This window comes from Lepidochelys olivacea (genome assembly GCF_965140295.1).
Source record: "Lepidochelys olivacea isolate rLepOli2 genome assembly, chromosome: 4".
NCBI classification, from domain to species: Eukaryota; Metazoa; Chordata; order Testudines; family Cheloniidae; genus Lepidochelys; species Lepidochelys olivacea.
Window position 1 is genome coordinate 147,992,690 of NC_140414.1, and position 60,948 is coordinate 148,053,637.

Consider the following 60,948-nt stretch of genomic DNA (forward strand, 5'->3'; position numbering starts at 1 on the left):
TGGAGTCGTAACCAGCTTATGCTGCAGTGCAGGGTTGCTGCGATTGGCACCCACTCCTATCGGGCCTGGAGGCTCTGCTGCGGCCACAGCATGTCTTTATTTTGGGATCACCGGGGAGCAAGGAGGAAAGGAAGGAGGGGTTGAGTAAATAGGAGCAAGAGAACAGGGGAAAGGGATGGAGGGGCATGACAAGAGGGCAGAGGGGGCTGGAGAGGGAGGGCGGGGCAGTGGTTAAGCCTTTAGCCAGAGACCTGGGTTCAGTGCTCTGCCTGTGTGGAAAAGGGGGGCTGAGGGGCTAAGTGGCACCCCCCTACACACACACACACACCTGTCAGTGCGGTGCTGTGGGAGCCGGGCAGCCCGAGCCAGGCTGCTGCGGGAACTGCTGGGATTCCCGGCCTGCAGCGTGCCCGGCCAGCACTCCGTGACCCATGCATGTGCCAGTCCAGAGAGCTCTAGGGACAAGAGGAAACACTCAGCACAGTGGCTCCTCTCCCCAGCGCCTGGCCAGCTGTCTCCCCGCTGCAGAGAGGGATGTTCTAACGGCAATGGCGGGGGCAACTGGCCCTGAAGGGACAGAGCATGGTAGCGAGTGGCTGGTGGCACACTGAGGGCAGGCTGCACAGCCTAGGGGCCTGAGGCTGCACCAGGGCAGCTGCTCCTCCCCTGCACCAGTGGCTCTGCAGAATCGCCCAGGGGCCACTGCGTCTGGAGAACTGAGCCGGGCATTGTGGGATAGCTACCCAGCGGGCATTGCACTGCTCCAGGCCAGCACTAGTAGTGGGGGAAAACGTAAACGGATTCCGCAGGGCTGGTGTGGACGCACCGAACCCGTTGGGCTTAAACTGGTTCTGTCCAAGTGGGGCCAGTCTCTGGTGTGGACAGGCCGTAGCGTGGCAGGGAGGGCAGACCGGCAGAGCAGGCCGGGGCTGCAGAGCATGAACAAACAGCGCTCATGTGCAGTCCAAAGCCAGAGGCTGTTAACGGGCTGTTTCTTGGCAGGAGGCCGATGCCCTTCCACGTGACTTATTTTTCAGTGACACTGGCCCCATTGGGAGCTGCCGTGCGGCCAGCATAGCCTCTAGACCCCACCCTGCTGCGGAGGGGCCCCTGAGTACTAGTGGGCTGATGCTTTGGGCTGGCTAGGATGCACTCGGACTGAGGAAGCAGCGAGTGCTACTGATGGGAAGTGCAGCCCGGTTTTTTGAGCTTCCTGCCTTGTGTCCCTCCTGCTGGGGCCTCGGCTGGTTAAGAGGCACCATGCACTGCTGTGACGATCACTTCTGTGTTTCTCTGCCTCAGCCCAGGGTCACACACCTGGCAGATAGTCCAGCACACAGCCTTCAGAGCAACAGCATCACCTGGGGGGAGCTCGGAGGCATGCTCCCCCACCGGCCCCCCACCCTCACACAGGATCAGACTCCTTCTCGCTGTGTTAATTGCTTTGGCCTCTCTTTTCACGGGCTGACTCTGTTGATGGATTGTGTGGCTAATGCTCACTCACCACGGATGGGGCTGGCTTGTAATTGGAATGGAGATGGGTTCGCTGCTGTACATCAGCAGCCCTGTGACAGCTTAGGTGACAAGAGGAGAAAATTAAAAAAAGACAGAGAACATCATCCTCTCCTCCTGCAAAGCGAGATGGTACCAATCTCTCTCTTTGGACAAGGCAGGAGGAAACACGCCGAAAGGAAAATCCGGGTGCTCAGTGGAGGCTGCTTCTCCCGTTGAGCCAGAGCTGGCCTTTCCTGCTCTGCTCTACAGACACACTCTCCAAAGGGCTCAAACTCTCAAACACCACAGCAACAACATTCACTCAGACCCGCCCAGAGCTGGCTGTTCCTGGGGATCCTCACTCAGCACTGTTCTGCCCACACCCTAGATCCTCTCTCCAGACAGCCACACCCACTGCCCTTTCATCTGGGTGGCAGAGCCAGCGAGCCAGCAGAGCCCCTGTCACTTCCCCAGCAAGGCGAGCCCCTGCTAACAGGGCAGAGTGTGTCAGGCAAACATACATACACACCCCCCCCCCCACTAGGGTGCTGTCACCAGGTAGGGCTTCACCCCGGTTTCCAAACACCCCTGCCTCACCCAGTCTCCGTTGAGAAGGTGATGCTCTTCAAATAGGCAAGCAAACAAACAGCAACCAGTCTCTGAACTCTCCTTTTCTCTCAGGCTTCAGGATCACTCCTGCCAGGGATCTCTGCTCTAGCTCTGAGCAGCTTCCCAGGTCCAGTCAGCTCTGCTCCTTTCCTGACACCTTCTTTGGGACACTCTGACTTTGACAAAACCGGCATGTTTTGCTGAAGAAACCTTTCAGTGAAAAGTTCTGGCTCCCTCTAGTTTTAATGGGAAGTTCTAACAAGGAGTCACCTGGGCAGCCTCACCCATGCTCTCTCCTGCACCTTCCTCCACATATCGTGGGGAGGGGCGGGAGCAGACACCAGCTGGAGGAGGGGCTGACTAGCCTGGGAACGCATTGGGTCTGTCTACACAGCACATAGACACCTGCAGCTGGCCCGTGCCAGCCCACTTGGGCTCACAGGGCTCGGGCCATGGGCCGGTTTCGTTGCTGTGCAGACTTCCACCTCCAGTTCCAAGCGCAGGGCCAGTTAGACGGGCAGAACTGCAGCGTCTGAATGCGTGGATGAGATGACTGTGTAGGGAGGAGGGGTTTAGATTTATTAGGAACTGGGGAAAACTTTGGGGAAAGAGGGAGCCTATACAGGAAGGATGGGTGCCATCCAAACCAAAATGGAACCAGATTGCTGGCACTTAGTTTAAAAACTGCTCTACAACCTTTTTAACGTTAAGGGCTGGGGGAAAGCTCACAGGGGCGAAGGAGCATGTGGTTCAGACAGCGACATCCCTTAGGGGAGGATCTACTAATGGAGATTCTCTGTGTCTTAGTCAGGAGAAGAGGATGGAGGAGGATGAAATACAAGTAGGATCTGATGAGAAACAGTCAAATGAAAAAATGTCCTGTTCAATTACATCATGTAATGGCAGACAGCTAAAAAGTGACAAGTTTTTTAAGTGCTTATAAACCAGTGCTAGAAGTCTAAATAATAAGATGGGTAAACTAGAGTGTCTCGTATTCAGTGAGGCTATTGATATAATAGGCATCACAGAAACTCGGTGGAATGAGGATAGTCAATGGGACACAGTAATACCAGGGGACAAAATCTATCGGAAGGACAGAACAGGTCGTGCTGGTGGGGGAGGGGCTCTGTATGTGAAAGAAAGCGTAGAATCAAATGACGTAAAAATCTTAAATGAACCAAACTGTACCACAGAATCTCTATGGATAGTAATTCCAGGCTCGAATAAGAATACAGCAGTAGGGATCTATTACCAACCACCTGACTGCCATGGTGATAATAACTGAAATGCTCAGGGAGATTAAAGAGACTATTAAAATAAAAAACTTCATAATAACGGGGGAATTCAACTATCCCCATAGTGACGGGGTCCATGTCACCTCGGGACGGGATGCAGAGAGAAAGTTTGACACCTTAAATGCCGGCTTCTTGGAGTAGCTAGTCCTGGAACCCACCAGAGGAGAGGCAGTTCTTGATTCAGTCCTAAATGGAGCACAGGATCTGGTCCAAGAGGTGACTATAGTAGAATTAAGTTTAACATCCCTGTGGCAGGGAAAACACCCCAGCGGCCCAACACTGTAGCATTTCATTTCAGAAAGGGGAACTACACAAAAATGAGGAAGTTAAAACAGAAATTAAAAGGTACCATGCCAAAAGTGAAATCCCTGCAAGCTGCATGGAAACTTTTTAAAGACCCCATAATAGAGGCTCAACTTAAATATATACCCCAAATTAAAAAACATTGTAAGAGAACCAAAAAAGTGCCACTGTAGTTAAATAACAAAGTAAAAGAAGCAGTGAGAGGCAAAAAGGCATCCGTTAAAAAGGGGAAGTTAAATCCTAGTGAGGAAAATAGAAAGGAGCATGAACTCTGGCAAATGAAAAGTAAAAATATAATTAGGAAGGCCAAAAAAAGAATTTGAAGAACAGCTAGTTAAAGACTCAAAAAGTAATAGCAAAAAAAAGGTAAGTACATCAGATGCAGGAAGCCTGCTAAACAACCAGTGGGGTCACTGGACAAGCAAGATGCTAAAGGAGCACTCAAGGATGCTAAGGCCATTGCAGAGAAACTAAACGAATTCTTTGAATCAGTCTTCATGGCTGAGGATGTGAGGGAGATTCCCACACTTCCCACAATATTTGTAGGTGACAAATCTGAGGAACTGTCCCAGATTGGGGTGTCAGTAGAGGAGGTTTTGGAACAAATTGATGAACTAAACAGTAATAAGTCACCAGGACCAGATGGTATCACCAAAGAGTTCTGAAGGAACTCAAATGAGAAATTGCAGGACTACTAACTGTAGTCATAGAATATCAGAGTTGGAAGGGACCTCTGGAAGTCATCTAGTCCAACCCCCTGCCCAGAGCAGGACCAATCCCAACTAAATCATCCCAGCCAGGGCTTTGTCAAGCCTGACCTTAAAAACTTCTAAGGAAGGGGATTCCACCACCTCCTTAGGGAACCCATTACAGTGTTTCACCACCCTCCTAGTGAAAAAGTTTTTCCTAATATCCAACCTAAATCTCCCCCACTGCAACTTGAGACCATTACTCCTTGTCCTGTCATCTGCTATCACTGAGAATAGTCTAGATCCATCCTCTTTGGATCCACCTTTCAGGTAGTTAAAAGCAGCTATCAAATCCCCCTTCAATCTTCTCTTCCATAGACTAAACAATCCCAGTTCCCTCAGCCTCTCCTCATAAAGTCATGTGTTCCAGACCCCTAATCATTTTTGTTGCCCTTCGCTGGACTCTCTCCAGTGTCTCCACATCCTTCTTGTAGTGTGGGGCCCAAAACTGGACACAGTACTCCAGATGAGGCCTCACCAATGTCGAATAGAGGGGAACGATCACGTCCCTCGATCTGCTGGCAATGCCCCTACTTATACATCCCAAAATGCCATTGGCCTTCTTGGCAACAAGGGCACACTGCTGACTCATATCCAGCTTCTCGTCCACTGTCACCCCTAGGTCCTTCTCTGCAGAACTGCTGCTGAGCCATTCAGTCCCTAGTCTGTAGCGGTGCATGGGATTCTTCCATCCTAAGTGCAGGACTCTGCACTTGTCCTTGTTGAACCTCATCAGATTTCTTTTGGCCCAATCCTCTCATTTGTCTAGGTCCCTCTGTATCCTATCCCTACCCTCGACTGTATCTACCACTCCTCCCAGTCTAGTGTCATCTGCAAACTTGCTGAGGGTGCAGTCCACACCATCCTCAACATCATTAATGAAGTTATTGAACAAAACCGGCCCCAGGACCAACCCTTGGGGCACTCCGCTTGATGCCAGCTGCCAACTAGTTATGGAGCCATTGATCACTACTCACTGAGCCCAGTGATCTAGCCAGCTTTCTATCCACCTTATAGTCCATAGTGCATTGAGCCCGACAATCTAGCCAACTTTCTACCCACCTTGTAGTGCATCCATCCAGCCCATACTTCTTTAACTTGCTGACAAGAATACTGTGGGAGACTGTGTCAAAAGCTTTGCTAAAGTCGAGGAATAACACATCCACTGCTTTCCCTTCATCCACAGAACCAGTTATCTCATCACAGAAGGCAATTATATTAGTCTGTAACCTATCGTTTAAATCAGCTTCTGTACCAAATGACTGGAGGATAGCTAATGTGACACCAATTTTAAAAAGGGCTCTAGAGGTGATCCCGGCAATTACAGGCTGGTAAGCCTGACTTCAGTACCGGGCAAACTGGTTGAAACTATAGTAAAGAACAAAATTGTCAGACACAGATGAATATAATCTGTTGGGGAAGAGTCAACATGGTTTTTGTAGAAGGAAATCATGCCTTGTCAATCTATTAGAATTCTTTGAGGGGGTCAACAAGCATGTGGACAAAGGGGATCCAGTGGATATAGTGTACTTAGATTTTCAGAAAGCCTTTGATAAGGTCCCTCACCAAAGGCTCTTAAGCAAAGTAAGCGGTCATGGAATAAGAGGGAAGGTCCTCTCCTGGATTGGTAACTGGTTAAAAGATAGGAAACAAAGGGTAGGAATAAATGGTCAGTTTTCAGAATGGAGAGAGGTAAATAGTGGTGTCCCTCAGGGGTCTGTACTGGGCCCAGTCCTATTCACTATATTCATAAATGATTTGAAGAAAAAAAAAAAAAGGGTAAACAGTGAGGTAGCAAAATTTGCAGATGATACAAAAGTGTTCAAGATAGTTACGTCCCAAGCAGACTGAAAAGCTACAAAAGGATCTCACAAAACTGGCTGACTGCAGAACAAAATGGCAGATGAAATTCAGTGTTGATAAATGCAAAGTAATGCACATTGGAAAACATAATCCCAACTATACATACAAAGTGATGGGGTCTAAATTAGCTGTTACCACTTAAGAAAGATCTTGGAGTCATTGTGGAGAGTTCTTTGAAAACATCCACTCAATGTGCAGCAGCTGTCAAAAAAGCAAACAGAATGTTGGGAATCATTAAGAAAGGGAGAGATAAGACAGAAAATATCATTTTGCCTCTATATAAATCCATGGTATGCCCACATCTTGAATACTGTGTGCAGATCTGGTCGCCCCATCTCAAAAAAAGATATTCTGGAAATGGAAAGGTTCAGAAAAATGGCAACAAAAATGATTAGAGGTATCGAACAGCTTCCATAGGAGGAGAGATTAATAAGACTTGGACTTTTCAGCTTGGAAAAGAGACGACTAAGGGGGGGAAAGATGATTGAGGTCTAGAAAATCATGACTGGTGTGGAGAAAGTGTTATTTACTCCTTCTCATAACACAAGAACTAGGGTCACCAAATGAAATTAATAGGCAGCAGGTTTAAAAAACAAAGGGAAGTATTTCCCCCCCCACACACAAAGCACAATTAACCTACGGAACTCCTTGCCAGAGGATGTTGTGAAGGCCAAGACTAAGAAGGTTCAAAAAAAGAACTAGATAAATTCATGGAGGATAGGTCCATCAATGGCTATTAGCCAGGATGGGCAGGGCTGGTGTCCCCAGCCTCTGCTTGCCAGAAGCTGGGAATGGGTGCAGGGGATGGATCACTTGATGATTCCCTGTTCTGTTCATTCCCTCTGGGGCACCTGTCAGAAGACAGGATACTGGGCTGGATGGACCTTTGGTCTGACCCAGTCTGGCCGTTCTTAGGAGCCTATATATCCATTTTGGGTGACCTGGGTGGGTCCTTGCCTGTGGATTGGCTGAACCCTGGCTGAATGGCGTGGGGGCGATCACAGGTCCGGCAGGTAATTGTCTCTGGTGAATCGATGCTCTCTGGCTCAAGGGTCTCTCGTCCGGCTTCAGCAGGTTCAGGCTCACAGATAACTCAGGCTTGCAGAGGCTCAGAGGTATCACAGCAGAGCACCGAGGTCTCCCCCAGGTTCTCCTGTCATGGTGCTGATCCAACGGGTCCAAGGTAAGGCTGTGTGGCGTACTGGGGGGGGGAGAGGGGGCGGGGGGAGGCATTACTTAACTCAGCGTTTCCTTCATTGGTGTATTTCCCGGTTCTCAGGGTGTCTATGTCTGGCTGGGGCAGGGCTGCAGCCTGTGCTCCTCATTGGGCTGGGTTTTGAGCGTGAGCCACTATTGCACAACGGGATGCCCTGGCTTCTAGCCAGAACGCCCTGTTAGCCAGCCCGGGTCCGGTGCAACAGTCCCTGGGCTAGATTCTCTGCTGGTGTAATGCTGCTGAAATAAACGGAGTTAGGCCAGCAGAGATTTGGCCCCCAGCGACCCAGGGTGCGGTTTGCTGTCCGGACAGTTGTGTTTGGAGCCTGGCTGCAGCTGTGCTTCAGGCCGTGGCTGAGAGGTCGGGGGGGGACTGACTCTCCCCCAGTGTTGTCGCTGACACTGCTGCAAAGTCGGGGGGAGATGCACAAGGAATGCCCGGGTCTTGGCATTTCTGTCGCCCTCGAGAAAAGTTCTCTGGAGACCTACCGCCACCTGCTGGATGGTCTGAGCCATGCCAATCCCTACTTTCACTGCCTAACTTCTGGGATTTGCAACCGATTCCATTTTTAATGAAATTTAGTCCTCATGAAAATGGTCTTGTTAAGAACATAAGAATGGCCAGACTGGGTCAAACCACTGGCCCATCTATCCCAGTATCCTGTCTTCTGACAGTAGCCAGTGCCACGTGCCCCAGAGGGAATGAACAGAACAGAGCGAGGGATCCATCCCCTGTTGTCCAGTCCCAGCTCCTGGCAGTCAGAGACTTAGGGACACCCAGAGTGTGGGGTTGCATCCCTGCCCATCCTGGCTAAAAGCTGTAAGCAGTGTCAGGATGAGCTCCATCCTGACATCTGGTGGTGAGGTGTGGCAAGTTGTGGAAAAGAACTTCAGGGGCTGATCTCATTTGCATAGGCACACCCACCCCGCCTACAATGAGGCCATAGCTGCCCAAATGGTCACTTTGGCTGCTGTGGGATCCCCAGTGTCTCTGTTATTGGGGCAGGAAGAATAAATTTTTATTACCCTGATTATGGGAACTGTGCTTGGAACTGTACGTGGCCTTTTGTTAGGATGGAGGGACTCGCCGTCAACTAAGTAGGACTCGCTAGGCAAGGGTCATGGGTTCCAAAACTCTGTGAACTGAGAGAGGCTGGGGACAAGTATTAGTACTTGGTGGTATAGGCCCCTTGGTGAGGGCCCTACATGCTAATTGCACGTCCTCCTCTCTCCACTGTGGAATATCAGAGCTAATTTTGATTCTATTAGGAGTCTAGTTACAGGCTGCTGAGCTCACTTTGGGCTGACAGTGCACCAGCACTGAGGCTCCCCTACGACAAGCTGAATTCACTAAAGAGCTGAACTGATTAAGAGCTGAAATCACTGAGTGTTGTGTTAGGTAGTGGGGGAGCCTGAAGATATAGTGTGGAGCAGTTTGTGGGGCGGCTGGAGTGCCTTGTGGACAGGCTGCTGGAGCAGTTCATAGGACCGCAGGAGCTGCTTGTGGGATGTGGAGCGGAGCAGTTCGTGGACCGGCTGGTGAAGCAGTGGAACCAAGCGAAGCAGTTTGTGGGGCGGCTGGCAGAGCGAAGGCCTATAGAGCTGTGGGGCAGTCAGCTTCAGATCATGTAAGGTGCCCCTTACCTCTCTTCCCCCCCCCCCCCCCCACCATCTCCACCCAGGTTGGGAGGTAAAGCTCTGCAGATAAACTTTCAAACTCTGGAGCTGCCCTGACCAAGGACAGAGACTTTGGGGTCATTGGACTTTTGGGACTTTGGGGTTGCTGGACTCAAGAACCAAAGGGAAAGGACATGCCCCAATTTGCTTGGGGTGGTTTTTTTTTGCTCATGGGTTGTGTTAAGAATCCTGTTGGTGGTGTTTCCCTAACATAATGCCACATTGTTTCTCTCTGATATTAAAAGGCTTTTTGCCACACTCAGACTCTGTGCTTGCGAGAGGGGAAGTATTGCCTCTTGGAGGTGCCCAGCGGGGGTGGTATATATTTGTCCCAGGTCACTGGGTGGGGGCTCGAGCCGGTTCGCATTGTGTTATTGGAATGGATCCCCTAGATATTGAACCCAGCCCTTGTTGCTGCCAACTTTGACGGGCAGAAGGGTTACAAAGCCATTGATGAACCTATTCTCCAGGAACTTACCTAGTTCCTTTTTGAACCCTGTGACACTTCTGACCTTCACAACATCCCTTGGCAACAAGTTCCACACGTTGTGTGAAGAAATACTTCCTTTTGTTTCTTTTAAACCTGCTGCTTATTAATGGCATTGGGTGACCCCTGGTTCTTGTGTTATTTACTCCTTCTCATAACACTTCCTTATTCACTTTCTCCACACCAGCCATGATTTATACACCTCTATCATATCCCCCATAGTTGTCTCTTTTTTAAGAGACACACTTCTGGTCTTTTTAATCTCTCCTCATATGGAATCTGTTCCACGCCCCTAATTTTTTCCAATTCTAATATTTTGTTTTTGAGATGGGTTGACCAGAACTGCACATGGGCATACCATGGATTTATATAGCAGCATTACGATATTTACAGTCTTATTATCTTCCCCTTTTCTAACATTGTGTAGCTGCAGTCAAAAAAGCGACCAGTGAGCTGATGTTCTTAGAGAACTATCCAAGGAGACTCCAAGATCTCTTTCTTGCATGGTAACAGCTGATTTAGACCGCATCATTTTGTATGCAAAGTTAGGATTTGATTTAATTGGGGACTGGTCCTGCTTTGAGCAGGGGGTTGGACTAGATGACCTCCTGAGGTCCCTTCCAACCCTGATATTCTATGATTATGTTTTCCAATGTGCATTACTTTGCATTTATCAACACTGAATTTCATCTGCCATTTTGCTGCTTACTCACCCAGTTTTGGGAGATCCCTTTCAACTGTTTGCACTTAATTATCTTGAGTAATTTTGCACTGTGTGCAAACTTTGCCATCTCATTGTTCACTCCTTTTCCAGAATATGTTGAACAGAATTTGTTCCATTTAAATCCTTGAGGGACCCCACTATTTACCTCTCTCCGCTTTGAAAAATGACAACTTATTCCTACCCTTTGTTTCCTGTCTCATGGCTCAGTAACTGGACAATAGAGGACTTTCCCTCTTATCCCATGACAGCTTACTTTGCTTAAGAGCCTTTGGTGAGGGACCTTGTCAAAGGCTTTCTGAAAGTCCAAGTACATAATGTGTTTAATTTACCTGATTGTTCCAAAACCTCCTCTACTGACACCTCAGTCTAGGACAGTTCCTCAAAAGAATGGCTCAGGTGTGGGAATCTCTCACATCCTCTGCAGTAAAGACTGATGCAAAGAAAAGGAGTACTTGTGGCACCTTAGAGACTAACCAATTTATTTGAGTATAAGCTTTGGTGAGCTACAGCTCACTTCATCAGATGCATACTGTGGAAAGTAAAGAAGATCTTTTTATACACACAAAGCATGAAAAAATCTCTCCCTCCACCCCATTCTCCTGCTGGTAATAGCTTATCTAAAGTGATCACTCCCCTTACAATGTGTATGATAATCAAGGTGGGCCATTTCCAGCACAAATCCAAGGTTTAACAAGAACGTCTGAGGAGGGGAGGGAGGGGAGGAAAAAACAAGGGGAAATAGGTTACCTTGCATAATGACTTAGCCACTCCCAGTCTCTATTCAAGCCTAAGTTAATTGTATCCAATTTGCAAATGAATTCCAATTCAGCAGTCTCTCGCTGGAGTCTGGATTTGAAGTTTTTTTGTTGTAATATCACAACTTTCATGTCTGTAATCGTGTGACCAGAGGGAAACTGTGGAACCATCTGATCAACATCCTCTACAGTAAACAGGGTAAGATAAAGAATGAGCTCTCAAAAATGGATACTCTCATAAAAAACCAACCTTCCACACAAACTTCCTCATGGCTGGACTTTACTAAAACTAGACAAGCCATTTACAACACACACTTTGCTTCTCTACAAAAGAAAAAGGACACTAAACTTTCTAAACTACTACATGCCACAAGGGGCCACAGCAATGGTTCCCTCAACCCACCCAGCAATATTGTTAACTTATCCAACTATACTCTTAGCCCAGCAGAAGCAGCTGTCCTATCTCGGGGCCTCTCCTTCTGCCCCTCCACCCCCACGAACATGATACAGTTCTGTGGTGACCTAGAATCCTATTTTTGACGTCTCCTACTCAAGGAATATTTCCAACATACTAATCCACAGACACCTCCCTACCAACACTACAAAAAGAAGGATTCTAGGTGGACTCCTCCTGAAGGTCGAGACAGCAGACTGGACTTCTACATAGAGTGCTTCCACCGACAGGCACGGGCTGAAATTGTGGAAAAGCAGCATCACTTGCCCCATAACCTCAGCCGTGCGGAACACAATGTCATCCACAGCCTCAGAAACAACTGACATCATAATCAAAAAGGCTGACAAAGGAGGTGCTGTTGTCATCATGAATAGGTTGGAATATGAACAAAAGGCTGCTCGGCAGCTCTCCAACACCACTTTCTACAAGCCATTACCCTCTGCGAGTTACCAAAAGAAACTACAGCATTTGCTCAAGAAACTCCCTGAAAAAGCACAAGATCAAATCCGCACAGACACACCCCTGGAACCCTGACCAGGGGTATTCTATCTGCTACCCAAGATCCATAAACCTGGAAATCCTGGGCGCCCCATCATCTCAGGCATTGGCACCCTGACAGCAGGATTGTCTGGCTATGTAGACTCCCTCCTCAGGCCCTACACTACCAGCACTCCCAGCTACCTTCGAGACACCACTGACTTTCTGAGGAAACTACAATCTATTGGTGATCTTCCTGAAAACACCATCCTGGCCACTATGGATGTAGAAGCCCTCTACCCCAACATTCCACACAAAGATGGACTACAAGCCGTCAAGAACACTATCCCCGGTAATGTCACGGCTAACCTGGTGGCTGAACTTTGTCCTCACCCATAACTATTTTACAGCGGCACTGCTATGGGTACCCGCATGGCCCCACAGTATGCCAACATTTTTATGGCTGACTTAGAACAACGCTTCCTCGGCTCTCATTCCCTAACGCCCCTACTCTACTTGCGCTACATTGATGACATCTTCATCATCTGGACCCATGGAAAAGAAGCCCTTGAGGAATTCCACCATGATTTCAACAATTTCCATCCCACCATCAACCTCAGCCTGGTCCAGTCCACACAAGAGATCCACTTCCTGGACTCTACAGTGCTAATAAACAATGGTCACATAAACACCACCCTATACTGGAAACCTACTGACCGCTATTCCTACCTACATGCCTCCAGCTTTCACCCTGACCACACCACACGAGCCATCGTCTACAGCCAAGCTCTGCGATACAACCGCATTTGCTCCAACCCCTCAGACAGAGGCAAACACCTACAAGATCTCTATCAAGCGTTCTTACAACTACAATACCCACCTGCGGAAGTGAAGAAACAGATTGATAGAGCCAGAAGAGTTCCCAGAAGTCACCTACTACAGGACAGGCCTAACAAAGAAAATAACAGAACGCCACTAGCCATCACCTTCAGCCCCCAACTAAAACCCCTCCAATGCATTATTAAGGATCTACACCTATCCTGAAGGATGACCCAACACTCTCACAAATCTTGGGAGACAGGCCATTCCTTGCCTACAGACAGCCCCCCAACCTGAAGCAAATACTCACCAGCAACCACACACCACACAACAGAACCACTAACCCAGGAACCTATCCTTGCAACAAAGCCCGTTGTCAACTGTGCCCACATATCTATTCAGGGGACACCATCACAGGGCCTAATCACATCAGCCACATGATCAGAGGCTCGTTCACCTGCACATCCACCAATGTGATCTATGCCATCATGTGCCAGCAATGCCCCTCTGCCATGTACATTGGTCAAACTGGACAGTCTCTACGTAAAAGAATAAATGGACACAAATCAGATGTCAAGAATTACATTCATAAACCAGTCGGAGAACACTTCAATCTCTCTGGTCACTCGATTACAGACATGAAAGTTGCAATATTACAACAAAAAAACTTCAAATCCAGACTCCAGCGAGAGACTGCTGAATTGGAATTGATTTGCAAATTGGATACAGTTAACTTAGGCTTGAATAGAGACTGGGAGTGGCTAAGTCATTATGCAAGGTAACCTATTTCCCCTTGTTTTTTCCTCCCCTCCCTCCCCTCCTCAGATGTTCTTGTTAAACCCTGGATTTGTGCTGGAAATGGCCCACCTTGATTATCATACACATTGTAAGGAGAGTGATCATTTAGATAAGCTATTACCAGCAGGAGAGTGGGGTGGGTGGAGGTATTTTTTCATGTTTTGTGTGTATAAAAAGATCTTCTTTACTTTCCACAGTATGCATCCGATGAAGTGAGCTGTAGCTCACCAAAGCTTATGCTCAAATAAATTGGTTAGTCTCTAAGGTGCCACAAGTCCTCCTTTTCTTTTTGCGAAGACAGACTAACACGGCTGTTACTCTGAAACCAGTATATATAGTGAAACTTGAGTCCTGCTTAGCTCCACCTTCACCAGTCATTGTAAACTAAAGTCCTACCAAATAGTGTTTCTCACCAATCCTAGCCCACTAAAACATTTTAACCAATCACACCCCACCACCTTAGTTGATTTAAATCTTGCAAAATTAGTTATGCAACAAAAACAGTTAAAGAATCAGACAGATAAACAATAGAGAAGTGGGGACCACAAAGACAAAACAAAGAAGTGGGGATTTTACAACCCCAACTGTTGATAAGGGAGTTCTTACCAGACAGAATGCCATCTGTGATGTTATTGACATAATCTGGGACAGTATAGAATAGATCATGGTTGCAACCAAGGTCCTGTAGTGGCACCAAATCTTGTATAAAGGGGGTCAAATAAGGTGTCTAAGACAAGGCTATGGTTGGCTGCTTAGGATTATGCTGTCTGTGTGCATATATCATTTTTGTATTTAAAGTTATAAGAACTGGCTCTATACTGTCTGTATTTCAATCTTATGCTCTGCTTCTGGGTGACACCCCAGGCAAGTTGGTGTCAGCACTGTCTAGACTGCTTGACGGCCCATTAAGGACCATCAGCTACACAACTGGCCCATTGAGAGAAGGCAGACACCTTGCTGAGTCACAAGGTGTATGCAGGGACCTGCCTATGGACAAAACTCTGAGGTTTGTTTTTTGCCATGTGCCCGAATGCTTGTTTTTGAAACCAAGAAAGCAGGGGACACATGACAAGAGACTAAAAGACTGCTGCAGCTCCTCCATCTTGTCTTCAATCCTGCTTCTGACCTCTGAAGGGATTTTGCTACAAACGGAAGCTCTACACAAAGGACTGAATGACCCACCCCAGCTGGGGATGTACTCCAGAGACTTGATTTGAACCTGCAGTTTATTCTATCGCTGAACCAAGAACTAAGCCTGAACCAAGAACTTTGCCATAACTCTATGTAATCTATTCCATTTAACCAATTCTAGCTCTCATCTATATCTTTTTCCTTTTATGAATAAACCTTTAGATTCTAAAGGATTGGCAACCACGTGGTTTGTGGGTAAGATCTGATTTGTATATTGACCTGGGTCTGGGGCTTGGTCCTTTGGAATCGAGAGAACATTTTTGCTGGGGTATTTGGTTTTCATAACCATGCGTCCCCATAACGAGGGGCACTGGTGGGGATGCTGGGAAACTGGGGTGTCTAAGGGAATTGCTTGTGTGACTTGTGGTTAGCCAGTGGGGTAAAACCAAAGTCCTCTCTGTTTGGCTGGTTTGGTTTGCCTTAATGGTACAGGAACCCCAGCCTTGAGCTGTAACTGCCCTGCTTTAAGCAATAATTGACACTCTCAGTTGTGTCCCGCCAGAACCAGCATTGTTACACCATCAAACAAAGTTTTCTTTAAACATCTTAAGATCTTTCTTTATCTGGTGAGGATGGTTATTAGCACAGGAGCCTCCTTAACAGCTTGAGTTTACATCGTTTTGATGCAATTTAAATGGAATGTGAGGATGTGACTCTGCTTTTTAGCTTATGGCTGCTGCTGACTGCAGAAAGAGGCCTGAGACCTTACAGGAGAGGGCATAGAAGTTTACAGGGAACCCCCAGGTCTGAAATCTACATAATAGTTAAGCCAAAGGGGATGTAAGGTATCTACTTACAGCCCCTAGTCCACTGGTCATCCTAAACATTGCAAAACATTTGCCAGAACCTGGGAATGGGCGACAGATCACTTGAGGATTCCCTGTTCTGTTCGCTCCCTCTGCGGCACCTGGCACTGGCCACTGTCGGAAGACAGGATACTGGGCTAGATGGACCTTTGGTCTGACCCAGTCTGACTGTTTTTAAACTGTACGTAAGGATATTTAAAAAGTTATGTATCTATACTGAAAACTAAGACAGGTCACCAGAAGGTGATAAACAGGTGTTGTGCATCTTCCAGTGTAAACCTATTTGCATGCAGAGCCACCAGCTAATCTAGATTGCTAAATCGACAAGAGATCACAAAACATGCAGGAAGGCAGCAGAGCAGGAGGATGTCCAGTTTATGACAGAGATCAAAGCATTAGTCTGGTATAGTAGGAGACGGCAAAGAAACACACAGGGTCGGTCTCCTAGGGGACAAGTTGAAAGCGTGGCTTGTTTCACGCCAAAGGAGTCGCAGCCTGTCTGGCTGGAAAGAGCTACAAAGACTTTAGCTGAGCTAAACTTCATTAGACAAGACGGTACCTTGTCAGGTAAGTCGAGACTCTAGAAGGCGTATTATGAGTTTGTATTAGATGTAACTAAGTGTTTCCAATACTTTCACCTACCTGCTATTACTTTAATCTCTATTCTTTGAAATAAACTTCTACTTGTTTTCACTCTAAACGAATCTAAGTGCTGTGAGTTGAGCAGAGCTATGATCCTGGTGTAGCTGTACCAGCCGTATCGTAGCACCTAAGCATGGCGCTCACCCTGCGCCCCGTCCTCTGTGCTCTTCCACCTCCCCTTCCCCCAGCTCCTCCTGCAATGCAGCCCCATGTAGCCAATGATTTTAGTTTATTATCCATTTAATGTGTGATGTTATAACATATAACATACACTGACTATATCTGGTAAGAACATAAGAATGGCCAGACTGGGTCAGACCAAAGATCCATCCAGCCCAGTATCCTGTCCACCGACAGTGGCCAATGCCAGGTGCCCCAGAGGGAATGAATCTAACAGGTAATAATCAAGTGATCTCTCTCCTGCCATCCATCTCAACCCTCTGACAAACAGAGGCTAGGGACACCATTCCTTACCCATCCTGGCTAATAACCATTAATGGACTTAACCTCCATGAATTTATCCAGTTCTCTTTTAAACCCTGTTATAGTCCTAGCCCTCACAACCTCCTCAGGCAAGGAGTTCCACAGGTTGACTGTGCGCTGAGTGAAGAAGAACTTCCTTTTATTTGATTTAAACCTGCTGCCCATTAATTTCATTTGGTGACCCCTAGTTCTTATATTATGGGAACAAGTCAATAACTTTTGCTCCTTCACTTTCTCCACACCACTCATGATTTTATAGACCTCTAGAATATCCCCCCTGAGTCTCCTCTTTTCCAAGCTGAAAAGTCCTAGCCTCTTTAATCTCTTCTCATATGGGACCTGTTCCAAACCCCTAATCATTTTAGTTGCCCTTCTCTGAACCTTTTCTAATGCCAGTATATCTTTTTTGAGATGAGGAGACCACATCTGTATGCAGTATTCAAGATGTGGGCGTACCATGGATTTATGTAAGGGCAATCAGATATTCTCTGTCTTATTCTCTATCCCTTTTTTAATGATCCCTAACATCCCATTTGCTTTTTTGACTGCCGCTGCACACTGCATGGACATCTTCAGAGAACTCTCCACCATGACTCCAAGATCTTTCTCCTGATTTGTTGTAGCTAAATTAGCCCCCATCATATTGTATGTATAGTTGGGGTTATTTTTTCCTATGTGCATTACTTTACATTTATCCACATTACATTTGCCATTTTGTTGCCCAATCGCTTAGTTTTGTGAGATCCTTTAGAAGTTCTTCACAGTCTGCTTTGGTTTTAACTATCTTGAGCAGTTTAGTATCGTCTGCAAACTTTGCCACCTCACTGTTTACCCCTTTCTCCAGATAATTTATGAATAAGTTGAATAGGATTGGTCCTAGGACTGACCCTTGGGGACCACCACTAGTTACCCCTCTTCATTCTGCAAATTTACCATTTATTCCTACCCTTTGTTCCTTCTCTTTTAACCAGTTCTCAATCCATGAAAGGATTTTCTCTCTTATCCCATGACAACTTAATTTACATAAGAGCCTTTGGTGAGAGGGACCTTGTCAAAGGCTTTCTGGAAATCTAAGGACACTATGTCCACTGCGTCCCCCTTGTCCACATGTTTGTTGACCCCCTCAAAGAACTCTAATAGATCAGTAAGACATGATCTCCCTTTAGGGAGGATCTCCATGTTGACTTTTGCCCAACAATTTATGTTCTTCTATGTGTCTGAAAATTTTATTTTTTACAATTGTTTCAACTAATTTGCCCGGTACGGACGTTAGACTTACCAGTCTGTAATTGTCGGGATCACTTCTTGAGCCCTTTTTAAATATTGGCGTTACATTAGCTATCCTCAGGTCATTGGGTACAGAAGCTGATGTAAAGGACAGATTACAAACCATAGTTAATAGTTCCGCATAGCAAGAGTTAATCTGTAGGATTATAAAAAGTATAAGATTGATCAGTATTTAGAGGAACCAACTATTAGACATGAGTAAGACAAGCTGAAACGCAAGAACCTGAGACAGGTTGGGTCACAGAAACCGATTCGGGACGGCCACCTGATGTCCTGAGACTACCTCTGAACCCATTTTCCCTGGCAGCTTGGGACTTTAGTGCCTTGCCTGGTTGTGCCAGACACACTAGCCTGCTACAAACACAGACCCAGGCCTGAACCATGTCCCCCAAAAGCTGCAGGCTTAACTGAAAACAGCTTAAGAAGTGTTCCTGACTCCAACACCCAGCTCCCAATGGGATCCAAACCTCAAATCTGTTTTAGTCTGTATAAAACTTATACAGGGTAAACTCATAAGTTGTTCACCCTCTAGAACACTGATAGAGAGATGCACAGCTGTTTGCTCCCCCAGATATTAATAGTTGCTCTGGGTGAATACAAAAAGTAGGATTACTGGGAACCACTTAAATCACAGATAGAACAAAGTAAATTACCAAGCAAGATAAAACAAAAACATGCAAGTCTAAGCCTAATACAGTAAAAAACTAAATGCAGGTAAATCTCACCCTCAGAGATGTTCCAATAAGCTTCTTTTACAGACTAGACTATGGAAGGGGGAGGATCTGGGGAACTACAGACCAGTCAGCCTCACCTCAGTCCCTGGAAAAAATCATGGAGCAGGTCCTCAAGGAATCACTTGGAGGAGAGGAAAATGATCAGGAATAGTCAGCATGGCTTCACCAAGGGCAAGTCATGCCTGACTAACCTAATTGCCTTCTATGATGAGATAACTGGCTCTGTAGATGAAGGGAAAGCAGTGGACGTGTTATTCCTTGACTTTAGCAAAGCTTTTGATATGGTCTCCCACAGTATTCTTGCCAGCATGTTAAAGTAGTATGGGCTGGATGAATGGACTATAAGGTGGATAGAAAGCTGGCTAGATTGTCAAGCTTAACGGGTAGTGATCAATGGCTCCATGTCTAGTTGGCAGCCGGCATCAAGCGGAGTGCCCCAAGGGTCGGTCCTGGGGCCGGTTTTGTTCAATATCTTCATAAATGATCTGGAGGATGGCGTGGACTGCATCCTCAGCAAGTTTGCAGATGACACTAGACTGGGAGGAGTGGTAGATACAGTCGAGGGTAGGGATAGGATACAGAGGGACCTAGACAAATGAGAGGATTGGGCCAAAAGAAATCTGATGAGGTTCAACAAGGACAAGTGCAGAGTCCTGCACTTAGGACGGAAGAACCCAATGCACCGCTACAGACTAGGGACAGAATGGCTCGGCAGCAGTTCTGCCGAGAAGGACCTAGGGGTTACAGTGGACGAGAAGCTGGAGATGAGTCAACAGTGTGCCCTTGTTGCCAAGAAGGCCAATGGCATTTTGGGGTGTATAAGTAGGGGCATTGCCAGCAGATCGAGGGACGTGATCGTTCCCCTCTATTCGACATTGAGGCCTCATCTGGAGTACTGTGTCCAGTTTTGGGCCCCACACTACAAGAAGGCTGTGAAAAAATTGGAGAGAGTCCAGCGGAGGGCAACAAAAGTGATTAGGGGACTGGAACACATGACTTATGAGGAGAGTTTGAGGGAATTGGGATTGTTTAGTCTACGGAAGAGAAGAATGAGGGGGGATTTGATAGCTGCTTTCAACTACCTGAAAGGGGTTTCCAAAGAGGATGGATCTAGACTGTTCTCAGTGGTAGCAGAGGACAGAACAAGGTGTAATGGTCTCAAGTTCAGTGGGGGAGGTTTAGGTTGGATATTAGGAAAAAAACTTTCCACCAGGAGGGTGGTGAAGCACTGCAATGCGCTACCTAGGGAGGTGGTGGAATCTCCTTCCTTAGAGGTTTTTAAGGTCAGGCTTGACAAAGCCCTGGCTAGGATGATTTAGTTGGGGATTGGTCCTGCTTTGAGCAGGGGGTTGGACTAGATGATCTCCTGAGGTCCCTTCCAACTCTGATATTCTCTGATTCCTAGTCTAGGTCCAGCAATCACTCACACCCCTGTAGTTACCGTCCTTTGTTCCAGTTTCTTTCAGGCATCTCTTGAGCCATCTGAAGACAAAAATGGAGGGGTTTCCAGGGCTTATATATTCTCTCTCTTGTGGGCGGAAACCCCTCTCTCTCCCTGTGTAGAATCACAGCTACGAGATGGAGTTTTGGAGTCACATGGGCAAATCAGATGTCCATGCATGACCCAGTTCTCTACAGGCCGACGCCATTGCCCACATGTTAGCTGGAACGTTCCCAGGAAAGCTCAGATGTGGATTGGCATCTCTCAAGGTCCATTGTAGCTAAGTGCTCCCAATTACTTGAATACCCCCTTCACACTATTTGACCAAATCTGCCTTAGGTGCTTCCTACAGCAAATACTTTAAATACAAGCATACAGCCAACGCTCCTAACTCCAGATACAAAAATGATCCATACATACAAATAGAGGGAATGCATTCAGTAGAACATAACCTTTGCAAAGATATGTTACATGGCATATTTAGCCTAAAACATTCCAGTTATGTCATATTTGCATTCATAAGCATAATTCTATAAAGCATTATGGGGTTGTGACAGGGTCAGGACTCACCGTCGCTGGCGCCTCCGGTTGGTTGCTCCAGAAATTAGCTCTTGTCAGCTGTGGCGTGCCCTCTGCACGTGGTGTCTCACCTGTTGTCTGCTCTGCTGATTTGGGAACTGCCTTGCTCCCTGCTCAGTGGGGTCTGCTTCAGGACACTGCCCTCCGGCAGCACCCACTACTCCCTTCTCACCCCCTTCCAGGAGGTTGGGGGAGAAGTAACAACAGTCCTTTGGCTTGCACCTGTCTCAGTGGCCAACCACAACCCCAAAGTCTAGCCCCTCACCTCAGCGCAAGTCGCAGTCTGTCTTGGCCCCACTCCTCTGTGGCCAGGTGCAGTGTAAGTGCGGGGAAGGGGGAAACCCAGGCCCACCCGCTACTCTGGGTCCTGACCCAGGGACCCTCTAGCAGCAGCCTCTCTCTCTGCCTTCCTTCACTTTCCTCCTGTCCACCTATCTTCCCTGGGCCACTTCCCCTTTGGCCCCATGCACCTTCTTGACCCCTTTTTAGCAGGAGTCGCAGCCTGGCAAGTAACTGGGCCGAAGCTTTTCTCTGCTCCTCCGAGCCTGCCCAGCACTGCTCTGTCCAAGGTGCTACCACCTTACCCCAGGAGCCAGTCCTCCTCCCTCGCTAGTCAGGGAGAGACTGCCCTCTCCTTTGCTAGGCAGCCTTTATATAGGGCCCAGCCCGGCCCTGATTGGCTGCCTCTCTTTTTGCCCTGATTGACAAGAAATGATGGTGTAAGTCAATGACCGAGAACTAACCCAAATGATTATGGGGAAAGAGGTACCAACTGGTAATAACGTGTAAGTGTAGCCGGGAAGATTAAATTTAAATGATAAAATGTTGTAACAACAAATATTGTCTCCAACACGTGCCTTAACCACAAGATAAAGTGGTACATTGATGTTAATGAGAACCTCCCCAGCCTCTAGAATTCGGGGTCCCTTGTGTTTCTAAAGGACACAGACCAATAAGGAAGAGAGGGTTGACACTTTCATGTACATGTACAGAATGTAGGTATAGACAGACTCACAGAATAAGAAGAGGTGCCCAGAGCAGGAAAATTTAGCTTCCTACAGGAAACTCCAGCAGGAACCACTCCAGTATTGATGGTCAACCCATGAGAGGGCCAGCGGACTCTCTAACACCGTCTAGGAGGATGTGAGTATGTCTGTAGGTATAACTGGTACACGGTTCCTCTCTTTAGGAATTGTATATGCTGGGACACTTATAACTTGGTTGGTAACTTTAATAAAACTACTACAAGATAGATACTCTTGTAATTGTCTGTGTTATTTGTCTATGATTTCATGTGTTCCTAAGGTCTCTAGATCCAGAACAAACAGAGATAACTCTGTTGAAACTGAGACTGTAGTCGCCAGAGCTGAACCCACAGTAATATAATTAACATTAAATAGAACAAAAGGCTCCACCCTTCACCCTCCCCTGCCCCGCCCTATCACCAGCGTTATGTATTATCGGTGCCGCAGCAGAGCCTCGCCCACCAGTCGCACACCAGGGCCCAGCTGCTCTAGGCGCTATACAGCCACAGCACGGGGATGACCTCGGCCCTGAGGAGCTGACAATGGGGGTGTGAAACAAGGGGTGTCAGGTGGCTGCAGCTAGGCCAATGGAGGAGCGGGAGGGAGCGGTGCGGCCCTGCTGTAGCCTATAGGGCTAGCCTGCTTGCTTGCCTATATATCTTTTCTTATGGGTTTGATCATTTGTTTTATTAGAATGGGTTTATCCATTTGTATTGGTGTATTATTGGCTGTAATGCAAGGAACCTACAGGCCACATCCTGTATGTTGAGCTAAAGCAAGTTAGCAGACACATGTTGGAGACCGTCAGCCGAGATAGGTGGTGCTGAGCTAAAGCAGAAAGTATATGTATGTGTGTGGCCTTTAACATAGAGAAGTGAGCAAGTTAAAGCAAGTTGGTGTAGATATGACCACCTACGTTCATGGCCTTTTTCAGACTTAACAGGTACACCACAAAAAACATGGAAATAACTGGTGCGGCCAGAAAAAACAGAGGTGAGAATGAGCTAAATGGTCATCAATACACAAGGACATACCAGCCTGTAGAGTAAGTGCACCTGATATTTCGGCGAGGAAATTAAGTTTGGACATGGAAGCTGGGCAAACAGTGCTCAGGCGCTGTCAGAAGGACAGTCCACCGTGTCCGTGCAGTTCAGTTCATTCATTGTTTGGGTTCGTCCTTGTTAGTTCTTAAGTAACTCTAAGTTAGCTTCTACAGTCTTTAGCTTTAGCTCTAGCTTCAACTAGGTTCTTCACCTCCCACTCAAAATTTGAGAAACCTGAACCATCAGACTCTCTTGGCATGCCAGAGACGAGGCTGGTCCTTTGTCTCTTATCACCAGGTTATCAAGGAAGGGTGCGAGTGTGTTAATTGAGAAACCTTTATTGTATATAATACCACATGTACTGCTAGAACAATATTATGGTTTCGTAATTGATTGATTATTTGATTACTATTCCATTTGTCTCAACAGAAGTCTTTAAGGCTACATTTTGTTCTCAGTGTGAGTGTCCTTGCCATACATCCTGAGGGTCCTTGCAAATGCTGTGTAGCCTGATTCTGGGACAAGAATCTTATTATCTTCTGATCAGATTAATTGGTGAGCCTATAACCCATGTTATCTAAACAATATTATTAATCTCCTAAAATCAGGCAACACTGCTGGGCCATGCTCCGGTCCCACAGTCTGGCCTGCGGGCTCAGCCCTGCAGCTGCACGTGGTCTGTTGGGCCGCCCCCCACCAGGATCAGCCTCCACTTGCAGCTTAGGCTCCAACTCGGTTCCCTGACATCTGGGCACAAGCCTCAGGCTGCCTGCCCAGCCTCCCTGGACAGCCTGCAAGCACCTGGGCAGCCTGAGCTGGACAAAACTGGGGCACAGTCACAGCTGGGAGATGGGGACATGGAGGCCACATTAGATGAGGGCTGCCCAGTCAGGCTGCCCTCATCCAAGATGGCTGGATGACCTTATCCTAGATGGCTGTCCCTAGGCCTTAGGTGGTCTGCCCTCATCCAAGATGGCCACTCCTTCAGACCTCAGAGAATCCGCCTTCATCTAAGATGGATGCCCCTCGAAGCCCTAGTTGGTCTGCCCTCATCCAAGATCTGTCTTACTCAGGCTGCTCTCATCAAAGATGGCCACTACGAACTCCTCTCATCCAAGATGGCTGCCTTCTGAGTAGTAGAGTGAGACTGACATTACACGCTCATTAGTAGCAACATATCGGTGCCCTTTTGCTACGTTGCTCCTAAGAGGCTGTTGCTGTTATGGGGCGTGTCATCTGACCAAAGGCAGCCCGCTTTTTCTGAGGTGTCAAACAGCCTAGAACTGACACAATACAGCCTATGTTTACTGCTGTGGCTACAGGACTGCATTAGTGTACGTACTGTTCATGCTGAACAGCGGCTCCAGTCTGCATTTGTCGCCTACGCCCACATTGTAGCAAGAAAGCAGCCTTAATTAACAGTTATAAAAGTGTCAACTTTTCTGTTTATGTTTTAAGAACAATCAAACATCAACCATGACAACAAACAACACCCCTCATAGACACTTTTTGTACTGGCATGTACGGTAATGTTTTGTAAGTCACCCGGGATACGGGCATCTGCTAAGCTAATAATACGGTAACAACCTAAATTAAAGTACTATTCCACATCAGTGTATCAACCGGTAAACGAATGTTACGAATTACACCTGGTAGGACACGCACACAAGTGCTACGAATTACACCTGGTAGGACACGCACAGTTCGAATCTAGGCTGAGGCACAGAAACAAAGTCCACAACTGCAGAGTTCCCAAAAGACACTAAGTTTATTACGCTCGAGCGTGGTGCCCCCCTGCTAGCCAGGGGGGGACCCTGAATGCAGATTATACAAAGGTTATATACTTTTTAGCAAAGCATGTTGCCCTCGTGCATCGGAAACCTTAGCCAATAAACAAACCCTTGTCTTATCTACCACCTATCCCTGCTTGGTGCATTCCTCGTGCTATACCAGTATGTTAATTACACAGCATGGTCCTAAAGCCATGCATCAGTAACTTTTATTATCAGGATGGGAGGCCTCACATCAAGGCCAAGAGACAGGGAATTAGAGACTGACAAAAAACCAGATACTGGGAGTCAAGGCAGGCTGGAGACAAGGAGGAGGATTTTCACAGGGATTCAATATCTAAGGATTACTCCTCCTGGTGTATGATGTGCTGGCATTTAAACAATGGTGGGCCCCAAACCAAAATGGAGTCACATGTGCTAACTTTTCCTTAACACGAAGCATGGAGGAACTCACTCATTTGGGGTGCAAGAACTCTCTTAATTTGCTCTGCTTCTTCTCTGCCACAATTTTGTTTTGAAGGTGGGATTCAAGGTACCAAAGAGCCCGGTAGACCCTGTCCCCAAGTCCCTCTAGCGGCGAAAAGTGCCAAAGTGTGTTCAAAGCCTTCAACAGCTCAGAGTTTGTCGGGGGTGGAACTTCATCAAAATCATCCTCACTCTCTTGATTATCCTCTGGATTATGATACATTTCATCAACACAAGCTCGTTTCTCTGGCCTTGCTGCAGCGCGCAGTAATTCCTCATCGCTTAGCTCTCTGAACGTGAGCAGAGCCTCATCCACGGCCACAGCAGCTACTCAGTCCTCTTTTTCCATGTTGACTGGAAGTGGAACATCGTTCAGGGGGTCGTCAGACTCTGCAATATCCTCGTCTCGCCCACCTTCCTCTGACACAACAAATTTGCCTTTCCGGAAACAGTTGGAAATTGTTGTCGGCTTTACATCTCGCCAGGCCTCAGCAACAAGATGGACGCAATCTAGCAAGTTTACAGTTTTCAGGACTGTCTGAACATCTGCGTTGGGGTCCACATCAACATCAACATTAATCCGGCTGGCGATTTTTGATCGGTAATGTCCCTTCATGTTCTCAATGACACCTTGAGCCATAGGTTGCAGCGAAGATGTAGCGTTAGGGGGTAAAAATTCAAGCTGAATGTTAGTGAGAACCACTCCTTGAGGATGTATGGAGCAGTTAGCCAGGAAGAGGCATATCTTACGGCTCTGCCAGCAAAGCTGGTGATCCCACTTTTTCAGCCAATTGATGAAAATCTCACCTGTCATCCAGGCATTCGCTGAACTGACATAATTGAGGGGAAATTTCCTGAAATCCTCTGGAAAGCATTGGGGTCGTTTTAACTTCCCGATCATGAACAGTGGGCGTTTGTCACTCCCATCCATGTTGGCACAGACGGGCACAGTTACCCTGTCCTTTGCCGCTTTCCCTCCTTCTAGCTTTTCATTATTTTCTCTATGTCCTCTGTCACAGAGCCCTTTCAGATAAAGCCCTGCTTCATCAGCACTGTAGACGTCAGCCAGAGAAAACTTTTCAAGGATATGAGGAAGGTTTTCGCACTGCCATTGCTCAGATGCGGGTTTGCCTGCTGACTGGTTTCCACCCTGCTCTTTTTTGCAGGCGACATTGAAGCGTTTCTTCCATCTGGTAAACCAAGCGTCGCTTGCCTTAAAATCGTTCAGCCCAAGGGAAGCAGCGAGCTGACAGGCTTTTTCCTTGACTGCGGGTCCAGCAGCCGTGCCCCCTGCGCCCTCTTCTCCTTGAGCCAGGTAAAGAGAGCCCGATCGACTGCGGGGGCTTTTCCTTCCCGCCCGCGCTTATGGCAGCCGTTCGACTGGCCGGCTTCATAGTCAGCCAACAGCTTTTCCTTCTGCTGCCAGATCCGGCACACGACCGACCGGTGCAACTCCCACTTAGCGGCCACTTGGCTCTGAGTGGCCCCCGGCCTCTGGCACTCGCGGACGATCTGCGCTTTCTCCTTCAGCGAGAGCCTCCTTGGCATTTTGTCTGGGTTCGCCCCACACCAAGCGATGCCAGGGGGTGGCGGGGGCCATGTCCCGCCTGCAGGGATGGGGCTTGTACCCGCCAGCGGCCAGGCTGTTGTTACAAGGCGCTGTCGGAGGGAATGGCGCTCACACGCTGTGGTTGCTCTTACACAAGGCCCTTGCTGCACACAAGCATCGCCTGCAGCTTCAACATGGCTGCCCCTCTGCCTTGCCCTTATCCAACATGGCTGCCCCTCTGCCTTGCCCTTATCCAACATGGCGGCTTCTTCAAGCCTCACCAGCAGCTTCAACATGGCTGCCCCTGCCTTGCCCTTATCCAACATGGCTGCCCCTGCCTGGTCCTTATCCAACATGGCGCCTTCCTCAACCCATCACCAGCAACTTCAACATGGCTGCCCCCTCCTTGCCCTTATCCAAGATGGCCGCCTCCACCGTGCTCTTATCGAAGATGGCGGCTTCCAGCTTGGCCTCCCTAGCCGCAGGCGCCTGCCCTTACCTGAGATGGCCGACGAGGCGTCACTGGGAGCCTGCGCCAGGCTTTCCAGCGCGGCCTCTCTATGGTGCGGGCGGGGGCGGGAACGGGAGAAAGTGAAAGTGACAGAGAAGCCGCCGCGCCGCGGGCAGTGACCCCCCCGCCCCCCCCTTAGGGAGAGACACCCCCCCGGAGTGACCCGTCAGGTGAGATCCCGCGGGGGGACACGGGGAGACCCCCCGCTGAGCGCCCCCCCTCCCCGCGGGACAGGGCCCTCCCCCCCCCCGCTGAGCCCCCCCCTCCCCCGCGGGACAGGGCCCTTCCCCCCCGCTGAGCGCCCCCCCTCCCCCGCGGGACAGGGCCCTCCCCCCCCACGCTGAGCCCCCCCCTCCCCCGCGGGACAGGGCCCTCCTCCCCCACGCTGAGCGCCCCCCCTCCCCCGCGGGACAGGGCCCTTCCCCCCCGCTGAGCGCCCCCCCTCCCCCGCGGGACAGGGCCCTCCCCCCCACGCTGAGTCCCCCCTCCCCCGCGGGACAGGGCCCTCCCCCCCACGCTGAGTCCCCCCTCCCCCGCGGGACAGGGCCCTCCCCCCCACGCTGAGTCCCCCCTCCCCCGCGGGACAGGGCCCTCCCCCCCCGCTGAGCGCCCCCCCTCCCCCGCGGGACAGGGCCCTCCCCCCCCGCTGAGCGCCCCCCCTCCCCCGCGGGACAGTGCCCCTCCCCCCCCCGCTGAACGCCCCCCCTCCCCTCCCCCCCGGGACAGGGCCCTCCCCCCCCGGGACAGGGCCCTCCCCCCTCCCGCTGAGCGCCCCCCCTCCCCCCCGGGACAGGGCCCTCCCCCCTCCCGCTGAGCGCCCCCCCTCCCCCCGGGACAGGGCCATCCCCCCCCCCGCTGATCGCCCCCCCTCCCCCGCGGGACAGGGCCCTCCCCCCCGCCCCGCTAAGCACCCACCCCTCCCCCGCGGGACAGGGCCCTTCCCCCCCGCTGAGCGACCCCCCTCCCACGGGACAGCCCCCCTGTTGAGCCCTGCCCCCCAGAGAGCGAGACCCCCCCATCCCTGGGACCACATCTAGGGGAGGGAGACCCCCCGGCTGAGCCCTGCACCCCCAGGGGAGGGAGACCCCGGGACGCCTGCCTGCACCCTAGGGAGAGGCGGCCCCCCTCGGCCCCCCCGGGCCGGCATGCCTCGGCTGGAGGAGGTGGCCAACGTGGCGCTGCGGGTGCCCAGCGTCGTCCTGCTGGACCTGCTCTACCGCTGGGACGTCCAGGCCTTTGCCGAGCTGCTACGGCCCCAGCAGGAGGAGGCCCCCTGGCGCCGCCGCGCCCTCTGGCACGCCTACTACCTGGGTGAGGCTGGGGGTCGAGGGGGGAGCGGCCCTGCTCCGGGCAGCGAGTTCTGCGCACTCCCCGGGAGTGCCCGGGCGGGGACGGCGAGGCCCCTGGAGGAGTCGGGGCCACCCACCCTCGCGTTCCCTCTGGACGCGTGGGAGGTGCAGACCGAGTCCCAGCATGCACCGCTCCTTTGCGCCAATCCTGATGGCGCGCTGCGTGCGTGGGCCGGCGGTCTGCATGCGCCACCGCTCCCCACGGTGAAGGTGTGGGAGCCGGGGAAGGCGCTGGAGGAGCGGGGCGCTGTCTGGATGGGGGCGCAGGGTCCTGGGTGACCGTGGTGGGTGCTGCCCCCCTCCCCCGAGCTGTGGGTGTGGATAGTGGGGGGCACAGTTTAAAGGTTCAGCCGCCCCCCCCAACAGCTCAAGTCAGTCAGACCCCCCCATCCCCGGGCACAGCTCTCCCTTGCCCTCAGTGTGCTCCCCCAGAAAGCAGCGCCCCCTGCCTGCAGCGCCCAGCTGTTGTTCCTGCCTCTCCCCGTGGGGCACAGATTGCCTGGCCCCCGAGGTCAGGGCTCCGCCAGCTGCCACTTATGGAGGGGGGGCCCAGCGGCACCATGTGACTGAGTGGGGTTGGCTCTGAGTCAGCAGGAAACCCACATGCGGGAGTGGGGATCCCCCACCCCAAGCGCTGGAGGCTGCGTGGTTTCCAGCTGTGGCTTCCAAGGCACCCCCCCCCCGCCGCTCCCCAGCCGTGGGCTCCTACGCTTTAGCCACCCCGTGGTGTCCCCTATCTCCCAAATACAGAAGTCAGACTAAGCTATGTGCATGGCAGGCCAGCTTGTGAGAGCGCTCTGAATGGGTCATAGAATCATAGAATATCAGGGTTGGAAGGGACCCCTGAAGGTCATCTAGTCCAACCCCCTGCTCAAAGCAGGACCAATTCCCAGTTAAATCATCCCAGCCAGGGCTTTGTCAAGCCTGACCTTAAAAACCTCTAAGGACGGAGATTCTACCACCTCCCTAGGTAACGCATTCCAGTGTTTCACCACCCTCTTAGTGAAAAAGTTTTTCCTAATATCCAATCTAAACCTCCCCCACTGCAACTTGAGACCATTACTCCTCGTTCTGTCATCTGCTACCATTGAGAACAGTCTAGAGCCATCCTCTTTGGAACCCCCTTTCAGGTAGTTGAAAGCAGCTATCAAATCCCCCCTCATTCTTCTCTTCTGCAGGCTAAACAATCCCAGCTCCCTCAGCCTCTCCTCATAACTCATGTGTTCCAGTTCCCTAATCATTTTTGTTGCTCTTCGCTGGACTCTCTCCAATTTATCCACATCCTTCTTGTAGTGTGGGGCCCAAAACTGGACACAGTACTCCAGATGAGGCCTCACCAATGTCGAATAGAGGGGAACGATCACGTCCCTCGATCTGCTCGCTATGCCCCTACTTATACATCCCAAAATGCCATTGGCCTTCTTGGCAACAAGGGCACACTGCTGACTCATATCCAGCTTCTCGTCCACTGTCACCCCTAGGTCCTTTTCCGCAGAACTGCTGCCGAGCCATTCTGTCCCTAGTCTGTAGCTGTGCATTGGGTTCTTCCGTCCTAAGTGCAGGACCCTGCACTTATCCTTATTGAACCTCATCAGATTCCTTTTGGCCCAATCTTCCAATTGGTCTAGGTCCTTCTGTATCCTATCCCTCCCCTCCAGCGTATCTACCACTCCTCCCAGTTTAGTATCATCCGCAAATTTGCTGAGAGTGCAATCCACACCATCCTCCAGATCATTTATGAAGATATTGAATAAAACCGGCCCCAGGACCGACCCTTGGGGCACTCCACTTGATACCGGCTGCCAACTAGACATGGAGCCATTGATCACTACCCGTTGAGCCCGACAATCTAGCCAGCTTTCTACCCACCTTATAGTGCATTCATCCAGCCCATACTTCCTTAACTTGCTGACAAGAATACTATGGGAGACCGTGTCAAAAGCTTTGCTAAAGTCAAGAAACAATACATCCACTGCTTTCCCTTCATCCACAGAACCAGTAATCTCATCATAAAAGGCGATTAGATTAGTCAGGCATGACCTTCCCTTGGTGAATCCATGCTGGCTGTTCCTGATCACTTTCCTCTCATGCAAGTGCTTCAGGATTGATTCTTTGAGGACCTGCTCCATGATTTTTCCAGGGACTGAGGTGAGGCTGACTGGCCTGTAGTTCCCAGGATCCTCCTTCTTCCCTTTTTTAAAGATTGGCACTACATTAGCCTTTTTCCAGTCATCCGGGACTTCCCCGGTTCGCCACGAGTTTTCAAAGATAATGGCCAATGGCTCTGCAATCACAGCCGCCAATTCCTTCAGCACTCTCGGATGCAACTCGTCCGGCCCCATGGACTTGTGCACGTCCAGCTTTTCTAAATAGTCCCTAACCGCCTCTATCTCCACAGAGGGCTGGCCATCTCTTCCGCATTTTGTGATGCCCAGCGCAGCAGTCTGGGAGCTGACCTTGTTAGTGAAGTCATATTTTGGGTGGAGCTCTTGCCTGTCACATTGCCGGGGGATCGGCTGCAGGAGTGGTGGATCGATCCTAGCACAGCGGGACCCTGCTGCATTCACTGCCCAATGACAGTAGCTAACTATAGGCCCGGACAGAAAGGCACCCAAGGGGTCAACCTGGCTTCTCCTGCCCCCAGGTACCTGTCTAGGCAACACCTCTCACAAGCTTTGATATGACTGGCAAGCCCGGGGGCCTCCACGTCCTCGATGCTCCAGTCTCTGGCAGTTTGACAGCATGATAAAGTTCTTTGGTTTGCAGGTTTTCCCAGGAGAGTTAGCTGGGAGCACGGTTCCACTGCAAACAGAATAGGCAGAATAGCCCTTTCCTCCTCAGGTCTGCGCCCGGCATGTAACTAGCTCCATTTGGCTCCTTCCCGGGCCAGCAGGAGCTGTTCTGTTGGCTCGTGAGCTCTGGAGGGTGGATGCTGCCTTGGGTGAGGGAGCTGGGTTTGGGTTCAGAAAAGAACTAGGTAAGTTCCTGGAGGATAGGTCCATCAATGGCTATTAGCCAGGGCTGCAACCCCATGCTCTGGGTGTCCCTAGCCTCTGACTGCCAGAAGCTGGGAGAGAACGACAGATGGATCACTCGATAATTGCTCTGTTCTAGTCATTCTCTCTGAAGGCAATTCTCTGGCATTGGCCACTGTGGGAAGCCAGGACACTGGGCTAGCTGGACCATTGGTCTGACCCAGTCTGGCCATTCTTATGGGTTTGATTCGTGCATCATCCAGAGAATCATTACCCACGTTCTAAATGCAGACGCTTTCTTGTTGCTGTGTGAGGAGGGAGGACCTGGCTTGATGGTCAGGTCCCAGGGCAGTTTGCAGGACTGGCAGGTTTCATTAAAACCCGTTCACTTGCAATCCAAGCCTGTTGGCTCAGGCGTCCCTGAGAGGCAATGAACACAGAGTCCCACGGTGCCATTTTTACTAGAACATGCAGGGTTTCCCATTCTAGTGCAGTGGTGGCTCCTGCGTAGAGAAAGGATTTGAGTCCAAGGCTGCCGGAGAGAGGAAGTGAGGCCCAGAGCGGGTAAGGGAATCACACGCTGAGGTGCCCACACCTGAATGCGCTATTCCAGGCCTGGCTTTGTAAGACCAGGTACAGAACAACTCACCCTGCCGCAGACAGGCCGGTTGCCAAGGCACAGTGTTAGGAAACTGATCCAGCCCTCCAATGTCTTTGGGCCTTGCTCTGTGAGTTACGGTTGCAGGGCAGGGACTCTGTCGGGTGAGAGACCTGGGGCCCAGGCTGGCCAGAGCCCCGAGGGCCTACAGGGGAGAGGCAGCTGCTCCCTCCTGGCCTGCCGGATGACCCACACTGGTGCAGCTGCTTGGAGAGAGGCCCCAGCTGACCCCCGCCCAATGCCAGCACATCTGTTAGGGCAAGCGGGGCCAGTTTCTCCATTACCACCGAGATCTGCTGGGCTGAGGAGAGAGAGGGCTAGAGACTGGCTGTGGTCCTTCTGCCTTAGCCCTGCTGTGCTCGTCTGCTAGTGGCTCTGGCAGAGCACGTTCAGTCGGAGGCCAGGAGAGAAGGTCTTGGGGCAGCGTTGTGATGTCCATGCGGAGGCGAGGAAGGGGGTAGCTCAAACTCTTCTTGGTGGGGGAGATTCAGCAGCTAGTCTGCCCTGCCTCTTGGTCCCGTGGCATCTCTCTCTCCAGGCAGCTCGTTTGCTGCGTGGCTGCGTCCCGTGCCCTGTTGTATCACGAGATTCGTTCTTGCCTCTGAGGCAGCCCCACAGGGGAGGAGGCGCCCGTTGCAGAGGAGGGAGCTCTCCTGAGTAACATGAGTCAGCCGCAGGGTTCACTGCGGCCTGGAGATGGGCACCCAGGCTCCGTGGGGATGGGTGGGGTACAGAGAGTCTAGATGGATCCAGTACCAAAGGTTTTTCCTTCATTGTCCATGCCGGTTCCATTCCCAGCACCCAACCGCAGAAGCTGAACTGGCCTTAAGACTCTCCAGGCGGGGGACCCCCACCTCCTGCCTCAGTTGCGGTGTAGCAGTGGATCTGCTTCGTAGCAGCTGTGCCGGCCTTGGTATCCCCGGCTGTCATGCCCCATGCTCTGCTGGAGACGGGGAATGGCCTATGATTCCATGCAGTGGCGGATTCGTCTGCTGCACCTGAGGGAACCAGCACCCACGTAGACAGGGAGCGGGGCTTTGTGGCATGGACCTACGGGCCCCTGTCTGACTCCCAACGTCTGCACCTGCCCTCACCTGCTGGCATGGAGGGACTGTGGATTTTGCTTCCTCCGGGGGAGGATGTATCCGGGAAGCGGGATGGAGGGTGCAGGCTGCTGCAGCGGGTGTACATGCATGTTTGCAGTGGGCTGCACTGTCTGGCTGTGCCAGAGTCAGGTGGCCCATGTGTGTAAGCCACCCAGCGGCGTGGGACAGTTTGCGGTGGGCGTGCTCATGGGTGGCAGAATGACGTAATTTGAACAAGTGCAAATAAATCTTTATGCAACCCAGTGCCGTCCAGACATGGTGCCTGCCACATTCCATACAGAAAAATCTCTAATCCACCCCGTGGCATCCCAGACTCTGGTGCTACATGGCCTATAGAAAAACTTGTTAGAAATGTTTTAACGAGTTGAAAATGCAAAATTATTTGGGACTATTTTTTTAATTTCTCCACCTGTAAACAGGGCTGGATTAAGACAGGGGCTTTAGGGGCTGCAGCCCAGGGCCCCAGCTCAAGAGGGCCTCGCAAAAATAAATCACAGGCAGTGATCTCCGGGCCACTAAAAGAGGCACTCAGGCAGTTCTGCCTGCATGCCGTGGCCCCACACCGCTCCTGGAAGCGGCTGGCTGCTGGCCCATCTCTGCAGCCCCTCATGGGGTCAGGGAAGGAGTCTTTGCATGCTGCCCCCACACCTCCCATTAGCCAGTTTCCCCTCCTGTACCCAAACTCCCTCCCAGACCCCGTACCCCCTCCTGCACCCCAACCCCCTGCCCCAGGTCAGAATCCCCTCCTGCACCCAAACTGGCTCCCAGACTCCACACCCTCTCCTGCACCCCAATCCCCCACCGCATCCCCCTCCTGCACCAAACTCCCTCCCAGGAAAAAGACTTGTATACAGGGGCCCCACAAAATCTAATAGCCCCAGGCCCACAGGAGACTTGATCTGGCCCTGCCTGTAAAGTACCACGTTAGTAGCATAAATGACTCTACAAGTCATGGAGGATGCTAGAATTGTAGGGAATAGATTGGAAATCCTAAAAGTGCTTCCTTTGTAGGCACACAGCCCTCAAAGTCCGACACCTCTGGACCATGCTGGGTCCGTGCTGCTGCCCTGTCCCAGTGGGGAGTGTTTATGTGAAATCGTCCAGCTCTTCGCTTTCCCTCTTGCATCTTCATCTTGCTCTTTTCTGCCTGTCTGTTAGATTGCCAGCTCCTTGGACAGAGACAGTGTCTTGTGAGGGGCTTGTCTAAATGCAGGTGCTGCTTAAACTGTGCCTGTGTCCCCAGGGTTCCCCCCCAAATACGTGGTCTCAGCAGTACCAGTATAAAAATGCAGATACCCGGGTGACTTGGTCCACATAGGCGGGGTATAAGCTGTACCAGTCAAAGGCACCATTATCCTAGTATTACTGTTTCACTGGGAGTGGGGGGGGTGTGTGATTTTTTTATCCGAAATAGTTTAAAACTATCGACCAGGCTAGAATTGTCTGTAAAGCTCCAGGCAACTTGTGACGCTCTGGAAAAAATAACCCCGAGCTGTTGGTTGGCTGCAGGTCACCTACCTCGCTGAAGGGTTTTCAGGGCCTTTTATATTCTCTGCCCTGTGGAAGATCTCAGCAGCAAGATGGAGTTTGGAGTCACATGGGCAAGTCACATGTCCACACATGACTCAGTTTGTTACACGCCAACGCCATTGTTTACATGTTAGTTTGAACGTTCCCAGGAAAGCTCAGATGTGGATTGGCATCTCCCAAAGTTCATTGTCCGTTATGTGTTTCTTTATTGAGCACTTACTGAGAAAAGTCCTTTCTCAAGAAGCTGACCAAATGCTTCACTGAGGCTACTTGGAATCAAATACATTTGAGATACAAGTACATAGCCCATATTCATAACTTCAAATACACAGATGATACCCACATACAGCTAGCATAATTATAACCAGCAAATCACAACCTCTTCCCATGACAACCTTTGTACAATACTTGCTGCAAATACATAACCGTGGTGGCAACATTGACCTATGACGGGGTGGCCAACCTGTCGCTCCGGAGCCACATGCGGCTCTTCAGAAGTTAATATGCGGCTCCTTGTACAGGCACCGACTTTCCAATGTGCGGGGGGGGGGGGCGGTTGCTCACTGCTCAACCCCTGGCCCTGCCACAGGCCCTGCCCCCACGCCACTCCTTACCGCCCCCTCCCCTGGGCCTGCCGTGCCCTCGCTCCTCCCTCCCCCCCAGCCTCCTGCATGCCAGGAAACAGCTGATTGGGAAGTGTGGGTAGGGAGGGGGAGGCACTGATTGGCAGGGCTGTCGGTGGGTGGGAGGCGCTGGGAGCGGAGTGGGAGAGCTGACCGGGGGCTGCTGATGTATTACTGTGGCTCTTTGGCAATGTACCTTGATAAATTCTGGCTCCTTCTCAGGCTCAGGTTGGCCACCCCTCATCTATGCGGTCCCAGATCATATTAATAACGTTGCACCCCTTTCCCAGCTCTGACGCCACAGAGTCTGCCTGTGTCCCTGTCCCATTTCCCGCCCCCTTAGCAAACATGATTCCAATTTCCTTTCCACTTCCTGTTCAACCCCAGTTTATAGAGTAATATTCCCAGCTATACCTTAACCAGTCATTTTACTGAAATCTATCTAACCAATCCTAACAGACTGTAACGTAATTCTCTAACCAGTTATATCCCACTACCCTAATTAACTTGCACCTAGCAAAATTAATTATACAGCAGACAAAAGAAACAGAGAACCAGACAGATTAACAATAGAAAAGTGGGGGCCATAAAGATAAAACATACAGAAATGAGGGTTTCACAACCACAACTATTGATAAGTGATTTCTCACCAGACAGGGTGCTATCAAACTAAGTTTTCTTTAACCATCTTTATCTGGTGGTGATGGGCATTATCAGGAGAGGATTGTATTCCTAAGAGCCAAGTACCACCTTATTTCAATGTGACTGGCTTATGATGTGAGGATTTCAGAGTAACAGCCGTGTTAGTCTGTATTCGCAGAAAGAAAAGGCGTACTCGTGGCACCTTAGAGACTAACCAATTTATTTGAGCATAAGCTTTCGTGAGCTACAGCTCACTTAATCGGTTGCATCCGATGAAGTGAGCTGTAGCTCACGAAAGCTTATGCTCAGATAAATTGATTAGTCTCTAAGGTGCCACAAGTACTCCTTTTCTTGATGTGAGGATGTGACCGTTCCCTTCCCAGCTTATGGCTGCCCCTGCTGCTTAGCCAGAGGCCTTAGCCTAAGAACAAGGCCTCAGACTATCCGAGGGAGAGAAGACCCATACACAGGCAGACTGTGATTTTCATAGAAGATCAGGGTTGGAATGGACCTGAGGAGGTCATCTAGACTAACCCCCTGCTCAAAGCAAGACCAATCCCCAACTAAATCATCCCGGCCAGGGCTTTGTTTTATACCTCTATAACTAGCTAAGTGATAAAAATACCCTAAGTTCTTAATGTGTAGGCCTTTACAAGCTGGCCTGAATATCTATATTCTAACAGCTGGTTAGGTCTTGGGTGGGACAATTGCAAGCAAACCCCGGCTGGCATTAGGGATTCAGTGGGTGGGTCCCTCTCTTTGGAGTCAGTAGCTTGTTCTGCCCTCATGCAGCCCCTACAACATGTGATAGCCACTTCCCATTGTTCAGTGTCGCTGTTCAACAGCTGCCGCGCCCTGCTCCAGAGGTGGCTGCATTTCAGTGGTGGGCGAAGCCCCCCTTGTGTGTAGCTTGTAGATGGAGTTGTTTGGGAAAGTGCAGCATCGTAACACATGTGGCTGAGTTTGAACTGGTTTCTGTTTTCCTGGCTCAGGTAAGAGGATGGGGGATGGGGCAGAGAGACCCCAAGAAAAGGCTTGAAGAAGAGAGACCGGTGCTCCTGCGGGGCTAGCTCTGGGCGCTGTGTGCTGTTTCTGGCTGTGCCCTCGGGGGTGGGTGGGCAGCGCAGTGATGGGAGACCACAGGCACGGCTGGCTGACCTGTTCTCTCCCTTTCCCAGGCCATATGCTGTGTGTCGGGATGCTGCTGCTCCCAGTCAGATCCCTGGTGAAACTTTACCTCTACGGCCTGACACTGCTGCTGCTGTTCGTGGGGCACCAGACGGCCAGGTGAGCCCGGCGACCTGGCTGCAAGCCACCTGCCTTGCCCCGGGGGCTCTGTGCACTCACCACAGCCCTGGCAGGGGCAGGCAGCGTACATGGCTCTTGCAGGGTGTGGGAGCTAGCAGTGCACCCCACAGCAGAGCTTGGTACCCTGGGAGGAGAGCCCCGGGGGAGAGCTGGATCCGGGGGAAGCTGGGACTGGAGACACGTGCTCTCGGGCTGTGACTTCACGGCTCCTGGCTGCAGGGGCGGCTCCGACTCCTGGCCCTGGGGTAGCGCTTGCCCCTACGGTGTGGTCAGGAGCCAGGAGAGGAAGGTGGGTTGGGTTTCGCTGGCACGGGGACTCGTAGAAGATCGCAGGTGCATACCTGGGGCTCTGGCTAACTAGAGTGAGTCTGGGGGACTGTGGGGCTGACAGGAGAGGAACAGGCACCTGCTGCTAAGACCCCACCCCTCTCCTTCCAGGGACTACATGCGCCATGAGATGGAGTACGAGTTCCAGGGGGCTGTGTACCAGGACCCTGTGGTGCTCAGCCGCTTCCTGACCGCCCTGACAGGTGAGGCTGCAAGCCCCTGGGGCCGCCCTTTCCTGAGACGCCTTTCTCTGTGGGGCCACCCCATTTTCCCCTTTGGCATGGGGATCAGATGGAAGCCCCGCAGCCCGAGGGAGGGGCGTGTCCCAGGGTCAGGGTTTTCCTATGGGATCCCTCCCATCAAAAACTGGAACGGCCGCAGAGCATGCAGGGCGCCCCCAGCACCTGTTCAGGGAGCACTTCCCAAGGAGCAGAGCCGAGAGACCCACAGACTCTCTAGCTCACGGCTGGCACCTGGTAAGGGTCGGGGTGGCCCTTTAATGGCCTCTCAGTGTGACCACGGCACACCCGCTCACGCAGCATAGTGGGGAGCACAGGGGGTGTCCAGCCTAACTGCTGGCTGAGCAGCATCTCTGAGCGACCGGCACCATGCTGAGGGGGCGTTAGAAACACCTCGAGTGAGTTTGAATCCAAATCCTGACCGCATCTCTGCTTGCCCTGGGGCGTGTGAATTCACACCCCCGCTTTGGGCTTCGAACGGGGACTGGGTTTGGACTAAGGGCTGGATGGGTTAGCTGGCCATTTGGGCGTTACACCCTCAGTTACACGCTGCAGCCCTGGCTCTGCTTTCAATCCGGCTTCTCCCAGCGGAGTGTGTCAGTGAGTGGCAGGTGGAAGCTCCCCCAAAAGGGATGTCTCTGCACAGGGGTTTGTGCCCCAGTAAACTGGGGCGAGGCGATGTGTAGGGCAGACCGACAACTACCCAACTGACCTCAAACGACACAGCTTAGGGCTACCCAGGGGGACAGCGCCCTCCGGTGGCCATTTGTAACCTGGGTGGGGAACTCTTCCCTGCAGGCAGCGTGCAGGTCGAGCCCCTCCCATACAGCCTCTGTGCAGCTGTCTGGGGGCCTTGGGGAGGAGGGTGAGCCCAGGCCTGCTTGCAGCAGTGTCTGGGAGAGCTGGTGATGTGTCTCCCTTCACCCAGCACCTCTCATCTGAGGCTCTCAAAGCACCATCCACGATCACTGAATAGCAAACTTCCCACTGGCCCCTGGTGGCGGGGGCAGCATTAACGGCCTGTTCCAGGTGGGGCAGTGTCTCACCCACGCCCAACAAGGAGACCGTGGCAGGTCTGGGAACAGCACCCAGGAGTTGTGACTCCCCGCCCCGCGTTCTAAGCACTAGGCCATGCTGCCTAGGCTGTGGGCTGCAGCCATCGTGCTAGCTGGGAACGCTGGTTGTGCAGGGAAGCGAGGGGGGATGTGGGCAGGGGCCGGCTGTGAGCCACCGCGCGCTCCAGCTGCACTAACGGGCCTGCTCTCGCCTTCCCGCCAGGCCAGATCTTTGTGAGCACGCTCTGCGCCCTCCTCATGAAGACCAAGCAGGTGTGGCTGTTCTGTGCCCCACTGCTCCCGCTGCTGGCCCGGCTCTGTGGCCTCCCCCTCCAGGCGCTTCCTGTGGTCAACGCCTTTGCCACCTCCGTCACTGTGGTGGAGGTGCTGTATGTGGCCGCCTCCCACCTGCTGGCTCCCTTCCATCTGGCTGCTGCGGTGTGCAGGGAGATGGCTCAGGTGAGCGGCTGGCATGCAGGGAGAGGGCGGGTGGGGGGAGATGAATGGGTCCGGCAGTGCCCTCAGGCAGGTAGCTCGGGGCACTTCACAGTGAAACCAGACTGGTCCAGGGGTCTGGCCAGGTCAGGGGGGTGGGAATGGGACATGGGGCCTTGCCCCTTAGGGGGCACTGGTTCCAATCCAATTGCAGGGCAGGGGACTGGCTGGCTCAGCGGGGCAGGGAATGAGACACGGGGCCTTGCCCCTCTAGGCTGGGAGACTTGGGGAGGGTGGGGGAATGAGTAAGGCTAAGATGAAGTCATGAAACCCGTGACTTCCAGCGACCTCCGTGACACTGGGGGCCCCGCAGCTGACCAGCCTCTGCCAGCAGCGGGGGACCCTGCAGCAGCCCAGCCTCTGCAGGCGGCAGGGGATCTCCCACCGCTGTGGGTGGCGGGACCCCCCGCAACTGACTGGCTGCTGCCATTGGCGGTGATCCCTGAGCTGCCCAGCCACCACTGCTGGCAGGGGTCCCCTTTGCAGTGGCCCACCCACAACCCCCTCCCACCACGCAGCTCCCAGCCGCTGGCAGCAGCAGATGGACCCCAGAGCTGCTCAGGGGCCCCCCGCAGCTGTTCAGCCACCATGAGCAGCCCCCTCCTGCCACCACAGTTCCCAGCCTGCTTTGGCAGAGGAGCCCTGGATCTGCTCAGTGCTTGCAGGGGGTCCCCTGCAGCTGCCAACCCCGCAGGGGGACCCCTTCCAGCCACTGGGCAGTGGGGTCCCTGCAGCTTCCAGCTGGACCCTCCTCCCTAGACATTCTGCAAGGGATGTTTTAGTAAAACTCAGGGACGGGTCACGGGCAATAAAGAAAAAAACACGGAAGCTGTGACCTGTCCCTGACTTTTACTAAAAATGTCCGTGACAAAATCATAGCCGTAGGAATGAGACATGGGGCCTTGCCACTTGAATCATAGAATCATAGAATATCAGGGTTGGAAGGGACCCCAGAAGGTCATCTAGTCCAACCCCCTGCTCAAAGCAGGACCAATTCCCAGTTAAATCATCCCAGCCAGGGCTTTGTCAAGCCTGACCTTAAAAACCTCTAAGGAAGGAGATTCTACCACCTCCCTAGGTAACGCATTCCAGTGTTTCACCACCCTCTTAGTGAAAAAGTTTTTCCTAATATCCAATCTAAACCTCCCCCACTGCAACTTGAGACCATTACTCCTCGTTCTGTCATCTGCTACCATTGAGAACAGTCTAGAGCCATCCTCTTTGGAACCCCCTTTCAGGTAGTTGAAAGCAGCTATCAAATCCCCCCTCATTCTTCTCTTCTGCAGGCTAAACAATCCCAGCTCCCTCAGCCTCTCCTCATAACTCATGTGTTCCAGACCCCTAATCATTTTTGTTGCCCTTCGCTGGACTCTCTCCAATTTATCCACATCCTTCTTGTAGTGTGGGGCCCAAAACTGGACACAGTACTCCAGATGAGGCCTCACCAGTGTCAAATAGAGGGGAACGATCACGTCCCTCGATCTGCTCGCTATGCCCCTACTTATACATCCCAAAATGCCATTGGCCTTCTTGGCAACAAGGGCACACTGCTGACTCCTATCCAGCTTCTCGTCCACTGTCACCCCTAGGTCCTTTTCTGCAGAACTGCTGCCTAGCCATTCGGTCCCTAGTCTGTAGCTGTGCATTGGGTTCTTCCGTCCTAAGTGCAGGACCCTGCACTTGTCCTTATTGAACCTCATCAGACTTGAGGGGGAGTCCAGGCTGGGAGGACTGGCTGGAGTGAGGGCAGGAGATACAGGGCCTTTTCCCCTCTAGGGGGCGCTGGCTCCCATCTGACCCCAGGGCAGGGCAGCTGGCTAGCTCAGGGGGCTGGGCAATGGGACCCTCCAGCTCAGAGGCCTAGTTCCTGTCGAGCCCAGGGTGGCGGTGAGGTGCTGTGTGTGAGACAGGCTGATGAATCGGAGTCCATTGTAGTCTGAGACCCTTCATGCAAACCACCATCGGAACTGGGCCCCTTCGACTTCCTTCCGGACAGTCCCCAGGGCGGGATCAGGAGCTCTGGACTCCCCTCTGGCCGCTGGGGAGCAGGGATGTGGCTCGCTGGTGTGAGGGCAGGGCACTCTCCGGGAGCAGCCGGGGTTCTGTCTCCAGGGCTGTGAGCCCAGAGCTAGAGACACTTCAAACACTGCCCCCAGGTGCCCTGTAAACCTGCCCGCTGAGCTGGTACAGGAGTCTGACTCCCCAGCCCGGCGGTCCCTGCAGTCCCGTGTCTGGACGCTCTGACTCCATCACTCTTACCAGAGGGGGGATGGAGGCACCGGCTGGCGATGTGCGTGATCAGACACACCCCTCTCTCAGCTGGACTGGGGCTCTCTGTCCAGCACACAGAGCTGGGAAACGTTCAGCCCTCATAGACGCTCCTCCACAGTAGATCCCCACCGCAGCCCCCCGGCCCAGGCTGTGTGACAGCACTGGCTAACTGGCGCCTCCTCCCCAGGGACTGGAGATGTACAGGCTGGTGGCGCTGGCCATGTCCCTCTGGAGCCAGCTGGCCATCCCGGTGCTCTTCCTTGTCTTCTGGCTGGTGCTTTTCACCCTCCAGATCTACTCTTTCCTGGCCTCTTCCAACAGCCTCCTCGCCCAGCAGGGGCTGCTCTTCATCTTCCTCAGCAGGTAGGAGGGGGCGACCCGCGCTGGGGCAGGGGGTGGAATGACCTGGAAGGCCGCCGGGGCTGATCCAGGGAGCAGTGGGGTCAGGCTGCCTGTGGGGGTGGGGTGGGGGGCATCTAGGCCATTCTGGGCTGCAGCTCATCTGTTGCCAGGGTTTGAGATAAGGGACGTCGCATACAGGGCCTGCTTGGACCTCAGCAATTCAGGTCCGGCTCCTTACTGCCCCCTGGTGTTACTGCTGCGGTGCCATACCTGCCTGCTCTCCGAGCCCATTCCCTGGGATCTGCCCACATGGGTTAAGGGGATGGACCCGGGGCCTCCCAAAGGAGCGTCTCACCCTGCCGTGTGCTCTGTTGGCAGCGTGGCCGAGTGCTGCGGCACGCCCTACTCCCTCCTCGGCCTGACCTTCACTGTCTCCTACCTCGCCCTGGCCGCGCTCAACCTTTGCAAGTTATACCTGCTGGGCTACGACGCCTTCCAGAATGGCAACGTCATGCACAGGTGAGGGGCCCCCGGGGCAAGGGCATCGCTGCCGTGCTGGGGCTGAGGAAGCCGCAGGCTCGGCTTCTGGTCTGGCGGCTCTGCGAGTGGCTGCGCTGGGCATGTCTGCACTGCCGCCGGAGCTAGACGCACCCCAGCTGGCTTGGATCGAGCTCGCTCCAGTAACGAGCAGCGGCAGCGTGGGCAGGCTGCTCAAACACGTACCCCAGGCGGGCTTCTCCAGCCCATGGTACTGGAGAGCGCAAGATGCAGGCTAGCTCACGTCCGTCTACGCATGCTGCATCACTGCTCTGATCGCAGGACACACATGCCCCTGGCGGCTGCCTGGCAGGATGCCGTCTTCCTCAGGGGTGCGGTGAGGGCACTCTCTCCGCTCTCCCTTCTTGTCTCTGTGATCCATGAGCTGGATCTGACTCTCTCCTGCCCACAGTCACACTCCCCTGGGGCTGGGCACCTGCATGGTTAATTGTGACCCCCCGTAGTGCTGCACGGCAGAGAGAAAACACGTCCCACAGCCTGGGCAGCTTATTATCGGCCTGAGGCAAAGTGCTGGGCAGCTGTACGGAGAGGGGGGTGTGACTGATGCACAGGATCCGTGTGTGATGGGTAACCCCCACTCCGGGGTGCCACCTGATGTACTGGGGTCGCACTGAGCCCACCCGTTCCACCAGCCCGGGCTTCCTTACCCTGTCCTGCTGTGCCAGGCCCTCAAGCCTCCTCCAGCACACACGCAGGTAGGGACATGCCCAGCTGCAGAAAGACACAGACACTGAAATCAGCTCTGCACGGGAAGAATCAGCTAGGGGATCGCCCAGCACTCACGTGCACACTCCCTCTGGGGTGCAATCCCAAAATTGTATTATCTTGCGCTGCACAGAAAACTGTACAGCGTAAGCTCAGGAAATTCGCTCCCTCCCACAGTGTAGAGGAAGTTATGCACAGCTTTTTGCCCCTCCCACCCTGTTGTGGATTTCACAAAATAGTTTTAGAGAAAACAAGAGCAAGTTTATTAACTACAAAGGATAGATTTTAAGTGATTATAAGGGCTAGCAAACAGATCAAAGCAGATTACCCAGCAAATAAAACAAAGATGAAATATAAGTTTAAAATACTACAGAAACGGGTTACAAGTAGGAGTTTCTCACCCTAAATGTTGTTTTAGGCAGAGTGCCCTGCCCCAGGTGACTGGCTGGGTGCTGGGAGTTTGGACTGCCTTCCCTGGCGATCTGGGCTGTGAGCACCGCTCCCCCGAGTTGAGGGCATTGCCTGGTGACAGCACTGTGCGAACGGCAGCTTGGCTGTCACTGATTTGGGCAGGGTCTGAGTCCCGGCATGCAGCCCTGCGTGTGCGTTCATGTGCTGGCCACTGCACGCGTGGTCACCGTGGCCGCCTGCTCAAATAGCCGGTGATGCTCCTGGCCGTCTGCACTAGCAGGTCCTGGCTTTGCACACGCAGCGGTGGTGATCGCATGCCTCCGGCGGGCACGCAGTTCTTGGTTGAAGCCCCATGTCTTCTTCTCCTGCTCGCCTGGCAGAGGTGTGACGGAGGGCGTGACCCTGCTGCTGCTGGCTCTCCAGACGGGGCTGCTGGACCTGCAGATCCTGCAGAGAACCTTCCTCCTCAGCATCATCCTCTTCATCGTGGTGACGTCGACCCTGCAGTCCATGATCGAGATAGCCAACCCCATCGTGCTGGCGCTGGGGGCTTCGCAGAACAGGTAGCACCCGATCCCCCAGCCTCCCAATGGGGGCAGCAGGATCCGGCCCAGCTTCCACCTAGCCAGAGTCCCAGCCCTCCCCATGGCTGGGGCTCATTGCATGGGGATCTCCCCAGACCAGGTACAATCCTGGCCGCCCCTCGGGGCTGCCTGGGGCTTGATGCAGCACCCTCTTCTCTCAGGGCCCACTCCAGAAAGGGTCCCATTGACGTCACTGGGTTCTGGATCTGGCCCTCGGACAGGCTACTGCTGAGCGCAGTGATGCCGCTGCCTTCCCCTTTGGCCCTCGCGGAGCCGCTGAAACCCCTGGCTGGGAGACGGTGCCACGGCTCAAGGGAGAGTCCCCAGCGGCCACGAGGAGCTGTATGGGATGCAGAGCAGTGAGGGCAGAACTGGCTGGGCCCACAGGCCTCCCTTAGCTCTACCTGCCCAAGCGAGGACGGGCAGAGTGTTGTGCGTCTCCCTCACTCCCAGCCGGTCCGGCAGGCTCCGCAGCCCTCTCCTCCGTGGTGGGAGGGATTCTTGGGGCGCCGCAGCGGGCACTGGGGAAGCGCTGGAGCCCTGCAGGCTGAGCTGTGGACTGGCCAGGCCTCTGACTTGTTCCTCTTCCCAGGAGCCCTTGGAAACACTTCCGCAGCCTCAGCTTGTGCCTCTTCCTGCTGGTTTTCCCCTGCTTCATGGCGTACAAGATCGCTCGCTTCTTCCACATGGACTTCTGGCTGCTGATCCTGGTCTCCAGCTGCATGCTCACCTCCCTGCAGGTACGGCCGGATCTCCTTCCCCACATCAGGGTCTCCAGCTGCATGCTCACCTCCCTGCAGGTACGGCTGGGCCCCTCTGCCCGCGATCAGGGTCTCCAGGTACATGCTCACCTCCCTGCAGGTACGGCTGGGCCCCCTTTCCCCCCATCAGGGTCTCCAGGTACATGCTCACCTCCCCATTTGCAATCCCCCAGCTTGGAGCAGAAATTCTTCTTGTTACCCTTCTCTGATCACACCCTGCTTCGTCATACCCTCTCCCCTGAGTCCGGGTCCCTAGACATGTGCTCCCCTCGCTGCCAGGACGGCCGGGTCCCCCTTTCCTCAGTCCAGGTCCTCTGCCACGTGCCTCTCTCCCTGGGGCTATGGCCAGGACCCTTTCCCCCCAGTTCAGGTCCCCAGCCACATGCTTCCCTCCCTGTGGGTATGTCTGGGTCCCCTTTCCCCCAATCTGGGTCTCCAGTTGTGTGCTGCCCTCCCTACTGGTACGGGTCCCTCTTCCCCCTGATCCAGGTCCCTAGCTGCATGTGCCCCTCCCTGCAGGTACAGCCGGATCCCTCTTCTACCGATCCAGGTCCCCAGCTGCGGGCTCCCCTCCTTGCAGGTACAGCTGGAGTCTGTTCCCTACAGCATCTGTCCCTCCTGCTAATGAGCACCTGCCCCCCTCAAATCCCAGCTGCCGTGGTGCTGCCCTGGCTGGCTTGGGTCCCTCTGAACTTCCTCACAGCCGCTTCCACTCCTGGCCAACCTACATTTTGTGCCCTCTGCAAAAGCTCTGACTTGCCTGCTGGCCTCTTTGCAGAGCGTTACTGACTGGTAAAGAGTGGCCACAGCACGGAGCCCTGTACCCTCACTGGGAACCCTTCGCCCCCGAAACCTGGCCACTCAGCATCCCCTGTCCCTGGGCCAGTCCCGACCTGCAATGACACCTCGCCCGCAACCCCTTCGTTTCCTTCCCTCCCACCCTGGGGGGGACCTTGCCAAGGGACACGTGACAGTCGTGGTAACCAAAGTCACCTGACTTTCCAGCATCTGCCCCCTGCGAGGGGTGTGGGGCTAATTGGCCCGGTGGCTGTTGGCAGCAGAGCATCATCCCCACTCTCTGACCCTTTGCACCAGGTGATGGGCACCCTCTTCGTCTACGCGCTCTTCATGATTGAGCTGTTCCAGGATGCGCCCCTGGAGAAGACGGACGAGATCATCTACTACGTCAATGCGGTGAGCCGGGTGCTGGAGTTCCTGGTGGCCGTCTGCGTGGTGGCCTATGGCACCTGGGAGTCCATCTTTGGCGAGTGGAGCTGGATGGGCGCCTCTGTCATCATCATCCACTCCTACTTCAACGTGTGGCTGCGGGCCCAGTCGGGCTGGAAGAGCTTCCTGCTCCGCAGGGAGGCCGCCAAGAAGATCAACTCGCTGCCCAGGGCCACCAGGGGACAGCTGCGGGACCACAACGACGTGTGTGCCATCTGCTTCCAGGTGAGCCAGCCGCGCCCTCCTCCCCCCGGGGGGCAATGTGGTGTCAGCACTCACCAGCGGGGACGGTGACTCCCACTCCGGTGCAGAGGGGGTCTCCAGCGCCCTCCTCCTGCACCGGCTCCACTGCCCCGCGGCGTAGGGCACTGCTCGGGAACCTGCCCCTGCTCTTCGATGAGCCTGTGTGGGGGATGGGGCGAGTTCTCTTGCGCAGATCAGAAACCCCTCTCCCCTTGAGTGCACTGCGTATTTCCAGGGGGCCCCCTTCCCCAGCCCAACCGGCTCTGCGTAAGGAGGTGACTTCCTGGGGGTTCAAGGAGCTCCTCAGTTGGCCTCCACGTGCCCTAGATCAGGGGGAGGGTTGCATCCACTTCGAACAGGCTGCGAGGGTCAGGGGGGGTGTTCCTGGGGGGTTCGCACTGAGATCAAGGGCAGTGACTGACCCAGCGGACCCCAGACTTGTCGCCTGCATGGCCCCCTTGTCGGACGTCTTGCTCCCTGCGGCCCCAGGCAGCCTGGCAGAGAACACCGGCGTGACCTGGCGTGCACCGTCGGTGCGAGGTCACAATGTGCGGAGGATGCCAGTTTGTAAAATGCCATCCTCCACCCCCTAGTGATTGCTGCAACCCTGCCCGCAGCTGGCCTGGCCTGACCCCACCCCACACGGGCTGCGACCCAGAACGTGAGAACCGCTGGGCTAAACCTTGGGCAGTTAGTTGCTCAGTTCTTGCGTCCATTCAGCATTGCTAGGGGGCAGGGGAGTTTCCTGGGTTCAGGCTGCCTGCAGACTCACAGGCGGACGCTGCAGCTCCCGTTACACTCGGGCCCGTTTGGCAAGTGTGCTCCAAGACCATGAGCATGAGAAACTTTTATTCTTTGATGAGATTCTGCTGAGTCTGGTTATGCCACGTGGGCCCTGTAACTGCCCCAGGCCATGTGTGCACCTGCCCTGGAATCCAGGCCCACGTGTTCCAGGCTCCATGGGTGTGCAGTGGAGTTGCACACTGACGAGGATTCGAGCCCTTACCGTTGAGAAGGGAACCCTAGAAAACCTGGCCTGAGGGAGAGGAATGCAGCACTGACTGCCTGAGTCTGCAGACAGCCTGGAACAGGAGCTCGCTGATCTGTGGTGAGACCTGTGCCTTGTGCCGTACAAAGGATGCCAGTGAGGGGGCCTCCGGTGACAGCCCAAGCTGGCAGGTGCTTCACGGTGCAGCTGGCCAGCAGGATGGGTGGCTCACGTCTCCTGGTGACTTCCTAGGGGCCCTGAATGCAAGGGCCAATGGGCAGGCATAGGGGTGCTGGGTAATGGGGCATTTCCTGGCTCCTCGTCTTGGGGTGCCAGCCATGCTGGAGAGGCTGGTGTAAGGGTTGGCAGCACCCCATAACACCTCCTTGCCCTTGATGGCACGAGGGAGCCTGGGATGGCCTCTTGAACCAGGCTCTGTCCTGGGTGACTGGAGACTGGATCTTCGTACCCCATCCCGTTCCAGCGGGACAGCGGTGTCTGTCCCAGCCCTGGCTGTGCTGGCCGGCTCCCCACTAACCCCTCCTTCCTCTGCCGGGCAGGAGATGAACATGGCCGTGATCACCGACTGCGGCCACTTCTTCCACACGGGCTGCCTCCGCAAGTGGCTGTACGTGCAGGACACCTGCCCCATGTGCCACCAGCCAGTGAAGCCCTCGGCCACCGAGGGACCGCAGCCAGCCGGGGGAGAGCGGGCGGAGCCAGAGCCCATCCCAGAGGAGGGGGCGCCTGAGAATGCAGATGCCGGGGCTGCGGGAAGGGCAAGGACCCCAGACCCCAGCAGGACCGCTGAGGGCGGGGAGTCCAGCTGGCAGGAGCAGGAGAACCCAGCACTGGCAGAGCCCAGCAGGGCCGGACTGCTCCCAGAAGCTGTGCCCCATGGGGAGGGCGAGCCCATGGACCCCGCTCAGAGCAGGACTCCCCAGCCAGTGTCTCGAGGGGGCTGCACTCCACAGCCGCGTGCCAATCCGGGGCGCACGGCCCTGCTGGGAACCCCGCCCCCTCTGGAGTGGGGCGGAGAACGTGGAGGGGGGGCAGGAGCAGGGACCAGCATGGGCTTCGACGGCCGCCACTGCCTCTCTTAGCGTTCAGCCTGGGGCGCCGGCCCCCCACCCCCGGAGCCTGGGCTGGCGCCTCCCTGCAATCCGAGTGTGCAGCGACTGCCAGGCATGGCCGGTGCCAGCAGAGGGGGCGTGACGGCTGCTGCCAGGCTGGGAAGTGTAACGCCCCGTGTCCTGCTCTGGAACACGCCCACTTAGCCCCCAGAGGACGGGCCTGAGTCGCCCTTTGGCACCTGTCTGCAGACTTGCTGCAGCTCCGGAGCCCCCAGTGCAGTGTGCCCACCCCGTACGCAGTGCCGGAGCGCCCCCTGCTGGGAAGAAGCAAGCCTGGCTTTTAGAAAGCCGGCAGGGCCCAGCCCAGCCCTGCTCCGGCTGCGCAGAAACAACCGGGAGGCGCTTGGATGGCTCGTGCTCCATTACGAACGGGGACCACCGGGCTGGGCTCCCCACGGTTACAGAATGAGGCGTGTTACTGCTGGCTCCCTGTCACTTGGCTGCTGCTGCTAAGCTGGGTGCCAGATCTATCTGGGCTCTGCCCCAGCGCAGGGGTTCTCAGCCAGAAGGCAGCCGGTGGCACCTGCCCTTCCCTTCCCCCTGCCGAAGTGGGAGAGGCCGAGACGCATTGGCCTGGTGGCTCTGGCGTGACTGGGGCGTCCTGCAGCTGCTTGGGACCATGTGCGGGAAGGGGGAAGGAACCTATCTGGGCGGGCCCTGTGCTCTCCAGGCCGGGCCTGTCTGCGGTGGGAGGTGGCCTGCTGCACCACTGCTATTACAAGGCTCCTGGGGGGACCTCGGCACCTCCCAGGATTGGGCCCTGGGCAGGGCAGTGTCCCTTTCCCTCTGCTGGTTCAGCCTGCAGCATGCCCCGCAGAGCCTCTCCCTGTATCAGGCCAGTTCTGCTCTCAGAGGAGTTCGCCCTGGCAGGGGAGGGGCCAGGCTGCTGTGACACAAGGGCGCATAGCTGTGCACTAACAGCAGCCATGTCTCACCCCAGAGGTGGCTGCATACCAGTGGTAGGCAAAGCAAGTACAGGCCGTGAAGTCTCCCCCATCTGTACTCTGCCCTCTGTGAAGTATTTATCTACCACAGGTCCATGTCCCTTTCCCATGCAAGGCCCAAGGGAATGTGATGAAACTTGAATAGAAAACCCCTTTTGTTTTTAAAGCCTCAGGGATTAGTAATTCCAAGGAAGCTGTGACTTCTACCGGAGATGGACGGGCCCTCGTACAGCTGGGCTGGACATGTCTGCGCAGCGTGTAGGATCCATGTGGATGCGAGGTGTTTGATCGCTGTCAGCTCTCTTCCCTTTGGAAGGGACCCCGTCCGGCTAAGAAGCCTTATTTGTGTTACCTTCGGGTGATCAAAGCACCTGGAATGTGCAGATTCCCATTCAAGCTGTCGCGCTGTGGGCTGTTTGCACTTGGACCGGCGACGTCCCGCGAGATGGACATGGCAAACAGCACAGAGTGGCTACGAAAGTGCAATTAAAAACACGGAACATTTGCGTGGATCATCACTTACCTGTGAACTGGGGGGCGGGGGGGAGTGGCAGGGCGGGCCCCGCTCCCTGTGTGGGTAACCCTAAACCGAAGGGAATGGCCGCAGGCTAAACAGCCACCTGCCCTCATAAACAGGGGCCAGGGCTGCCCGGTGCTGGTAACCTGCTCCGGCACCGCAGGTCCAGCCGGGTTCCCTTCCGTTCTCAGCTCTTCAGTGTGCCCCAGTCCCGGATCTGCTCCAGCCCTGCCAGGCCCCTTGCACCTGCCATGGCTGCTGCCCACCGTGCTGCCTGGCTTAGCCAGCTGCAGGGCCCTGGGCTTGGTGGTGAGGCAGGGGCCTTTGGAGGCTGTTGCCCCTCCCGCTCGATGCCAAGGGTTGCCCCTGTGCCGGCCTGTTCCTCTGTGCTGCTGAAGTCATGTAGCCAGGCCTTGGCCACAACTTCAGGGCAGCAGGCTCAGCGCAGGTTCTTGGCTGGAGGGAACATGGAGGCCGCGCTGCCCAGCTGCTGGGGTGTGGAGCTGACGCAGTGTCCCGCAGTAATCCCCCTTCTCAGGGGAGGGACAGTCCGAGGGCCTACTGCACACCATGGGGCCAGGCCGGGGGCCAGAGAAACTGACCATCGCCGTCCCTGCTCCTCACGTGCGGCTTGCCCTGCCTGGGTGCGTGGGGAAGCAGGGCCCTGCCCCTCCCCGTCCCAGGTGGCTGGAGGGGTCCAGCTGGCCCCTTCCCCTCTGGGCAGCCATTCTCCCCACCACCGGCCATGCTGAGGAGCAGGCGGGGGGAGATTTGTGAGGAGGTCTCTGTCATCACAAACCAGTAGTTTTTGCTTGTTTCTTGGAGCAAGTTTGATTTTCCCCCCTTGAATCTCTAGCGGCTCCCTCAGCCCAGCTGAGCAGATGTTGGCTTCTGGCCTGGTTCCTCTCCCAGTTCCCCCTGGATCCTCTCCCCCAAACCCGGGCTAACCCTCTGTGCCAGCCGCATCGCTGTTCTTGACGAGGTTTTGATGTAGGGGGGCTGTTCATTTTGTTCCAGGTGAGGCTGTTTAAGGCCCAACCAGCCAGATCTGGCTCCTCGCTGCAGGGACTGGGCAGGCAGCGGCCTCCTTAGGTCTCTGAGCCCAACGACTGAAGCTCAAGTCACTGGGACGGTAAATTGGGCCAAGGGGGATCCCCTCGGGCTGGGGCTGGGGGGGAAATATGACTGGTGTGAACCCTGGGTCCTCTCTGCTCACCATGGGCATTAAAGATCCTGCCCAGCTTTGAGGTTTGCTCTGGAATCCAGCTCCCCTTCAGTCCCTTGTTCCAGTTGCCACACTCCACCCCAGAGGTGGCAGCGTACCTAGAATAGGGGGCGCCTGCCTTGTCCCTCCCCAGGGGCTGAGGTGCAGCCGGGTCATGGCCATGGAGCTGCGAGTGGGTCACTCCTGAGGCTGGCACCTTCCCTTCCAGTGCCACCGGGGGAGCAGCTGCCACCAGGCCAGGCATTGGCTCCCAAGCCTCCTAATTGTGAATCCACCCCCGTGGCATTGCCAGGCCTCCCCCGTCCCCCTCTGGAGGGCCCGGATACGGGCTGGGCCTGGCAGCTGGGGCTAAAGGCAGCGTCGGCTCCCCAGCGTGGCCCTGCTCGGGTGGAGGCGCTGAGATTGGGGGGCTGGCCAGGTCCTGCATGCCCCAGTGGAGTCTGGGCCCCAAAGGGCAAGAGAGAACCCGAGCCCCTTTCCTCGTGGGCCCGCTCCCCTGGCGGATGCCTGGCCTCCCGGCAGCTCCCAGCGGGCTCCGTGCAGCGCCTGGCCGCACCCCAGCGATAGCGGGCCTCGTCTAGCTGGGGGGCGCCGAAGGGCCCCTCAAAGGCCTGGGCAGTGCAGCGATGCCTGGTGTCTTCTTGGCTTCTGCCACTAGATGGGGCAGAGCCCCCGCTGCAGAGGGAACGAATTGCGGGTGGCGGCTTTTCTGGCACTTAAAGTAGCCGATTCAGCAGCTTGGCCGCCAGCCCAGAGCGGGGAGAAGGCAGGAGGTTGCCCAAGCCCCTAGGAGCCCCTGGGATCCCCTAAACGCTTGCCAGCGTGGGCCCAGCTTTCCTCTGGGTTACGGCCCTTGGCATCCGGGAGCCACGGGCAGCTGCCCCAAGGCAGCGCGTCTGAGCCTCGGGTTCTCACCGGGCCTGGCAAGGCCCCCCGGGCCGCGAGCTGCCATCGCTGTGGGTTCACCATTACCCCGACGCTCCCAGGTCCAGGAGGCCGCGGGTCCCCCGGGCAGGGCTGCGGCACCGCCTCGCTGCGCGGCTCGCCCGGCGCGGTTGTGGCCTGGCAGGCAGAGGCGAAGCTGCTGGGAATCCAGCCCTGCCCTTCGGCATCCCAGGGCGGCCTCTCCGCCCGCCCTGGGCCGGTCCAGCCGCCCGGAGCTCCGGGGCCACGTGGGACCGGCGAACGCACGGGCTGAAGTGCTTCCTCCGTCGGCACCAGAACCAAAGGGGCTGATGGCCGAGCTGCCGGGGGTGCTAGAGGTGCTCAGCCCCCGCCACGCTGGGCTCCGGGGAGGGAGAGCCACAGGCACAGAGGCCGGAGCCTTTTGCCTCTGGCTGTCCTGGAAACCCGGCCTGGGGTGGCTGCTGCTGTCTGGGGCCTGGCCTGTGGCTTGGGCGGGTGGGACGTGCCCACAGCCATAGCCCACCTGGCACTGCCAGGGCCCCGGGCTGAGCAGCCAGGCCAGGGACTGACAGGGTGCACAGCCCTGAAGGGAAGGCAGTGATAAATGTTGGATCTGTCCCCCCCAGGCTTATTTCAGCTGGGGCTGTAACGTCCCCGTCAGGGCTCAGCCGCTTAGCGTGGCTGCCCTGGGCGTCTGGGGGAGTCCAAGGACAGCAGGGCCTGTTGGGATGGTCCAGGCCAGGAGCTGTCAACCTTTTACTTTCTGAGCCTCCCCCCTCTCCCCCCATGCTATAAAAACTCCAGGGCCCACCTGTGCCACAATAGCTGGTTTTCTGCATAGGAAAGCCAGGGCTGGCGTGAGGGGGTAGCAAGCAGGGCAATGGCCCGGGGCCCCACGCCGCAGGGGCCCCGCGAAGCTACATTGCTCAGGCTTCAGCTTCAGCCCCGGGTGGTGGGGCTCAGGGACCGGTGTAACGAGGCTGGTTCGGGTGGGACCCCACGGAGAGGTGCCAGTTCAGGACAAACTGCTTCGAGCAGGGCAGTGACAGCCCCAGGCTGGGGTTTCTGTGCACCCCAAGGCAAACCAAACCAGCCAGCCAGAGAGGACTTCGGTCTCACCCCACTGGCTAACCACAAGTCACACAAGCAATTCCCTTAGACACCCCAGTTTCCCAGTATCCCCACCAGTGCCACTCGTTATGGGGACAGATGGTTATGAAAACCAATACCCCAGTAAAAGAAAAAAGGTTCCCTCGACCCAAAAGGACCAAGCCCCAGACCCAGGTCAATATACAAGTTAGATCTTACCCACAAATCACACTGTTGCCAATCCCTTAGAATCTAAAATCTAAAGATTTATTCATAAAAGAAAAAAGAGAAAGACGAGAGCGAGAATTGGTTATATGGAATCAATGACATACAGTCATAGCCAAGTTCTTGGTTCAGGCTTTCAGCCGCGATGGAATAAACAGCAGGTTCAAATCCCGTCTCTGGAGAACATCCCCAGCTGGGATGGGTCATTCAGTCCTTGGGTCAAAGCTTCCGTGTAGCAAAGTCCCTCCAGAGGTAGGAAGCAGGATTGAAGACCGGATGGAGGAGCTGCCGCAGCTTTTTATAGTCTCTTGCCATGTGGTGTCTCTTTCTTTGTCCCAAAGACAAGCTGCCCATCCCATGGCCTGGAAACACCTCAGAGTTCTGTCCCTAGGCAGGTCCCTGCACACCTGGCTGAGTCCCCAGGCGGGTCTGCCTTCTCGCAATGGGTCAGTTGTGTCGCTGATGGTCCTTAACGGGCCACCCAGCAGGCTAGGCAGAGCGGACACCCACTCGTCTGGGGTGTCACCCAGAAGCACAGCACGAGTTTGAACTACAGACAGTACAGAGCCAATGTTCATAACTTCAACTACAAAAATGATACCCACATACAGACAGCATCATCCTAACCAGCCAACCATCACCTCGTCTGAGACGCGTCATTTGACCCCCTTTATATAAGATTTGCTGCCACCACAGGACCTTGGTTGCAACGATGATCTACACGGTCCCAGTTCAAGTCAATAACGTCACACCCTGGGCTTCAGCCCCATGTGGTGGGGCTTCCGCTTTCTGCCCTGGGCCCCAGTGAGTCTAATGCTAGCCCTGCTTGGAGGGCCCCCTGAAACCTGCTCGCGGCCCCCCAGGGGCCCTCAGCCCCCTGCTTGAGAAACACGGGTCCCGGCTGTCCTCCCTCGTAGCCCAGGCCAGAGCCCTGCCCCCAGTAACCCCGGATCAGCTGTTAGAGGAACAGCCCGTCTCGATTTCGGGATGGCCAGAGCTGGAGAACCCTCCGCCCTCGGGGAAATGGTGAATCCCCCCGTTACAATTTCCAGGCTGAGTGTGTCTAGTTTCCGCTTCCAGCGCGTGGATGGGGCTGAGGAGCCCGTTATCAGTGTGTTCCCCAGGCAGGTGCCTGCAGACCAGGCCCGGGTCACCCCGAGAGCTCCCAGAGTCTGTCACGACAATGCAGGTTTTCTAGCCCTTCCGCCATGCCGGGGCTCCTTCCTGACCCCTCCCCAGTTTGGGTTGCTGCCAGATCTGCGGGCTGATGACGCAGTAGGGGGCGCTCACCCCACCAGCTGAGCTGCCCCCTATGCCCCAGTCGAGCACAGAGCAGCGGTACGGGCCCACAGTGCTGCGGGGGTGGGGGTGGGGGTGTCCGCATGGGGCATCTCCCCTCGCAGCCAGAGCTGGCCCCAAATTGCAGCTGCAGCTCCAAGACCAAGAGCAGCCCCCGCCCCCACCGTTCCCCCCCCACCCCGCAGGGCTGCGGTGGTGGAGGGAGGTCTGGAACTCCGCTGCTGCCCATCCAAGACTGCAGGGGAAGCAACTGCTCCTGGGGGGGCTGCGGCCGCCCCCAGGGATTCAGTAAATGGCCTCCCTCCGCCTTGCGGCGCTGCCCCGCCCAGGCACTTACCCGCCGGGCGCAGCCATGGCACTGGCCCAGCAGGGAATTGCACCAGCCCATTAGCGAAAGGGAGCGAGCAGCCCGTCGATAAAACCCATTTGGGGAGAGGCAAGAGTCCCCCGGGAATCCAGGCTTTTCCCTCCCCTCCCAGCCGCGCTGGCAGAGCCCTGCCGCCCCCACTTCCACCCCGCGCCAGCGGGTTTGCCGGCCAGGCCCAGCCCAGCTGGGGAGTGGTCCTGGACCTCCAGGCCTCCATCCTCGGCCCCCTGCCCCGGCAGCTTCTTTGCCTCTGCCAGGCTGCCTCTGTGTGCTAGCCCCTGGCGATCCCTCAGCCCCCTCCCCCCGGCGGCGAGGCCAGCTGGGTCCCCGGCTCCCCTGCCCGGTCCTGCTGTCTGTGCCGAACGGCCAGAGGGTGTGCCCGGCTGGGCAGTGCGGGATCGAATACCCCCCGTCCCTGCCTGGCACTGCTGGGCGTCTCTCCAACTTTTACAGAGCCCCCTGGGCCCAGGCAGCCCGGCCCCCCACTGTCCATGTGGGACTCAGCCCAGCACGGGGCTGCCCCTCTGCCCTCCCCCCAGCCCCCCGGATGGCTGTGCAGTAACGTGCCAGCTTCCCCGGGCCCCCTGGGCTCCAAGGTGGTGGATGCTTTGCCACTAGTGGCCAGGTCGTGCCCAGCCGTCTGGGCAGACAAAGGGGCTCTTAGCAGCTGGGCCCGTCTGGAGCGGGCCGGCGGGGACCCTCGGGAGCTGCAGGGCTCCCTCCGCCCTGGGGCACCGCTGCCCGGCCATGGCACTCCACACAGGGTTCTGGGCCGGGGGGCCACGGACACCCGACTGCTCTCCTGGGGGGCTGAGCAGGCCTGAGGCCTCCAGCCGGGCGAGCTGCCCCTGTGCCCGTCCCTGGGGCTGTCTGCGCCGAGTCTCTCGCCCCAGGGGCCCAGTTAGTGCTCGCCAGGGAGGTGTTCAAAGGGACAGCAGTTGCGGGGTGGGGACTGGCACCTCTTTTCCCCGCCTGTCTGAAGGCGTCAGCACCCCATGGATTTCCGCGCCGAAAGTGGAATGAACCCCTGGGGCAAGGGGCTCCTCCCCGGGCGCTGTCCATGGCCAAGCCGGGCGCGGCCGGCAGAGCCCCACACACCTGGGCTGGTCGCAGCAGGAGCACCCGGCGCTGAGAACCTGACCGGCTCCCTTCTGCATCCCCGCAGCTCCTGGGGCACCAGCCCGGCTCCATCTCTCCGCACCGCCCTGTCCTCTCAGGTGCGTCGCATTCTTGGCACGGGGACGCCGGCCTCTCAGCGGGGCTCCCCGGTGCGGAGCCACAGTCCCCCAGCTCGGTACCTCCTGACACACCCTAGCACCTCCCATCACTGCGCCTGGCCCAGCTTGGCCTCCCCGTGCGCGGATCCACCCAGATCCTGACAGCTCGCAGCCCGGCTGAGACCCCCCTGGACAGCCTGGCCATCTCCCCCCACCCGCCCCTCCTGGTTCAGCCCCTTCCACCCCATGGTTCTCCGCCTCCTCCTAAGGGGATGGTCTTGTGGGTCAGGCCCCAGATTGGGCTCAGGAGACCTGGGTTCAAATCCCTGCTCCACCCCAGGCTCCCTGTGTGACCTTGGGCCAGTCTCTGCACCTCAATTCTCCATCCTCTCTGCCCGCCTCCCGGCCCTGGTTCAGCCCCTGTGTCCCATCCGTCTGCTCCTCCCCACACAGCCTGGAACAGCCTCCCTGGGCCAGCAGCCCAGCGACCCCATGGCTCAGAGCCCCGCATGTGCCATACCAGCTGCTGATGGGGACATTGTCACTCAGTCGCTCCTGGTCCCCTTTCTAGTCTGCAGGTCCCATCTCCGGAGCCAGCTGGGAGCTCTTCAGAGCAGGGTCCATGCAGCACCTAGCGCCCGGGCTCTACTGCAGTGATATTGACTGCCACGAATCTCTGGTGCCCTCTGTGTATTGGACAGCAACGACAAGGGCACCCCCTAGGTAGGGGGTCGGGATTTGAGAATCTGGCTGGTGGCTTCCCCTCCCCTTGATTCTACCAGACCCTGTCTCTCTGGAGGACACACACACACCCCTGCCCTGCTGGCTGGATGGCCGCAGGCCCCTTGGGGGGTTCATGCAGGCCCCTTGACACACGGCTTTGTGAGGGGCTGGGGTCCCCCGGCTGCAAGCTCTCCCCTGTGCCCACCTTGCAATGCATGGTGTCCTGCCTGGGGCTGACTCCATGGGGCATCTCCTGCCCTCCAGCAGCGCCGGGCGAGCCGATCTGCCCCTCGGGCCCTGCCCCCTCCCCCTCCCCGCTGCATGTCGTTAGCCGGCTGGGCTGCCTTCCATTAGGGGTGGATTGCATCAGCGCAGCGGAGAAGCGAGCTGGAAAACAAAGCTCCCCCAGGGGCCGGAGCCCCGGCTTAGCAACGCGCTGTCCCTGGGGGGGAGCTGAGCCAGCTAATGTTGCCTGGAAGAGGGAGGCGAAGGCAGCGTTTGCTGGTGGAAGGTGCCCTGATCCCTGCCGACCTGCAGCTGCGTTCTCGGCCCCATCTTGTGCCAGCCGCACCCTGTGTCTCCCCCCATGTCTCCTCCAGGGGCCCTGGGCGTGGGCTGCAGCCGCTGGTGGATGCACCCTGTTTACAGGACGATCCCAGTGCACACCATTGGCTCGCCCTGCACATGCCCCCCAGCCTGGGAAAATACAGGGTTCCCCAGGCCCCCCAAGAGCCACCAGCCCCGGATGACCCAGCCTGGGGCCCTTGCTGCTCTCGAGGTTCCCAGCAGTGCACCCCTCAGGGGGCTACAGAGACGTGCTGCTCGCACTCTGCACCATGGGGTGGCATTGAGACGCCAGGCCCCCTTCTGGTCACCTGGCCCCTGGGGTGGGTGGGAGCCAGTGGGTGCATAAGCCCCCCAGAAAGGGCTGGTGACCAACCCCACCCCCCCAGCTGGCCCCTGCGCTCTGGCTAGGGTTACGGTGTCCAGCTGCCGTAAGGCTGGTGCCCATGCGCTCAGGGGCAGGAGCGTTTCAGGGGTGGCTGCAGAGCGAGCGGACGTCCCCCCCTGTTCGCTAAAGCCCTGGCTCTCAGCAGCCCTGCGTTGGCTACTCTGGAAGGAGCCATTGGCCACCGTGTCACGGCCACTCGGTTTTCCCCGGCCAGACCAGGGCAGGGGAACGTGCGGGCTGACAGGTTGGGGATGGTCGGGGTGGGGGCTTGGCAGAGGCTTCCCTTCTCATGCGGCTCCCCCCGGGAACTGGCTGCCCTGGCAGGGCAGGAAAGGATGCCATAGGAAGCACTGGGATGGGGCCCAAAGCCCACTGGCCTGGATGCGAATCTTTCCACTGCCTTTGAGCCGGTATCCGGGGCCATCCGAGGGGCCAGAACCGTCACCGGGCCTCAGTCTGCACCCACCCCCGTGGCACCAGGGCGCCCTGCGCCAGCGTGATGTGAACGGTGACCAGCATTTAGCCCATGTCATCCCCCCTGCTCCTTCGCCCCTGGCACCGAGTGGGTTTAGTGCAGAGCCGTGATCAGAGAAGTCCGGGCCCACACTGTGTGCACAGTGCAGGTCGAGGGTCCACCCCTATGGGGCCTGTTCCACCACCGGGGACTGGCCCCCCGAGAACTCTCTGGCTCCTGCACTGATGTGCCCCCTACCCCCCCACAGCAGACAGCTCCCGTGTGCCAGCGGGGGGAGCTGCCGGTGGCCCTCAAGGTCCCAGAGGGGCTCTGAGTGCCAATGCCCTGGAAGGTGGTGGCCAGCCCCTCGGCCAGCGTGGACGGGCTTCACTCCCATGCAGTCAAGAGCATAACCGAGTCACGCAGCCGGGGGGCTGCTCCGGGGCTAGCCAGGCGATCGGAGCGAGGCCACGTGCCTGGACCGGGGGACTGGCTCCGGAGAGGGAATGGAAGGCTCAGCCCAGGAGCAGCGGGTCACCGGGCCGTGCGTGAATGTCGGGGCTCCTAGGAAGCGTGTGTGTATGGTGCGGGGGGATCGAGGGCGTTTCGGCCAGGCCCTGAGGAGCCCGTGGGCTGGGCCTGCCAGGGTCAGAGGAGCCGTGTTCTGACATGGGGCTGGAAGCTCTGAGCATCCATTGTTATGGCTGCCCATCACCGCCGCGCCTGGGCACTGGCTTTATTCGGGTCTCTGCACGAAGGCAGGAAAATCCCCTCCCCGGGACGGATCCTGCTGGCCAGCGCCAGAGCAGCCTGGTGCGAAGTGAGGGGGGCACCAGGTGACGCACGGGGCGTCAGGGCTCAGGGCCGGAGACGGGCCAGAGGGCTGGGACGAGGCGGGCTCAGGACAAAGCCAGCTGAGAGAGCGGGGACAGGAGGGCGGAGGCATCTGGGGCCGAGGGAAGGGGGCAGCATGTGAGGCGAGACAGCAGAAACCAGCAGGCCTGGAGGAAGGCGCCTGCCTGGAGCGGGACCCCAGCGCCTGGTTAGCCTCTCTCCTGCCTTGGGAGGGCGACACAAAGCTGAGAAGTGGAGCAAGTTCTTCCACACACACACGCACCCCGGGCAGCACCCCGGGCCAGGCGCTGAGCGTGCCTCTGCGGTTTGCATCTGACGCTGGGGAGAGGCAGGGATCTCAGCCCGGGGCCTCGCCAGCTCTCCCGCCCACTGCAGGGAGGGGAGACGAGTGGGCCAGGTGGGACTCGGTCGCTGAGGGCTCCGGAGGAGACGTAGGACCCCTCTGGGGTAAGGCTCCAAGGAAGGGCCGGAGCCGATCCCAGACGTTTCCTCTCCGCACACCGATCAATAGCCTGGAACGCCCCAGAGGCTGCCCGTGGCCGCACTGGTATGGACGGGAGCGTCGGCCAAGGTGGGCACCTCGTGAGAGGCCGAGTCTGTCCCAGGGAGCTCCCAGGCCACGTGGAGAAGACAGACAAAGGGGCGGGGGCTGGGGGGAAACTCATCCAAAGTCCCATAGCAGCAGAGCCAGGGGTACAGCCCAGCCCAGCTCCTGGCTCCCAGCCCTGTGCACTGAGCTCAGGGCACGGACATGCCCAGCAAAGTGCCCTCTGTGTGCACCTGTCAGGGGAGAAGTGGTGGCCCCTTGGTGATGGTGGATGGATATGAAAGGGCTTGAGGGGAGGCAAAGGGTTAGTTTGCCTGCCCCCTCCCCCGCCCCCCAGAACCCTGGCCTTCGGGGACATGGATTTATCCAGGGTTGGATGGGCAGGGCAGCCCAGTGCCCCCTCATCCTGTCTCTCTGGACCCGTGAGCTCCCAGAGGGGCCAGACGCCAGGCCTGGGGCCAGACACCCACGGCCTGGCCTGGCAGAGAGGGGGCGCTGCACTGGCTGAGAGGGGCTAGGGGCTGACCCAGGCCGGCACCATCCAGCCCCTCCGATCACAGATCCCAAAGTGCCCCATGGATCTCTCTCTCCATGTGCGACATGGCACAGTCACTGCCCCACGCTTGCCAAGTCTCATGATCTGACCCGCCCGGAGCTGGTTCTGGCCCCTGTTGCAGGCAGGTCTGTGCTGGGGCAAAGAGCTGCAGCCCTCACACGGTTTTGGGGAGGCAGCGAGAGCCCCCACCAGGCAGTGCCAGGTGGCCCAGGGGAAGGTGCACTAAACGGCAAGCCCAGAGCCCCGTGCAGTCCAGTCTCAGCTCCTCTGCTGGCTG

General features: G+C 55.3%; 1 protein-coding gene across 1 annotated transcript; it reads left to right on the forward strand.

Annotated features, from left to right (window-relative positions):
* The first annotated feature begins 28,254 nt into the window (after window positions 1-28,254).
* Window positions 28,255-50,243, forward strand: LOC311519860 (RING finger protein 145-like). The gene is given in 11 exon segments (XM_084626856.1): window positions 28,255-28,576; window positions 37,327-37,435; window positions 37,895-37,986; window positions 39,301-39,536; window positions 42,031-42,206; window positions 42,564-42,704; window positions 44,240-44,422; window positions 45,036-45,252; window positions 45,254-45,304; window positions 46,300-46,656; window positions 48,223-50,243. Coding segments are annotated over 11 exon segments (2,271 nt in total). The 5' UTR covers window positions 28,255-28,410; the 3' UTR covers window positions 48,766-50,243.
* The last annotated feature ends 10,705 nt before the right edge of the window (window positions 50,244-60,948 follow it).